The sequence below is a fragment of the Capricornis sumatraensis genome, chromosome 9 (genome assembly GCF_032405125.1).
Source record: "Capricornis sumatraensis isolate serow.1 chromosome 9, serow.2, whole genome shotgun sequence".
Taxonomy (NCBI): domain Eukaryota; kingdom Metazoa; phylum Chordata; class Mammalia; order Artiodactyla; family Bovidae; genus Capricornis; species Capricornis sumatraensis.
Genome location: NC_091077.1, coordinates 37,632,410 through 37,701,937, shown reverse-complemented (window position 1 = coordinate 37,701,937; position 69,528 = coordinate 37,632,410). Strand labels below are relative to the sequence as shown.

Genomic DNA, 69,528 nt, shown 5'->3' with positions numbered 1-69,528 from the left:
TCCAGTTTCATCCACCTGATTGGAACTGATTCAAATGTATTCTTTTTAATGGCTGAGTAATACTCCATTGTATATATGTACCACAGCTTTCTTATCCATTCATCTGCTGATGGACATCTAGGTTGTTTCCATGTCCTGGCTTTCATAAACAGTGCTGCGATGAACACTGGGGTACATGTGTCTCTTTCAATTCTGGTTTCCTCGGTGTGTATGCCCAGCAGTGGGATTGCTGGGTCATAAGGCAGTTCTATTTCCAGTTTTTTAAGGAATCTCCACACTGTTCTCCATAGTGGCTAGACTAGTTTGCATTCCCACCAACAGTGTAAGAGGGTTCCCTTTTCTCCACACCCTCTCCAGCAATTATTGCTTGTAGACTTTTGGATCGCAGCCATTCTGACTGGCATGAAATGGTACCTCATTGTGATTTTGATTTGCACTTCTCTGATAATGAGTGACGTTGAGCATCTTTTCATGTGTTTGTTAGCCATCTGTATGTCTTCTTTGGAGAAATGTCTGTTTAGTCCTTTGGCCCATTTTTTGATTGGGTCATTTATTTTTCTGGAATTGAGCTGCAGGAGTTGCTTGTATATTTTTGAGATTAATTCTTTGTCAGTTGCTTCATTTGCTATTTTCTCCCATTCTGAAGGCTGTCTTCTCACCTTGCTTATAGTTTCTTTTCTTGTGCAGAAGCTTTTAATTTTAATTAGGTCCCATTTGTTTATTTTTGCTTTTATTTCCAATATTGTGGAAAGTGGGTCATGGAGGATCCTGCTGTGATGTATGTCAGAGAGTGTTTTGCCTATGTTCTCCTCTAGGAGTTTTATAGTTTCTGGTCTTATGTTTAGATATTTAATCCATTTTGAGTTTATTTTTGTGTGTGGTGTTAGAAAGTGTTCTAGTTTCATTCTTTTACAAGTGGTTGACCAGTTTTCCCAGCACCATTTGTTAAAGAGATTGTCTTTTCTCCATTGTATATTCTTGCCTCCCTTGTCAAAGATAAGATGTCCATAGGTGTGTGGATTTATCTCTGGGCTTTCTATTTTGTTCCATTGATCTATATTTCTTTGTGCCAGTATCATACTGTCTTGATGACTGTGGCTTTGTAGTAGAGCCTGAAGTCCGGCAGGTTGATTCCTCCAGTTCCATTCTTCTTTCTCAAGATTGCTTTGGCTATTCGAGGTGTTTTGTATTTCCATACAAATTGTGAAATTATTTGTTCTAGCTCTGTGAAAAATACCGTTGGTAGCTTCATAGGGATTGCACTGAATCTATAGATAGCTTTGAGTAGTATACTCATTTTCACTATATTGATTCTTCCAATCCATGAACATGGTATATTTCTCCATTTTCTTTGATTTCTTTCACCAGTATTTTATAGTTTTCTATATATAGGTCTTTTGTTTCTTTAGGTAGATATATTCCTAAGTATTTTATTCTTTTCGTTGCAATGGTGAATGGAATGGTTTCCTTAATTTCTCTATTTTCTCATTATTAGTGTATAAAAATGCAAGGGATTTCTGTGTGCTGATTTTATATCCTGCAACTTTAATATATTCATTGATTAGCTCTAGTAATTTTCTGGTGGAGTCTTTAGGGTTTTCTATGTAGAGGATCATGTCATCTGCAAACAGTGAGAGTTTTACTTCTTCTTTTCCAATTTGAATTCCTTTTATTTCTTTTTCTGGTCTGATTGCTGTGGCCAAAACTTCCAAAACTATGTTGAACAATAGTGGTGAGAGTGGGCACCCTTGTCTTGTTCCTGACTTTAGGGGAAACGCTTTCAATTTTTCACCATTGAGGATAATGTTTGTTGTGGATTTGTCATATATAGCTTTTATTATGTTGAGGTATATTCCTTCTATTCCTGCCTTCTGGAGGGTTTTTATCATAAATGGATGTTGAATTTTGTCAAAGGCTTTCTCTGCATCTATTGAGATAATCATATGGCTTTTGTTTTTCAATTTGTTAATGTGGTGTATTACACTGATTGATTTGTGGATATTGAAGAATCCTTGCATCCCTGGGATAAAGCCCACTTGGTCATGGTGTATGATCTTTTTAATGTGTTGTTGGATTCTGATTGCTAGAATTTTGTTAAGGATTTTTGCATCAGTGATATTGGCCTGTAGTTTTCTTTTTTTGTGGCATCTTTGTCAGGTTTTGGTATTAGGGTGATGGTGGCCTCATAGAATGAGTTTGGAAGTTTACCTTCCTCTGCAATTTTCTGGAAGAGTTTGAGTAGGATAGGTGTTAGCTCTTCTCTAAATTTTTGGTAGAATTCAGCTGTGAAGCCCTCTGGACCTGGGCTTTTGTTTGCTGGAAGATTTCTGATTACAGTTTCAATTTCTGTGCTTGTGATGGGTCTGTTAAGATTTTCTATTTCTTCTTGGTTCAGTTTTGGAAAGTTGTACTTTTCTAAGAATTTGTCCATTTCTTCCAAGTTGTCCATTTTATTGGCATATAATTGCTGATAGTAGTCTCTTGTGATCCTTTGTATTTCTGTGTTGTCTGTTGTGATCTCTCCATTTTCCTTTCTAATTTTATTGATTTGACTTTTCTCCCTTTGTTCATTGATGAGTCTGGCTAGTGGTTTGGCAATTTTATTTATCCTCTCAAAGAACCAGCTTTTGGCTTTGTTGATTTTTGCTATGGTCTCTTTTGTTTCTTTTACATTTATTTCTGCCCTAATTTTTAAGATTTCTTTCTTTCTACTAACCCTGGGGTTCTTCATTTCTTCCTTTTCTAGTTGCTTTAGGTGTAGAGTTAGGTTATTTATTTGACTTTTTTTTGTTTCTTGAGGTATGCCTGTATTGCTATGAACCTTCCCCTTAGCACTGCTTTTACAGTGTCCCACAGGTTTTGGGTTGTTGTGTTTTCATTTTCATTCATTTCTATGCATATTTTGATTTCTTTTTTGATTTCTTCTGTGATTTGTTGGTTATTCAGCAGCGTGTTGTTCAGTCTCCATATGTTGGAATTTTTAAATAGTTTTTCTCCTGTAATTGAGATCTAATCTTACTGTATTGTGGTCAGAAAAGATGCTTGGAATGATTTCCAAGCATTTTTTGAATTTACCAAGGCTTGATTTATGGGCCAGGATGTGATCTATCCTGGAGAAGGTTCCATGTGTGCTTGAGAAAAAGGTGAAATTCATTGTGCTGGGGTGAAATGTCCTATAGATATCAATTAGATATAACTGGTCTATTGTATTATTTAAGGTTTGTGTTTCCTTGTTAATTTTCTGTTTAGTTGACCTATCCAAAGGTGTGAGTGGGGTATTAAAGTCTCCCACTATTATTGTGTTATTGTTAATTTCCCCTTTCATACTTGTTAGCATTTGTTTTACATACTGCGGTGCTCCTATGTTGGGTGCATATATATTTATAATTGTTATATCTTCTTCTTGGATTGATCCTTTGATCATTATGTAGTGTCCTTCTTTGTCTCTTTTCACAGAAGTCTATTTTATCTGATATGAGTATTGCTACTCCTGCTTTCTTTTGGTCTCTATTTGCATGGAATATCTTTTTCCAGCTCTTCACTTGGTCTGTATGTGTCCCTTGTTTTGAGGTGGGTCTCTTGTAGACAACATATATAGGGATATTGTTTTTGTATCCATTCAGGCAGTCTTTGTCTTTTGGTTGGAGCATTCAACCCATTTATGTTTAAGGTAATTATTGATAAGTATGATCTCATTGCCATTTACTTTATTGTTTTGGGTTCGAGTTTATACACCCTTTCTGTGTTTCCTGTCTAGAGAAGATCCTTTAGCATTTGTTGGAGAGCTGGTTTGGTGGTGCTGAATTCTCTCAGCTTTTGCTTGTCTGTAAAGGTTTCGATTTCCCCTTCATATTTGAATGAGATCCTTGCTGGGTAAAGTAATCTGGGCTGTAGGTTATTTTCTTTCATCACTTTAAGTATGTCCTGCCATTCCCTCCTGGCCTGCAGAGTTTCTATTGAAAGATCAGCTGTTATCCTTATGGGAATCCCCTTGTGTGTTATTTGTTGTTTTTCCCTGCTGTTTTTAATATTTGTTCTTTGTGTTTGATCTTTGTTAATTTGATTAATATGTGTCTTGGGGTGTTTTGTCTTGGATTTATCCTGTTTGGGACTCTCTGGGTTTCTTGGACTTGGGTGATTATTTCCTTCCCCATTTTAGGGAAGTTTTCAACTATTATCTCCTCAAGTATTTTCTCATGGTCTTTCTTTTTGTCTTCTTCTTCTGGGACTCCTATGATTCGAATGTTGAGGCGTTTAACATTGTCCCAGAGGTCTCTGAGATTGTCCTCATTTCTTTTAATTCATTTCTTTTTTCCTCTGTTTCATTTATCTCTTCTGTTCTATCTTCTACCTCACTTATCCTATCTTCTGCCTCCATTATTCTACTGTTGGTTCCCTCCAGAGTGTTTTTCATCTCATTTACTGCATTATTCATTATACATTGACTCTTTTTTTATTTCTTCTAGGTCCTTGTTAAACCTTTCTGGTATCTTCTCATTCCTTGTCTCCAGGCTATTTATCTGTAACTCCATTTTGTTTTCAAGATTTTGGATCATTTTCACTATCATTATTCGGAATTCTTTATCAGGTAGATTCCCTATTTCTTCCTCTTTTGTTTGGGTTGGTGGGCATTTATCCTGTTCTTTACCTGCTGAGTATTTCTCTGTCTCTTCATCCTGTTTATATTGCTGTGTTTGGGGTGGCCTTTCTGTATGCTGGCAGTTTGTGGAAGTGAAGTGAAGTGAATTCGCTCAGTCGTGTCCGACTCTTTGCGACCCCATAGACTGTAGCCCTCCAGGCTCCTCTGTCCATGGAATTCTCCAGGCAAGAATACTGGAGTGGGTTGCCATTTCTTTCTCTAGGGGATCTTCCCGACCCAGGGATCGGACCCAGGGATCGAACCCGGGTCTCCCGCATTGCGGGCAGACGCTTTTAACCTCTGAGCCATCAGGGAAGCCGGCAGTTTGCGGAGTTCTCTTTATTATGGAGTTTCCTCGCTGTGGATGGAGTTGTATAAGTGGCTTGTCAAGGTTTCCTGGTTAGGGAAGCTTGTGTCGGTGTTCTGGTGGGTGGAGCTGGATTTCTTCTCTCAGGAGTGCAATGAAGTGTCCAGTAATGAGTTATGAGATATCAGTGGGTTTGGAGTGACTTTGGGCAGCCTGCATATTGAAACTCAGGGCTGTGTTCCTGTGTTGCTGGAGAATTTGCATGGTATGTCTTGCTCTGGAACTTGTGGCCCTTGGGTGGCCCTTGGTTTCAGTGTAAGTATGCAGGAGTTTGATGAGCTCCTATCGATTAATGTTCCCTGGAGTCAGGAGTTCTCTAGTGTTCTCAGGATTTGGACTTAAACCTCCTGTCTCTGGTTTTCAGTTTTATTCTTACAGTAGCCTCAAGACTTCATCTGTCACTTCCAAGGTGGTTCTCTCTGTTTTAGCTTCTGTTTTCTGGTCTCTTCAGTGTCTAATTTCCACCCTGACACAAGGGGGCGGTGGTGGACACTTTTTAAGGCTCACTTGTTCAGTCGTGCTGTGGGGAGGGAGGAACACTGCAAACAATAACTGGCATGTGCTCCCAGTGTCTTGGCCACACTGGGTGTGCCCCCACTCACGGAGCGTGTGCTTTCCCTCTCTACACTGCTTAGGCTCTAGGTTGCTCTGCTGGGAACTGTCTGAGGCCAGCCCTGGGTTGTATGCACTTCCCAGGTCTAAGCCGCTCAGGTTCAGGTACTTGGGTACTCCACAAAGGTGCAGACTTGGTTGGGCATGTGTTTTGTGCCCTTCCCAGGTCTGAGCAGCTCAGGTGACCAGGTGTTTGGCAAGCACGGTGACTGCGACTTATCACCTTCCCCGTCCCTGCCGCTCAGTTTTCTGGGTGTACAACTGGTATACCTTCTCAGGTGGACGTCAACTGTCCAGAATCCCAAGAAGTCTTGGTTAGCAACGAAGCCTGCTTGCAGTCTGGTAGATGATGCCTCTCTGGGGCCACGATTGCCCCCTTCCGGCTCTGGCTGCCCTTGCCTGCCTGTCTCCGGTGGGGGATGGGCCGGTCTGCAGCCGGATAGCTCTAGTCAGTCCTTTGTTCCTTTGTTCTGTGAGTGGGCCTGGCCTGGCGGTGTCTTCAGTTCAGTTCAGTCACTCAATCATGCCCAACTCTTTGTGACCCCATGAATAGCAGCACGCCAGGCCTCCCTGTCCATCACCAACTCCCGGAGTTCACTCAGATTCATGTCCATCAAGTCTGTGATGCCATCCAGCCATCTCATCCTCTGTCGTCCTCTTTTCCTCCTGCCCCCAATCCCTCCCAGCATCAGAGTCTTTTCTAATGAGTCAACTCTTCGCATGAGGTGGCCAAAGTACTGGAGTTTCAGCTTTAGCATCATTCCTTCCAAAGAAATCCCAGGGCTGATCTCCCTCAGAATGGACTAGTTGGATCTCCTTGCAGTCCAAGGGACTCTCAAGAGTCTTCTCCAACACCACATTTCAAAAGCATCAATTCTTCGGCGCTCAGCCTTCTTCACAGTCCAACTCTCACATCCATACATGACCTCAGGAAAAACCATAGCCTTGACTAGATGGACCTTAGTCGGCAAAATAATGTCTCTGCTTTTGAATATACTATCTAGGTTGGTCATAACTTTCCTTCCAAGGAGTAAGCGTCTTTTAATTTCATGGCTGCAGTCACCATCTGCAGTGATTTTGGAGCCCAGAAAAATAAAGTCTGACACTGTTTCCACTGTTTCCCCATCTATTTCCCATGAAGTGATGGGACCGGATTCCATGATCTTCGTTTTCTGAATGTTGAGCTTTAAGCCAACTTTTTCACTCTCCTCTTTTACTTTAATCAAGAGGCTTTTTAGTTCCTCTTCACTTTCTGCCATAATGGTGGTGTCATCTGCATATCTGAGGTTATTGATATTTCTCCCAGCTTGTGTTTCTTCCAGTCCAGCATTTCTCATGATGCACTCTGCATAGAATTTAAATAAGCAGGGTGACAATATACAGCCTTGACATACTCCTTTTCCTATTTGGAACCAGTCTGCTGTTCCATGTCCAGTTCTAACTGTTGCTTCCTGACCTGCATACAGATTTCTCAAGAGGCAGGTCAGGTGGTCTGGTATTCCCATCTCTTTCAGAATTTTCCACAGTTTATTGTGATCCACACAGTCAAAGGCTTTGGCATAGTCAATAAAGCAGAAATAGATGTTTTTCTGGGACTCTCTTGCTTTTTCCATGATCCAGTGGATGTCTTAGGTTAGGGCTTTTTGCAGGATAGCTATCCCACAGTCTGGTTTGCTATCTCTAGTTAGTTCCTTCAGATTGCCCTCGGGCATTCAGGCCCAGTCCTTACTCTAAGCAATGCAGCCCGCACCTCCCTGCCCAGCCTCCGCTTGCTAGTGGTGGATGCGGGCATCTGTGCTGCTTCTCCGCTGGGAGTTACCATTGGGCATGTAATCTGCGGGTTTTAATTATTTATTTATTTTTCCTCCTGGTTATGCTGCCCTCTGAGGTTCCAAGGCTCACCACAGACTCGCCAGTGAGAGTGTTTCCTGGTATTTGGAAACTTCTCTCTTTTAAGACTCCCTTCCCAGGATGGATCTCTGTCCTTGCCTCTTTTGTCTCTCTTTTTATCTTTTATATTTTTTCCTACCTCCTTTTGAAGACAATGGGCTGCTTTTCTGGGTGCCTGATGTTCTCTGCCGGCATTCAGAAGTTGTTTTGTGGAATTTACTCAGCGTTCAAATGTTCTTTTGATGAATTTGTTGGGGAGAAAGTGGTCTCCCCGTCCTATTCCTCCACCGTCTTAGGACCTCCTCTGCATTGACTCTATAGATTAATATGAGGAGAATTTACATCTTACTATTGAGTCTTCTAATCAATGAACAAAGAATTATCTCTCCATTTACTTAAATCTTAACTTCTCTCATTCCCTCAGCAATATTTAGTAGTTTTTAGTGTGCAAGTCTTTCATTTTATTTGTTAGAGTTATCTCTAAATATTTAATATTTTTGATGCTATTGTAAATGACATTTTAAAATGTCAATTTCCTCTTGGCCATTGCTTGTATGTAAAAATACAATTCATTTTGTATGTTGATGTTGTATCCTGTATACTAGTTGAGGACAAGTATTAGCTCTAGTACCTTTTTTTTAGAATCTATTTTTCTACATAAAGTAATCATACTGTCTATATATGTGTATAAAGATAATTTAACTTCTTGGTTTGAAATATATAACCTCTGGTACAATATTGAATAGAAGTGCTGAATGAGAACATCCTTGTGTGATCTCTGACCATAGAAGAAAAGTGTTGTCTTTCACCACTGTATTTAATGCTAACTGAAGGTTTTTCATAGCTGTCCTTTGTCAGATTGAGGGAGTTCCCTTCAATTCTTAGCTTGCTAAGAGTTTCAATTAGGAAGATGCTGAATTTAATCAAAGGTTTTTTCTGCATTGAGGTGATCGTATGGTTTTTCCTATCTTGATTTTGTTAATGTGATCAATTACCTGAATTGATTCTTTAAAATGACATAAAATTGACCATTTAAATCATTTTATAGTGTGCAATTCAGTCTTTGTATTGATGAATAGTATTCCACTGTATGGATATATCACATTTTGTTTATACATTTGTCAGTTAACAAAAGTTCGAGTTGTTCCCACACTTTTGCTATCGTTAATAGTGCTGTTATGAATATTTGTAAACAACTTTTGGCTTGAGTACCTATTTTCGATTCTTTTGGATATATACTTAGGAGTAGAATTTCTATGTCATATGGCAATTCTCTGTTTAACTTTTTGAAGAACAACCAAACCATTTCTCACAAAGGCTGTCTTATTTTATATTCTACCTGCAATGTGTCAGGGTTCTAATTATGCAACATCCTGGCCAACACATTTTCCTTTTTAAAAAAATTATTGCCATTCTAGTGGCATCTCATGTGGCTTCAGCTTGCATTTCCCTAGTGACTAATGATGTTGAGCGTCTTTCCATGTGACTGTTGGTTATGTCTTCTTTGGAGAAATGTCCATTCAAATATGTCCTTTGCATATTTTAAAACTGGGTTGTTTGTCTTTTGGTTGTTGAATTGTATGAGTTTATTATACATTCTGGATATTAGATCCTTATCAGATGTGTGATTTGCAGATATTTCCTCCCTTTCTGTTGGTGGTATGTTCCTTTCTTGATAGTATCTTTTGATGCACAAAAGATTTTAATTTTAATGAAGTCAAGTTCATTTATTTTTTTCTTTTGCTGTTTGTGTTTTGGGGAGTGATCGATCTCTAAGCATGTATTGCCAAATACACGGTCATGAAGATTTATATTTAGGTTTAAGAGTTTCATAGTTTTAGTTCTTACATTTAAATTTTTGATCCATTTTCAGTTACTTTTTCATATCTTATGAAGCAAGTGTCCAACTTCATCCTTTTACATGTGGATATCAAGTTGTCCCAGCACCATTTGTTGAAGTCAGTCTTCTCTTATTGAATATCTTGGCACCCTTTTCAAAAACAATTGATGATAGATATATGGATTGATTCTTGAACTCTCAATACTCTTCTGTTAATTTATCTTTATGCCAATACCACATTCTTTTACTGTAGCTTTGTAGTAAGTTATAAAATTGGGAAGTATGAGCCCTTCAACTTTGTTTTTCTTTTTCAAGATTGTTTTGGCTATTCATGGTTCTTTGAGATTCCATCTGGATTTTAGGATCAACCTTTCAGTTTCTGCAAAATAATCACTGGAATTTTGATAGTAGTAACATTGAATCTGTAGACCACTTTGGGCTGTACTGCCATCTAACAATATTAGGTCTTTCAATCCATGAACACTGCATGTCTTTCCAGTTATGTAGGACTTCTTTAGTTTCAGCAATATTTTGTATTCCTCAGTGTACAAGTCTTATACTTCTTTTGTTAAGTTTATCCTAAGCACTTTATTTTTTTGATTCTCTTGTAAATGAAATTGTTTTCTCAATTCCATTTTTGGATTGTTCATTGCTAGTGTACAGCAATACAACTGTTTTTTTTAAAATTTATTTTAATTGAAGTATAGTTGATATACAAAACAACTATTTTTTGCTTGTTGACCTTGAACCCTAAAACTTTGATAAATTCATTTATTAGCTCTAAAATTTTTTGATGTGTAAACTTAAGGATTTTTTATATATAAAATCATTTCATCTGTGAATAGAGGTCATTTCACATCTTTTGTTCTAATTTGGATGTCTTTTATTTATTTTTCTTGCCCAACTATTCTGATCAGAACGTTTAGTTCAATGTTGACTAGAAGTGGCAAAAGCACTCATTCTTATATAGGAAGATTTTTAACTACAAGTTTTATTTCTTTAATAGATATACAGGTATTCAGAAAGTGTGTCATTCAGGGAAATTTGTTTATAGACTTAGATATAAAACAAAACTAGAGAGGGAAAACATCAGACAAAAATCTTTGTGGAGCTTCCCTAGTGGCTCAGTGGATAAGAATCCACCTGCCAGTGCAGGGCACATGGGTTCAATCCCTGGTCCAAGAAGATTCCACAAGCCGAGGAGCAACGAAGCCTGTGAGCACAACTAGTGAGCACAACCTGTGCACCTGCACTCTAGAGCCCGTGAGCCATAACTACTGCAGCCCGAGCCCACACTGCAGCCCTCACTTTCTCGTGCGTCAGTGAGCCCACATGCTGCAACCCATATGCCTCGGAAGCTGTGCTCCACAACAAGAGAAGCAACTGCAATGGAGAGCCCATGAACGGCAACAAAGAGTAGCTCCTGCTTGGTGCAACTAGACAAAGTCCAAGCAAAGCAACGAAGACCCAGCACAGTCATAAATAAATAAATAAGATTCAAAGTTAAGTAAAAAACGTTGTGATCTCGGGTTAGGCAAATATTTCTCTATATATATAATACAAAAGTATGATCCATAAAAAAACAAACTGATAGATTACAATTCATCCTAATGTAAAATTTCTGATCTTCAAAGTACTGTTAAGAAAATAAGAAGATATGGGACTTGACTGATGGTCCAGAAGTTAAGACTCCATGCTTCCAAGACCGGGGCTGGGGGACCCAGGTTTGATCCCTGGTTGGGCAACTAAGATCTCACAGCCAAAAAAAAAAAAAAAACAGATTGGAAAGACATATTTGGATATTACATATATGATGAGAGGCTTTAGTTAGAAACTACAAAGTATTATGTTGATACAAAAGTAGTTGTGGTTTCGGACCGTGAATTATAAATCATTATAACTAGGCTTGAACACATCTTTATTAATTAAAATAGGAACCATTACAATCAACACATTTTTGCCAATGAGAAATAAGTTTGTTTATTTCTATAGTGTAAAAAAAATCCATGCTCCAGGATTTGACAAATCTTGGAAAGCATTTTCTGCCTCCTGCTGGTTGTGGAAGCATTTTCTCTGCAAAAAGTTGTCAAGATGCTTGAAGAAGCAGTAGTCGGTTGGCAAGAGATCAGGTGAATATGGTGGATGAAGCAAAACTTCGTAGCCCAATTCGTTTAACTTGTGAAGTGTTGGTTGTGTGACGTGTGGTTGGGCACATGCGCTGTCGCTTATCATGGAGAAGAAATGGGCCGATTCTGTGAACCAACCCTGGCTGCAGGTGTTCCAGTTTTCAGTGTATTTCTTTCATGTGCAGAGCATAATTCTCTGATGCAATGGTTTCGCCGGGGTTCAGAAAGCTGTAGTGGATCAGACCAGTAGCAGACCACCAGACAGTAACCATGACCAATTTTTGATGCAAGTTTGGCTTTGGGAAGTGCTTTGGAACTTCTTCTTGGTCCAGCCACTGAGCTGGTCATTGCCGTTTGTCCCATACAATCCACTTTTCATTGCACATCACAATCCGATCGAGAAATTGTTGTTTCATAGAATAAGAGAAGATGACACTTCAAAGCGACATTTAAAATTTTTTTTTATTTTCGGTCAGCTTATGAGGCACCCACTTAATGAGCTTTTCACCTTTCCAATTTCCTTCAAATGGTGAGTGACTGTAGAATGGTTGACATTGAGTTCTTTGGCAACTTCTTTTGTAGTTATAAGAGGATCAACTTCGATGACAGTGCTCAATTGGTCATTGTTAACTTCTGCTGGCTGGACACTGCATTCCTCATCTTCAAGGCTCTCATCTTCTTTGTAACACTTCTTGAACCACCACTGCACTGTATGTTCATTAGCAGTTCCTGGGCAAAGGTATTGCTTTGTTGAGAATCGTCTCTGCTGTTTTACCACCCATTATGAATTCGAATATAAAAATTGCTGGAATCTGCTTTTTGTCTAACATCATTTTTATAGTCTAATATAAACAGCAAGTAATGTCAAGAGCAAAAAAATATGAAGTGAGAAATATGCATTAAAATGATGTATAACATCATCACATTTATTTATGAACGTATTCCAATACCAGGCTTCCCTGGTGGCTCAGATGTAAAAATCTACCTGCAATGCAGGGAAAGCAGGAGATTCAGGTTCAATTCCTGGGTCAGGAAGATCCCCTGGAGAAGGGCATTGCAACCCACTCCAGTATTCTTGCCTGGAGATTCCCATGGACAGCTGAGCCTTGCGGGCTACAGTCCATAGGGTCCCAGAGTCAGACACGACTGAAGTGACTTAGCATATGCATGCAAAAAAAAACAAGAAATCCATTTTCAAAAAATATTTATTTATTTACTCACTTGACTGCACCAGGTCTTAGTCACAGCATGCAGGATCTTCAGTTTCTGCATGTGAGCTCTTAGTTGCTGCATGTGGAATCTAGTTCCCTGACCAGGGATTGAATGCCCCCTGCATTGGGAGTTTGGAGTCTTAGCCACTGGACCACCAGGGAAGTCCCTCAAACAATCCAACATCAGTTCAGTTCAGTTCAGTTCAGTCGCTCAGTCATGTCTGACTCTTTGCGACCCCATGAATCGCAGCATGCCAGGCCTCCCTGTCCAACACCATCTCCCAGAGTTCACTCAGACTCATGTCCATCGAGTCTGTGATGCCATCCAGCCACCTCATCCTGGGTTGTCCCCTTCTCCTCCTGCCCTCAATCTCCCCCAGCATCAGAGTCTTTTCCAATGAGTCAACTCTTCGCATGAGGTGGCCAAAGTACTGGAGTTTCAGCTTTAGCATCATTTCTTCCAAAAAAATCCCAGGGCTGATCTCCTTTAGAATGGACTGGTTGGATCTCCTTGCAGTCCAAGGGACCCTCAAGAGTCTTCTCCAACACCACAGTTCAAACGCATCAATTCTTCGGCGCTCAGCCTTCTTCACAGTCCAACTCTCACATCCATACATGACCACAGGAAAAACCATAGCCTTGACTAGACGGACCTTAGTTGGCAAAGTAATGTCTCTGCTTTTGAATATACTATCTAGGTTGCTCATAACTTTTGTTCCAAGGAGTAAGTGTCTTTTAATTTCATGGCTGCAGTCACCATCTGCAGTGATTTTGGAGCCCAAAAATATAAAGTCTGACACTGTTTCTACTGTTTCCCCATCTATTTGCCATGAAGTGATGGGACCAGATGCCATGATTTTCGTTTTCTGAATGTTGAGCTTTAAGCCAACTTTTTCACTCTCCTCTTTCACTTTCATCAAGAGGCTTTTTAGTTCCTCTTCACTTTCTGCCATAATGGTGGTGTCATCTGCATATCTGAGGTTATTGATCTTTCTCCCAGCAATCTTAATTCCAGCTTGTGTTTCTTCCAGTCCAGAGTTTCTCATGATGTACTCTGCATAGAATTTAAATAAGCAGGGTGACAATATACAGCCTTGACGTACTCCTTTTCCTATTTGGAACCAGTCTGTTGTTCCATGTCCAGTTCTAACTGTTGCTTCCTGACCTGCATACAGATTTCTCAAGAGGCAGGTCAGGTGGTCTGGTATTCCCATCTCTTTCAGAATTTTCTACAGTTTATTGTGATCCACACAGTCAAAGGCTTTGGCACAGTCAATAAAGCAGAAATAGATGTTTTTCTGGAAATTTCTTGCTTTTTCCATGATCCAGCGGATGTTGGTAATTTGATCTCTGGTTCCTCTGCCTTTTCTAACTCCAGCTTGAACATCAGGGAGTTCACGGTTCACGTATTGCTGAAGTCTGGCTTGGAGAATTTTGAGCATTACTTTACTAGCATGTGAGATGAGTGCAATTGTGCGGTAGTTTGAGCATTCTTTTGCATTGCCTTTCTTTGGAATTGGAATGAAAACTGACCTTTTCCAGTCCTGTGGCCACTGCTGAGTTTTCCAAATTTGCTGACATATTGAGTGCAGCATTTTCACAGCATCATCTTTCAGGATTTTAAATAGCTCAACTGGAATTCCATCACCTCCACTAGCTTTGTTCGTAGTGATGCTTTCTAAGGCCCACTTGACTTCACATTCCAAGATGTCTGGCTCTAGATGAGTGATCACATCATCATGATTATCTGGGTCGTGAAGATCTTTTTTGTACAGTTCTTCCATGTATTCTTGCCACCTCTTCTTAATATCTTCTGCTTCTGTTAGGTCCAGACCATTTCTGTCCTTTATCGAGCCCATAAATACTAGGTAAAAGCTTTAAATAAAATATAATAATATTATACTAACTTTATTTAATAGTATATCAATATTATTTTATTAACTGTGACAAATATACAGTATTAATGTAAAATCATAATGGGGGAAACTGGGTATGGCATATATGGGAACTCTCTGTATTACTTTCACAATTTTTCTGTAATCTAAAACTCTTATAAAAATAAAAACTTTAAACGATAAAAATAAAAGTTGAGCCTCCTCTTAGCCTATGATCCAATCATTTCGCCTCAAGTATTTACCCAAGAAAAAAGAAAACATATATTCATACAAAGCCTTGTGTACAAATGTTCATAAAAACTTTATTGGTAATATCTAGAAACTGGAAACAACCCAAATATCTATCAACAGGTAAAGGGATGAATACATTTTAGTACTCAACACAATAAAAAGGAATAAACTATTGATAAATAGAACAACATGGATGAATATTTAAAGAATTATGCTGAGTTAAAAAAAGAATGAATATTGTATGATTGCATTTATATATAACTCAATACAATACATAAAACACATCAGTGGTTGCCTGGAGATTGGAAGGAGGCTGGGAGTTAAGGCAGAAAGGAATTACAAAGGGCACAAATAAATCTTTCATGTTATTGGAGATGTTCATTATCTTGATTGCAACGAGGATTTCCTAGATGTACACATATGTTAAAATTTCTCAGACTGTAAACTTTAAATATGTGCAGCTTATTACATGTCAGTTATACCTAAATAGGCATGAGAAGGCAATGGCAACCCACTCCAGTACTCCTGCCTGGCAAATCCCATGGACGGAAGAGCCTGGTAGGCTGCAGTCCATAGAGTCTCTAGGAGTCAGACACGACTGAAGCGACTTCCTAAATAGAGGTACTTAAGAAGTATAATGCCTACAATGAATTGAAACACATCAAATATATATAAATCCAAGAGTTTATTATGCTATCAAACAGAGAATAAACACAAACCCATAGCTCATTAACTACTTTTGGAGATTGCCAGCACAGCACTTCATTTTTCTGAAAGCTGGTATATTAAGAGAAGCAATCAAACTTTGGTCTTACCTGTCCTCCATGAATTCTACCTATGGGCAACCAAATTGATAACAAGTGAAAGTACTTTAAGAACTTCCAGCTAATGCAGAAATATTGAGAGGAATAGAATTACCACAATTTCAATTCCAAATAAAGTAATTGATTTAGATAAAGATCACAATGGATGCTAAAACCTGAGATGAAAAGCTGATCTGAAACTGTTATTAAAGAGTTGAGCTGACCAACACCTAAACCTGCTGATCAACATTAGTGTCATTAAGGAGCAACTAGATGTGATGTGATATCTCATGTGATGCAAGAGGAATTTCCCAACATCATGTATGAAATATTCTTGCAAAAAAGTCATGTGGAATCTGCTTAAGTCTCCAGATTGTGGTTTCTCGACTTGGGCTTTACTAAACTCTTTTGGGTGGATGATTCCTTTTGTGAGGGGGTGTTTGGTGCCTTTTAAGATATTTAGCAGCATCCTTGGCTAAGTCACATCAATCATGTCCAATCTTTGCAACCCTATAGACTGTAGCCCATCAGGCTCCTCTGTCCATAGTGTTCTGCAGCAAGAATACTGGAGTGGCTTGCCCTGCCCTTCTCCAGGGGATCTTCTCCACCCAGGGATTGAACCCGCGTCTCTTACATCTCATGTATCAGCAAGTAGGTTCTTTACCCCTAGCGCCACCTACCTACTAGTTATTATTAGCACCCTGGCAAGTTGTGACAATGCTTGGGCCACCTGATGCAAAGCGCTGACTCACTGGAAAAGACACTGATGCTAGAAAAGATCGAAGGCAAAAGAAGGTAGCAACAGAGGATCAGATGGTTAGATAGCATCACTGACTCAATGGACATGAATTTGAGCAAACTCCAGGATATCATGGAGGACAGAGGAGCCTGGTGTGCTACAGTCCCTGGGGTTGCAAAGAGTTGGACATGACTTTAGCGACTGAAAAACAAGTTGTGACAGTTAAAAAAGGTCTCTAAACATTGCCAAATGGTCCCTGAGGAGTAAGTTCAACCCTGGTTGAGAACCACTACTCTAGATCTGACTACTAATTTGAGTAATAAAGTCCCAAAGAGCAAGTTAAATACCACAGGAATCCAAATGGATAAACCTACACCGAGATAAACTCTACAAAACAATATAATTCCTTCAATGACAACAAATTGCAAGGGAACAAATGGAGGGGAATGTGTCAATTTAAAAAGATTTAAGAAACATCCTTAGAGCTTGTGAACTAATAAGCGCCCCAAAGTTTAATTTTACAACATATGGATGGAGTGAGACCCTAAGAGACCCAAAACCAAGAGAACTTTAAGTGTAAGTAAGATATGGACCTCTCATGCCATAGAGAACAGCTACTTTCCCAGGATGGGATTAACTGAGGATCCTGTGAGGGAAATACTCCAGTTTGCATCAGAGAAAGGAAAGAAAGGCTCCTTCAAAATGCTAACTTAGAACTAGGACTCAGGTACAGGACAGACTGGTGTTGCCAGAGTTGATGAGAGGAGGATAAAATGGGTGAAGACAGGCAAAAAGAAAAACTTGCAATTATAAATTAAGTCATGGAGACATAATAAATAGCAAAGTGACTGTAGTTAATAATACTGTATTGCAGGTTTGAAAGTTGCCAAAAGAGTAGATCGTAAAAGTTCTTATCATAGGAAAAAATTTTGTAACTATGTGAGTGCTGAGCCACTTCCCTGATGGCTCAGCAGTTAAAAGAATTTGTCTGCAATGCAGGAGATGCAAGAGACACCAGTTCCATCCCTGGGTTGGGAAGATCCCCTTTAGGAGAGCATGGAAATCCACTCCAGTAACCTTGCCTGGAGAATCCTCAGGGACAAAGCAGCCTGGTGGGCTACAGTCCATAAAGGTTGCACAGAGTCGGACACGACAGAAGTGACTGAGCATGCGTGCACAGTGTACAAATGTTAATAGCTTTATTGTGGTGATCATTTCATAATACATACAAATAGTGAATCATTATGCTATGCACTTGGAACTAATATAATGTTATATGTTTTACTTCAATTAAAAAAATAAAAGGAACTAGGACTCAAGATTTGTTTCACTGGTTTTTAACCTGGAGAAAAGGCAAAGGGTAGACCATCTCTTGAACAAGCCCTGTCAGCCCCGGCCCAGGAAAAAGGAGGGCTATGTTATGGGTAATAAAGATGCTGAAAGTCAGGAGAACAAGAAAAGCATTGGGTGGATCTTAGAGAAGGAAATGTTAATTTCATGTTTGAGCATAAGGAAAGGATCATTAGCACAGGCAGCTCCTTTAGCTGGATGATCCTCAGCCTTCAGTCGCCCCTGAGGTGCTGAAATTTTTAAGTAGAGACAAGTAATTCAGAAACAGAAACAGACATCCCAGGAAAACGGTGCATTCCCAAGATCAACAATAGTGAAGGTCTCCTTTCTTCCTGGCCTCCAGGGACCCTGTGTCCCATCCAGCACCAGCCAGGATGCACCAAGAATGCCAGGAACCTCAGGATGCCATCTCCATCTTTAGGGATGTGTATCTCATTGTCAACCAGAAAGCCCTCCTCCAGTCCCTACAGAGTAGACAATTTTGTTCTAAGAAATGTCTCTGTTCAGTTTCAGTGACTCCGAGAATTATCTCGGAGAAGCACATCCTCTAACGAAGATTATCTTTGCTTTTCATTGTTGTTGTTCAGTTGCTCAATCATGTCTGACTCTTTGCCACTCCATAGCAGCACGCCCGGCTTCCCTGTCCTTCACCATCTCCCTGAGGTTGATCAAACTCATGTCCATTGAGTCAGTGATGCCATCCAACCATCTTATCCTCTGTCATCCCCTTCTTCTGCCTTCAATCTTTCTCAACGTCAGGGTCTTTTCTCATGAGTTGGCTCTTTACATCAAGTGACCAAAGTGTTGGAGCTTCAGTTTCAGCATCAGTCCTAATGAATATTCAGGATTGACTTCCTTTAGGATTGCCTGGCTGGATCTCCTTGCAGTCTAAGGGACTCTCTAGAGTCTTCTCCAATATCACTGTTCAAAAGCATCAACTCTTCAGCATTCAGCCTTCTTTATGGTCCAACTCTCACATCCATACATGACTACTGGAAAAACCATAGCTTTGACTAGATGGGCCTTTGTTGGCAAAGTAATGTCTCTGCTTTTTAATATGCTGTCTAGGTTTTGTCATGGCTTTTCATAAGCAGTGATATTTATCCTTTGCAAACACATTTTTTTAAAAAAAGGTTAAGAGGAGATTTTTACTTTTCTTCACTGGCCATGAAGGAGTAATAGTGTACGAAATTACTCTCCCACAGGTCTTCCTTGGTGGTCCAGTGGTTAAGATTCTGTGCTTCCCCTGCAGGGGGCACGGGTTTGATCCCTAGTCAGAGAAGTTCTGAATACCTCACAATGTGGCCAAATACAGAAAAAACAAAAACCAAAAAAGAGAGAGAGAGATTACTCTCCCACTATACACAAATAGAAAACTGGATAAAATATATGATAGAATTGTTTTATTGTTTTTAGACAGTGACACAGCACAGAATTGTGATTCCTGGGAGAAGAGAAATAAACAAGTAAGCCCTGTAACTTTCCAGGCTTTCTTCCTGAAGAAGTTTCTAAACTGCAGAGTCTGAAAGGACAACCCAAACAGAGCTCAGTGGTTTCAAAAGTCAAAGAGACCGAGATAGGAGTTTCGGGAGGTTGAAGTGAATAGTGTTTGCAAGGCAAGGTCCTGGAGAGGAGGGAACTAGGCAGAGCAAGAATTCCAGAAATATACATAGGAATTGTCCTTGATTCTATGACCAAATAACAATCTACATGTAGTGACATGGTTTTACACGTAGAAAACCCTAAAGCTTCCACACACATACACAAAACTGTTCAGTTGTGTCCGACTGTTTGCGACCCCACAGATTGGGGCTTGCCAGGCTCCTCTGTCCACAGAATTCTTCAGGCAAGATTACTGGAGTGGGTAGCCCATCCCTTCTCCAGGGTGTCTTCCCAATCCAAGGATTGAGCCCAGGCCTCCCGCATTGCAGGTGGATTCTTTACTGTCTGAGCCACCAGGGAAGCCCAAGAATACTGGTGTGGGTAGCCTATCCTTTCTCCAGGGGATCTTCCTGACCCAGGGATCAAACCAGGGTCTCCTACATTGCAGGTGGAGTCTTTACTAGCTAAACTACCAGGGAAACCCACGAAACTGTTAGGACTAACAAGTGAATTCAATAAAACATCAGGCTACAAAGATAACACACAAATTTCAATTGCATTCCTTTACACTAACAGTGAAAAGTCTAAAAAGGAAATTAAGAGAACAACTCTTTCAACAAATGGTTCTAGGAAAAGTGGACAACTCTTTGTCACCCCATGGACTGCAGCACACCAGGCTTCCCTGTCCATCACCATCTCCTGGAGCTTGCTCAAACTCATGTCCACTGACTCTATCCATCCATCTCATCCTCTTTTGTCCCCTTCTCCTCCTGCCTTCAATTTTCCCCAGCATCAGGGTCTTTTTCAATGAGTTGGCTCTTCGAATCAGATGGTCAAAGTATTGGAGCTTCAGCTTCAGCATCAGTTCTTCCAATGAATATTCACGGTTGATTTCCATTAGGATTGACTGGTTTGATCTCCTTGCAGTCCAAGGGACTCTCAAGAGTCTACATGCAAAAGAACAAAATGGGATCTTTACCTAATACCACACACAAAAATTAACTGAAAATGGATCTACACGCGTAAAATCTAAAACAATAAAAGTCTCAGAGGAAAATCGAGGATGAAAGCTTCCCAATATTGGATTTGGCAATAATTTCTTGGCTATAACACCAAAGGCCCAGGTAACAAAAGAAAAGATAGACACATTGCACATCATGAAAAAAGTTTAAATTTGTACTTTGAAAGACACTATCCACAGAGTAAAGAGGCAATCCACAGAAAGGGAGAAACTATTTACAAATCAAATATATAATAAGGTATTAATATCCAGAACACAGAAATAAATGCTAAAAGTCAGCAACAAAAAGCAAACAACCCAACTTAAAAATGGGCAAAAGACTTGAACATACATTTCTCCAATGAAGACATAATGACTAGTGAGCACATGAAGAGATGCTCAACATCTAGTCATCAGGGAAATGCAAATCAAAACCACACTGAGATACCAATTCACACCCCTTAAGATGACTGCTATCAAAACAAAAGAAACTAGAAAATAGCAAGGATATGGAGAAATTGCGACCCCTGTGCATTGTTGGTGAGAATGTAAAATGGTATAGCCGCTGCAGAAAACAGCATGGGAGTTCCTCAAAAATTAAAAATAGAATTGTAATATTGGTGCAGCAGTTCCACTTCTGGGGATACATTCAAAAGAACTGAAAGCAGAGTCTTGAAGAGATATTTTCAAACTCATGTTGCTGCTGCTGCTAAGTCGCTTCAGTCATGTCCACCCGTGTGCGACCCCATAGACGGCAGCCCACCAGGCTTCCCCGTCCCTGGGATTCTCCAGGCAAGAACACTGGAGTGGGTTGCCATTTCCTTCTCCAATGTATGAAAGTGAAAAGTGAAAGTGAAGTTGCTCAGTGGTGTCCGACTCTTAGCGACCCCATGGACCGCAGCCTACCAGGCTCCTCCGTCCATGGGATTTTCTAGGCAAGAGTACTGGAGTACGATGCCATTGCCTTCTCCATACTCATGTTAATAGTAGCATTATTTACAATAGCTAAAACTGAAAAACAACCTGAGTGTTCATCAACAGATGAATGGATAAACAAGTTGTGATATATACATACAATGGAACATTATTCCACTTTAAAAAGGAAAGAAATTCTTATCTACAACAGGGAGGAAACTTATGTTAAGTGAAATAATCTAGTCTTATAAAGATAAATACTTCATGGTTCCACTTACAAGAAATACTTAAGGTAGTCAAAATTAGAGACAGACATTGGACTGGTGGCTGTCAAGACCTTGGGGGAGGGGAGAACAAAAGAGTTATTCTCCTTTTGTTTGGGTTTAGAGCTTCAGTTTTATAAGCTGAAAACAGTTCTGGAGATGGATGGTGGTGATGGTTTGCACAACAGAATGAATGTCCTTAACGACCTAAACCACATACTTAAAAATGATTAACAGAAAATTTTATGGTATGTGTACTTAATATAATTTAAAAAATAGGATAAAAGACAATTGCCTATTTAAAGCAAAAATATTATTAATATATTGTGTGGTTTAAACCATACATTGAAATAAGATGTAGAATAACAACTGCACAAAAACTGAGAGGAAGAAATGGAAGCATAGTGTTGTAAAGTTTTTATACAGGAAGTAATAGTACATTATTCGAAGATAAATTCTGATAAGGTAAAGATGAGTATCATGAAACCTAGAGCTATCACAAACAAATGAGCAAATGACAACCAAAAACATACACAAAGAGACCTAATTAATAAACGAATAATGGAGGTAAAATTGAATCCTAAAAAGTATTCAGGCAATAAAAAGGAAACAAAGAACATAGAGCAGGAGGGAGGAGATAAATACAATAGCAAAATCTAAATCCAGTCAGATTAAAAATTATATTAAATGTAAATGTTTCAACATTGCAGTTAAAAAGCAGAGCATATCAAACTGGATTTAAAAAGCAAGACTCAGGCTTCCTTGGTGGCTCAGTGGTAAAGAATCAGTCTGCCAACGCAGGAGATACAGGATCAGTTCCTGATCTGGGAAGATCCCACATGTCACAGAGCAACTAAGCCTGCGTGCTACAACTATTGAGCCTGTGCTCGAGAGCCCAGGAGCCACAGCTACTGAGCCCAACTCTAGAGTCCGTGCTCTGCAACAAGAGAAGCCACAGCAACGAGAAGCTCGTGCATCGAAAGGAGAGAGAGGCCCCTGCTCTCCACACACAAAGGAGATCCAGTGCAGTCAAAAATAAATAATAAATAATTATTTTTAGATAAAGGCAAGACTCAACTGTAAGCTTTCAATAAGAAAATCACTTTAAATGTAAAGGAGGTTTACAGGAAAGGATGAGAAAAGATAATGTCATGAGAAAGGTGAAATGTCTATAAGATCAAACAAAATAGATTTCAAAACAGGGAGCATTATCAAGGATAAAAAGGATTACATCATCATGGTAAAGGCTTAAATTCATCAGGAGATCTTAAACCCAAAATGTGTATGCACCCAAAAATAATAAAAGCCTCAAAATGATGAGAGGCAAAAACTGATAGAAGTAAAAGAAGACAAAGACAAATCCATAGCTACGGTTGGAGATTTGAACACTCCTGTCTCAGTAATTAACTGAACAAATATAAAGTAAAGCAGTATGGGTATAAAAGACAAGTGACACTATCCATTAACTTGACTTAATTGACATAAAATTGACTTAAAATAATTGACATAAAATACACTCTAAAGTGTGTGGATATATATTTATTTTTAAGAACTATAGAATATATTTTCAAGAACTCATGACAGACTGTGTGTATCATGAAATAAGCCTCATAGTTTCAAATTATTGAAATCATATAGAATATATTCACTGTAAAACCTTTCAAATATTTGGACTCTGAGGGAGAGGGAGAGGGTGGGATGATTTGGGAGAATGGCATTGAAACATGTATACTATCATGTAAGAAACAAAGTGCCAGTCTATGTTCGATACAGGATACAGGATGCTTGGGGCTGGTGCATGGGGATGATCCAGAGAGATGATATGGGGTGGGAGGTGGGAGGGGGGTTCAGGATTGGGAGCTTGTATACACCCGTGGTGGATTCATGTCAATGTATGGCAAAACCAGTACAGTATTGTAAAGTAAAATAAAGTGGAAAAAAAAAAGAACCTTACAAATATTTGCAAATTAAATAACATACTTCTAAATGACTGAGAAGTCAATGGAAAAACTTGTGAGAGAAACTGGAAACTATTTGAATTAAGTTAAAATTAAAAATATGTCAAAATTGATAAAATGCAGCTAAAGTAGTGCTTAGAAGGAAATTAATAGCATTAAGTGTTTACCTTAGAAATTAAGAAAGGTTTGGGGACTTTCCTGGGAGTCAAGTGGTTAGGACTTTGGGCTTCCACTGCACAGGGCACATGTTCCATCCCTGGTGGCAACATGGGACAAAATAGAGAATCAAGAAATAGGCTCACATATATATGATACCTTTATGTTCAACAAAGAATCAAAGCACTTCAGTAGAGGGTAGAGCATATAATCTTTCCAACAGATGAAACTGGAACAGTTGTACATCATATGGAAAAAATTCAGCTTAATTCTTATCTGATTCTTACATAAAAATTACCTTGGAATGAATCACAGACTGACCTAAGAATAAAAGACAAAACTATAAAACTTCTGGACGAAAACAGAAGAAAAACTGCTATGTTGATGTAGGGCAAAGATTTTAAAAATAGGTCACAAAAGGCAAGAACCATAAAAGAAAAAATTTGCTAAACTGAACTTCATAAAAATTAAAAAGTTATGTATTTTAAAAGACAGTTACAAAAATGAAAATGCGATGGGAAAATATTCACAGCACATGTGTCTACTGAGTAGTAGTGTTGGTCACTCAGTCATGTGCGGCTCTTTGCAACCCCATGGACTGTAGCCCACCTGACTCCTCTGTCCATGGGATTCTCCAGGCAAGAATACAGGAGCGGGTTGCTATTCCCTTCTCCAGGGGATTTTCCCAACCCAGGGACTGAACCTGGATCTCCTGCATTGCAGGCAGATTCTTTACTGTATGGCTACAGGGAAGTTCCATATCTACTGAAGGACTTGAATTTAGAGTAAACATAAAGAACTCGTAATTCAACACTAAGAAAACAATCTAATAATAAAATGGACAAAAGATTTGAACAGACACTTCACAAGAGATGCTACACAAACAGCTAATGAGTACATTAAAATGAGCAACATTATTTTTTGCCAGGAAAATACAAATGAAAACCATAATGACATACCACCGCCTGCAACAGAAAGGCTGAAATGAAAAAGACCAAATGTTGCTGGTGATGTGGAGCAACAGGAGCTCTCATAATTTACTGGTGGGATGTGAAATGGTACAACCACTCTGAAAAAAAGTTTAGCTTTTCCTTATAAAGTAAGACATACACTTTCCTACAACCCAGTAACTCCGTTCCTAGATGTTTACTCAGTTCAGTTCAGTTGCTCAGTCGTGCCCAACTCTTTGCGACCCCATGAATGGCAGCACGCCAGGAATTCCTGTCCGTCACCAACTCCCAGAGTCCACCCAAACCCATGTCCATTGTGTTGGTGATGCCATCCAACCATCTCATCCTCCGTCCAAGATACTGAATATTATTCCCTGTGTTACACAGTAAATCCTTGTTGACTATCTATTTTATGCACAGTATATTTCTGTTAACTCTATGCTTCTAATTTATTCTTTTTTTAATTTTTATTTTTACTTTATTTCGCTTTACAATACTGTATTGGTTTTGCCATACATTGACATGAATCAGCCACGGATGTACATGAGTTCCCAATCCTGAACCCCCCTCCCACCTCCCTCCCCATATCATCCCTCTGGGTCATCCCAGTGTCTAATTTATTCTTCCATCCATTTATCCCTCCTCTCCCCCTCTCCCCTTGGGTAACCACAAGATTGTTTTCTATGCCTGTTTGTTTCTGTTTTGTATATAGATTCATTTTGTATCGTTTTTCAGATTCTACATATATGTGATATCGTATAATTATTGTCTTTCTCTGTCTGACTTACTTCACTTAGTATGATATTCTCTAGGCCCACCCATGTTGCTGCGAATGACAATATTTCATTCTTTTTTACGGCTAATATCTCATTATATATCTATATTACATATATCTTACATCATCTTAAATCAATCATCTGTTGATTCTTGGGCTGTTTCCACGTCTCAGCTGTTATAAATGGTGCTGCTATGAACCTTGGGGTGCATAAATCTTTTTGAATTAAGAGTTTTTGTCTTTTCTGGATATATGCCCAGGGGTAGGATTGCTGGATCATATGGTAACTCTATTTTTAGCTCTTTTAAGGAACCTCCATACTGTTCTTCATAGTGGCTGCACCAATTTATATCCCCACCAACAGTGTATGAGGGTTTCCTGTTCTCCATACCCTCCCTAGCATTTATTATTTATAGACTTTTTGATGATGGAGAAATGATTTATTCTTAAGCCTGAAATATTTTGTTGTGCCAGAAAATGAGAAAGTGCTCAAAGAATGGTGCAGACATAGGAGATGCGGTTTTGATTCCTGGGTTGGGAAGATCTCCTGGAAGAGGAACTGTTAAGCCACTTCTGTATTCTTGCTGGGAATATCCCATGGACAGAGGAGCCTAATGGGCTTGCAAAGAGTCGGACATGACTGACCACACACACACACACATTAGAAACACGGGAGCCAGCTCAAAGGGGCTCCTACTGACCCAATCTTGGACAATTTGAGCACCAGAATAAATACTGATAGCAAAGCACTACTAATACAATTCACTTGGATCAAATGAATCTATGAGTCTTGAGACAGAGCAAACACCCTATAGTAGAAAGCCAACTAACAAATGTTTATGGAAATGGAACTAGAAGATTAGCGTTTGTCAGCTATCATTCTAATGCCTGAATCGTATTATTCCTGCCAAAAATGTTTAGACTGAATCTAACCAGGGGGAAACAAAGACAACTCAAATTGAAGCACAAAATAACTGACTAGTAATCTTCAAGACATCATCTTCATGACAGAGAAAGAGAAGAACCATTCCAGACTGAAGGAAATCAAACAGAGAAGGTAACTGAGCGGAATACCTCAACACATAATTTGGGATTTTCTTTCCCTCCATCACTGGGACATTTGGTGAAATCTGAGTAAGTTATGTCAATTTGATAATGGTATTATATCAAAATTAATACACTGATTTTTATAATTGTAGAGTGGTGATGTAAATGAATGTCTTTATTTTTAGGAAAACATGAAGTGAAATATTTAGGGATGAAGGGTCATGGTGTATGCAACTTACACAGAGTAAGTTTAGTTTAGGAGAAAGAGAAGAAAAGTAGTTTAGGAGAAAGAGAAGAAAAAAAGAATAAAACCAAGGTGATAAAATTTTATCATTTAGAGAATCTGGTGAGAATGGTGAAAAGCCTGTGGGAATTATTTATAATTTCCTGTAAACTGAAATATGTCAAAATAAAAACTTGAAAAGAAAAAAAAAAACCCTTGAAAGTGAAATCAACCAATCAAAAAAAAAAAAAGGAGCTTATTAGTGGGAATGTAAAATGGTTCAGTAGCTCTGGAAACCAGTATGGCGATTCTTTAAAAAACTGAAAATAGAATTACCATAGAATCCAGCAATTCCATTCCTGGGTATATATCTAAAAGAATAGACAGCAGGGTCACAAAGATGTATTTGTACATCTGTGTGAACAACAGCTCTACTCATAGTAACTAAGTGGAAGCAATCCAAATGTCCATGGACAGATGGATGAAGAAAATGCAATATATGTATCATATGACAGAGTATTATTTAGCCTTAAAAAGGAAGAAAATTCTGACCCATGCTACAGCTGTCAGAACATGATGAACCTTAAGAACATTATGCTAAGTGAAATAAGGATACAAAACTCTATAATTTCACCTTTGTGAGCTATCTAAACCAGTCAATTCATATTAACAGAAAGTAGACTGATGGTTGCCGGGGTTTTGATGAGGGAAAAGAGAGGAACTGTGTAATGGGTATAGAGTTTGTTTTGTAAGATGAAAAAGTTCTGGATGTCTATTGTACAGCCATGTGAATACACTTAACACTACTGAACTGTACACTTAAAATGGTAAAGATTGTAAATTTATGTGTTTTTTTACCACAAGATTTTAGAAAAAAGTTATGATTTACTGATGAAATTATATAATACATGGGAAGGAATAAAGGTTATGGATGAAACAAGACTGACTATATATTGGTAATATTGATGCTCAGGTGTTGGTATGTGGAGTTGTATTAAATCAGTCTTTCCTCTCTTCTGCATGCTTGAAACTTCCCATTAAAAACATTTAAAAAATATCTCCACTTCAGAATTTGTAAGTTGCAATTTAGATTCTGTGAGATTGCCTCATATCTTTACTCAACTGATGTCTTTTGACCATTGCTGAGTTTCATAATAAAGTGGAGAATTAGAAGACCAGATTGTGTTTGGAAATCTCCAAAGATATTTAGTTCCCTGAGAAGTGAATGGCAACCCACTCCAATATTCTTGCCTGGAGAATCCCAGGACACAGGAGCCTGGCAGGTTATAGTTCATAGGGTCACAAAGAGTCAGAAACGACTGAGCAATTAACAAAGATATTTAGGGAAGTGTCAAGAAACGGAGGCTCTCCAGCACAAAGTGCTATATGACATAGTTCAGACTTTAATGATAATTTTTAATATTCATTCTTAAGAATAAGAGTCATCTATTAACACAGGAGCAAGCATGGCTGCAGAATGATCTGGACCAGTTCAATTCAGTTCAGTTGTCGCTCAGCCGTGTCCGACTCTTTGCGACCCCATGGGCTGCAGTACACCAGGCCTCCCTGTCCATTGCCAACTCCCAGAGTTTACTCAAACTCATGTCCATTGAGTCGGTGATGCCATCCAACCATCTCATCCTCTGTCATCTCCTCCTCCTGCCTTCAATTTTTCCCAGCATCAGGGTCCTTTCCAATGAGTCAGTTCTTCACATCAGGTGGTTAAAGTACTGGAGTTTCAGCTTCAGCATCAGTCCTTCCAATGGATATTCAGGACTGATTTCCTTTAGGATGGACTGGTTGGAGCTCCTTGCAGTCCAAGGGACTCTTAAGAGTCTTCTCCAACACCACAGTTCAAAAGCATCAATTATTTGGCGCCCAGCTTTCTTTATAGTCCAACTCTCACATCCATACATGACTACTGGAAAAACCATAGCTTTAACTAGACAGGCCTTTGTTGGCAAAGTAATGTCTCTGCTTTTGAATATGCAATAGACCAATGCATATGCAAATGACCAATAAATTGGTCATAACTTTCCTTCCAAGGAGTGAGCGTCTTTTAATTTCATGGCTGCAGTCACCATCTGCAGTGATTTTGGAGCCCAAAAATATAAAGTCTGACACTGTTTCCATTGTTTCCCCATCTATTTGCCGTGCAGTGATGGGACCAGATGCCATGATCTTCGTTTTCTGAATGTTGAGCTTTAAGCCAGCTTTTTCACTCTCCTGTTTCACTTTCAAGAGGCTCTTTAGTTCTTCACTTTCTGCCATAAGGGTGGGGTCATCTGCATATCTGAGGTTATTGATATTTCTCCCGGCAATCTTGATTCCAGCTTGTGCTTCATCCAGTAACTTGTATAGATTAAGCATGTAACTAATTTTGCTGATGGTTACATTAGGAAGGAGCAGGAAGAAAGGAGGAACTAGTTGGGCAGAGTGCCGGCAGAGGCATTGAAGTCTCCAAGAACCAAGTAAGTACGTCCACGGGTGATCACAAAGGGCACATAGTGCATTCGGTAGTCCTTCTGCCTCTACAGCACTTCCCTGGTGGCTCAGATGGTAAAGTGTCTGTCTACAATGCAGGAGACCCGGGTTCGATCCCTGGGTCGGGAAGATCCCCTGGAGAAGGAAATGGCAATCCACTCCAGTACTATTGCCTGGAAAATCCCATGGACAGAGGAGCCTGGTAGGCTACAGTCCATGGGGTCGCAGAGTCGGACACGAATGAGCGACGTCATTTCACTTCTGCCTCTACAAAGCCTGGAGTTGACATTTAAGGCTGGTTTGGTAAACTAGGAAACTTTCCAGGTCTTTTCAGCACCTGAGGCTGCAGCTGGGGTAATGAGGAAGAGGAGTGAGATAAGTGATGGTGGAGTGCTGAGCTTGCACCAGGTTGTGCAGCGCCTGAAGTTTCTTTCTTTTCCACACTACTGATAAATGATTATATTTTCATCATAAGAGTGAAACCTACATGAAAGTATTACTGTGCAAAACTGAGATTGCCCTTCAGTTTAACTTTGCTTCCACTCCCCACCCACTAAGGGAACCCACTGTTAGGGGCGGCTCATCTTTCCTTTCTTTTTTGACCTTCAAATTTCAAATCAGAAAGAAAAAATCCTAAAGATCTGATGGTGGTTCTTCCCCCGCCGCACCCCCCAAGCCTGTGTTTAAATTTCACAGCTCCTATCACTCTGAGAAAATGTCTGACCATTTCCCATCTGCTGGGCTCCTAGACTGTAATTTCCCCATGGCCAGAGCTTGGGTTTTACTATGTTTTGAAGTCTGTTTACTCAGGGTGACTGAGTGGAGGAGTGGTAGGCTGCCTGGATAAGCTGGGTTTGCCTTTCTCAATTTGGTTCATACCTGCTGCTACTGCTAAGTCACTTCAGTCCTGTCTGACTCTGCGACCCTATGGACTATAGCCCGCCAGGGTCCTCTGTCCACAGAATTCTCCAGGCAAGAATACTGGAGAGGGTTGCCATGTCCTTCTCCAGGGGATCTTCCCGACCCAGGGATTGAACCTGGTTCTCTTGAATTGCAGGCAGATTCTTTACCGTCGTCTGAGCAACTAGAGAAGCAAGGGACATTGAAGGGATCCAACCTCCAAGTAGAGACCCCGTCAGGTCACACAAACTCTGGTGGCCTGAGCTGAAGCCTCCAAATGAAGGGAAATGCATAAGAAATATACGGAAACAACATGGCTTTGTGGGGAAGACCCTGGACTTGCAGGAAGGATGCAATATAGCGGTGGGTCTTAATGTTACCTCTCCAAGGCTCCTTCCTGATAACGGGGCTTCGTAACACCCGCCGAGCCTTGGAGAAGAAACTTGTGCAGAATGAATCAGGAGGAGCCAGGTTGCGCTGCGACCACCCTCTCGGTGCTCCTGAAATCCGGGCTGCCAGCCTGCGGTGACCCTGTACACGCGATGGTCCGTTGGTCCCATCTGCTTCGCCTCCGGACCCGGCAGGAGCTGCGCCAGTCCTGTGTCCTGGAGACGCGCGCTGGTGGCCGCGAGCGGGTAGCGCGGCCCCGGGCCCCTGGGGCTGCGCCGCCGTCCTGCTGCCGCCCTCCTGTGGCCGCTGAGAGGCGACCTCCGGCCGTCCTGCGGGCCTCCTCCCTCGGCCGGTGACATCACCGCATTCCCGTCCCGGCTCCTCCCGCCTGCAGCCGCAGTGACAGGCGAGCCGGGCCCAGTGGCGGAGAGGAAGTGTGGGGCCGCCGCGCTGAGCCCGTCCCTGCCGAGGCCGAGCGGCTCCCCCCGGGGTGCTCGGGTGACAGTGCCGCGGCCGCCGGGCGCAGCGCGGGGCACGCGCCGGGCAGAGCCGAGCACCAGACGGACGCTTCGGCAGAGACGCGGGGAAAATGGCTGATGACTTTGGCTTCTTCTCGTCGTCGGAGAGCGGGGCCCCCGAAGCGGCCGAGGAGGACCCGGCGGCTGCCTTCTTGGCCCAGCAGGAGAGTGAGATTGCGGGCATAGAGAATGACGAGGGTTTTGGGGCACCTGCCGGCAGCCAGGGGGGCCTCGCGCAGCCGGGACCCGCCAGTGGGGGTGAGTCAGCGCGGTGGCCTGGGTACTGGGGGGTGGGGGGCGGATCTGGGGCTCTCACCCGGGGTCCTCGGCCTCCGGGCCCTGCGGTAGAGCGAAGAAGGCCTGCTATGGCCAGCCAGAAGCAGGCCTGGGGCTGTATGTGTACCTGAGGGGGACTTGGAGAAGGAAATGGGAGGGGGATCTTGTTGTGTTTCCCATCTGAGGCCCCGCCTGAGGCTGAGGATCTGGTGGCTCCCGGCATAGAAATTCGTCATGACATTTCATTCCCAGCCCAGCTCCGCCACTGCCTGGCTCTGGAATCCAAAGCAGCCCAGCCTTGAGCTTCCCAGTAGGCTTGCTGCCCCGGGCTGAGCCCTGCAGGTGTATACAGGACCTCAGACCTCCCTGACCCTTGGACTTAGCTCCCTCCTTCAGTTGGGAAAGCAGGAGGCACTGGGTGCTCTAAGAACTTACAGACTTGCCTGGAGGATCACCTGCCATCCTGTGGTCACTGTTCTAGGCACCTTACTTAACATTCCATCATTTCATGTGCATTATGCACCCATTTCAGAGACGGCAGAACCAGGGCTCAAAATGTACGCTACCGAAAGAATTAGTAAGTGGCAGGGTGAGGACTGAACCGTTTCTCTCAGGCTCTGAATCCTCTCCCCCTGGCCACAGTGTCTTCCATATGCCAGGCTCTGAGGCAGACACCAGTATGGGGGCAGGGGCACAGAGGGCTTCAGTCAGATGTGATCCTGCCCTCCTGGGTTTGGAGCTTAGTGGTTTTGCAAAGGTGGTCCAAGGCTATTGGGGTTAGCTTCAGGCTTGGGGTTTGGGGCCTGGTCCTTGCAATAGCGTGTTTATCAACAATGTTCCTGCTCTAGTTCTGCCTGAAAGAACAATCTCTTAAAGTTAGAAACTAGCTATCATTTTCATGGGTGCATCCCAAACAGCCCTTGTTTCCTGTTAATGTTGTCATTTTAGTGGGGGTTTATGGGCCTGTCAGAATAAGTGATAGCTTACATATTTTTTAAAAAATGTTTACAAGTAAAGCTTCTTATAGTTATATTTGTATTCAACATTTACTGAGCACCTACTGTGTGCCAGACACAGTGGGGATACAGATATGAATAAGACAGTTCCTGTGGCTTGAGGGGCTCAAAGCATCTCTGTACTCTCTTCGTGTGAGAAACGTAACAAGCCCTTTGTCACATGTAAGAAACTGGAAGCCCAGAGAGCCTGAGTGTCTTGCCCAAAGTCACACAGCTGTGAGTGACGGATCTGGGACTAGGTCTCAGGCCTCTCAACTCTGGGCTCCGCATTCTTTCAAATGCTGTGGCAGTCACCCTGGGAGGTGATGGGATGTGGAGGTGGGAGGATCTTTTGCTACCTAACCAAGTCAGCAGTGGAAGTCTTCTGAAGGAGCAGCAGCTTCTAGCACTTTGGCACACCCCAGGGAATTCCTGGAAAATATGGGCCCACATCTTGAGACTACCAGCTTCCCCAGTCAGGTTGGCATGGGAGAGGCCCTGCTGGGAGAGCCCATGTCAGAACCATCTAAGAGAGAAACAGGGAGAAGTCAGGCAGAGGGCTGCAGATGTGGCTGGGGTTTGAATAGGCTGTGACCTCTCCTAGGATGGTGGGACCCCAGGGATTTATGGCCTGGATGGGAGGTTCCCTCTCCAGCAGGGGTGGTACAGGTTGGCCCCAGACCAGAGGTGGCAGGGAGAGCAGCAGGGACATGGCCGTCTGGGGGTCTCCCGGACTCACAACCACTAAAGCTGCAAATGTTCAGCTACCCTGCTGAGTAGAGCACAGGGATCTGAGAGGAGTTATGGGATGCAGCTCAATAGGTGGCCAGATAGGATAGAATTGATCTGACCCTCCTAGGTCTAGATGGTGATGAGTAAGTAATCCCCCGGAGACTGGTGATAACTGCCAGAAGCCTGAATAAGTTGCAGAAAATGTGCCTTAGGCTGCTGGGAGCTGGATGGAAGCTCCTGCAGCCAGCACCACTCATCACTTCTGAGTCTTGTCTCTTAAATGATGCCCTTGTGCTGAGTGCCCTGACTTTGGGGACAGGGGGTGGTTCCCTGATGGCTCAGTGGTAAAGAATCTTCCTGCAATGCAGGAGATGCGGGTTCAGTCCCTAGGTTGGGAAGATCTCCCGGAGGAGTACATGGCAACCCGCTCCAGGATTCTTGCCTGGAGAATCCCATGGACAGAGGAGTCTGGCGGGCTACAGTCCACAGGGTCCCACAGAGTTGGACTCGACTGAGCTCGCAGGCATGCATGTACCTCAGGGGAAACTGTTTAGAGTAGGCCTGAGTCTGAGCTTCTTTGAGTCCCTCCTCTGGGGCTGGAGTTGCGACCAGCCTGAGCAATGGATACTTTGTTTCCATTCATCAGCCTTGGGTAAGGCCCAGGAGGTTTACATTTTCACACCCAGATTTCTATGTGCCCCACCTGGCTCTGCCCTGGACTTGCCCAGTCACTTCCTGGGCAAGCCCATTTCCCCCTGATGTGACTCAGTCAGCTCCCAGGAATATTCTGGACCCCATCTGTCCCTGTCCCAAAAGGGGATTAGGGATCTGAGGGAAGTCTCACCCACGGCTCATGCCTGGGACTCCTATCTGCTTCACTCCTGTTCTGCCGGCTTTGGACTGTGGGCACACGATTATTAACGTGCCATGGGCTGGTCAGAAAGCACTGTGAGGACAGAGACTCATAATTTCATGTGTGGGCGTGTGTGAATTCCCAAAGAGGCTGAAGTCTCATTTCCAAAGGGCAGCACCCATGGGACGGAGAGACTGGGTTGCAGAGACTTCCTAAAGGACAGGCTGCTCCTGCGGTTGAGGGGTCTGAGACTGGGACTGGTCAGGGTGGCATGGGGGGGGGCACAACTTCCCCTCCAGAAATGCCAAGTGCACAGACTGGCATTGTGAATGGACCCTGGTAACTTCAGACTCTGGTAGAGGAAATGCCCCTGGAGAAGATGCTGCCACTGATTTAGGGACCAGGCCACGGTGCAGGAGAAACTCCATCTAAATGAGCAGGGAGGACAGCTGATAACTGTTGGTTAAAATCGATCACTGTTTGAAAACAAAATTGATTATAATTTATATCTGCTGGGGATTGTTTCCATGGGGTTAAGGATCCCTCCCTTTAGTCCCTAAGCTGAAAGCACTGTCACTGTGACTCACGGCTCTATCTGGCTGGTGAAGTGTACTTGTCCATCTGGGATGATCTTGTACAGCCTCCCGCGGCTCCTGGCTAAGAGGCATTGCAGTTTCTGAGAGTCCTCAGGCCTTGCAGATAACAGCGGGCCCCCAAAGATCAGTTCAACTTCCACTTCGCCAATACTGACTGCTCACCCATAGGAGCTAGCTGAATGGAATACACAGCCTGATAAGGGAATGCATGACCCATGGGAGGTCACAGTAATCATGTAAGAGGGTGGGGGTGCTATACAGTGTTTGAGGATACTCCATAGTAGTTGAGACCTTCCATCGGTGCTCAGGGTAAAAGAGGAAGCAGTGGAGGGCTTCCCAGAGGAGGTGACTTGTGAACTGGGCTTTGGAGAATGACTAGATCCCCAAGAGCATTCTTTGGTGAGGGAAGTAGGAAGAAAGGCATGGAATGTGGCATAGTGTGTTTGGGGAAGGTGGAAACCAGAATAGGGTTTGTGGGAAGGACTGGTGGGAAGTGAGGCAGGAAAAATGGGCAGGGCCAGATTGCAAAGGTTCTCATGAGTTATGGTCCGAGGTTCAATGTATTCATTCAACAAATATTTATTGGGGCCCTGTTATATGTCAGGCACTGTTCTAGGTGCTGGATCCCAGTGATAGACAAAACAAAGTCCCTGCCTTCCTGGAGAGCTTTCAAGTGGAGTAGATAGGTAATTAGCACGTACAAAAATAAACTTATCAGGCCGTGGTAGGTGATCCAGACAAAGTACTGACCGGGGGAGGAGAGCAGTGCAGAGGACAAATGTCAGGGATGGTCAGGGAAGGCTTCTAATAAGGAAGTGTTTGAGCAGGGGCTGAAGGGCTTGAGGGAGCAGGAGAGCCTTCCAGGGAGAGGGAACGGGACCTATCAAGTTCCCAAAGAAGGAGCAGGCCCTGTTCATTTTAATTAGAAGAGTTACGTAGGTAAGTGTATGCTTTTCATCAGCCATGCCGGTTGGTTTGAAAGAGGTTTAGGAGAGAGTGAAGATGGAGGCAGGGAGGCCTGTGAGTGGACAAAAGCCATTTAGTCCTTCTTTCTTTAGTGCTTTGATTAATTTGCTATTCAACAAATAGTTTCTGAGCGCCTCCTAAGTCGCAGGTATGGTACCCAGCTCTGGGGAAGATGGTGGGGAGGGTTTGGACACAGGTGTGCCCTCCAGGTGCTCACTGCCACTAGTGGGGCAGACAGACTAAGTAGCTGTGCAGGTGGGCCTGGCGAGGGGCAGAGGGACCCCCAACTTTGAGGGTCCCTGCTGCAGCAGAAGTCACGGGAATTTGTGACTAATCAGGTGTCAGGGCAAGGGACCAGGAGGAGTCATTGTTGAGGTGAGGGCTGCAGCAAATCCTTCTGGGAGGGGCAGGAGGAGGAAAAACAGGCCAGGTGCTGCCTGGTAGGGGCTAATTCCTGCTCTCCCAGGTGAAACCGTTGCTCAAGGCACCTCAGGGACAAGCGGCGACGCGCGCTTGTCCCTGGCTCACTGGGCATAGACTCCATAGGTAATCAGGCCATTCCTAACTGTGGCTGAGGGGAAATTAATTTCAGGTAAGTGAGGAGCTATTACTGGCTGGCAACTTTGGGTAATCACGTAGCCTATCTGGGCCTCAGTTTGAGAATCTGTAAAATGGGTTGATAACACACCTTGTGCCTTTCAGCACAAGGCTATGGTGAAAATTAGATGTGATAAAAGCTATGAGAAGGCTTTGTGAACAGTCAAGGTCTGAACCCAGGTGATTTATGCGTACATGATGTCTGCATATGTGGAACTCAGTACACATACATGGATATATACAGAGGTTGCCTTGGTCACTAATGAAGGACCCTGCTTATTATAAGCTGAGCCATGAATAATGCTGTCTTTTTGTTCTCTTTCTATCAGGTTCTGAGGACATGGGGACCACGGTCAATGGAGATGTGTTTCAGGTAAGCAAGATTCTGTCCTTGAAGCAGGAGGGACTGACAGCCTGGGTCTCAGTAACTTTTTGGCCCCCATGATGGATAGGAAGAGGGCTTCAAGTTCTGTTCACTGGGATGGGAACATTAAGAAAGTTTAGAAACTTTTTTTTTTTTTGGTTGTATAGGAGAAGGGGATGAAGAATAAGAACCACACAGATAGGGATCGATGGGGTATGGCCTCAGCTTGCCCATGGTAATGTCGAGCTTGCAGAGGGAGAAAGAAAGTAGCTTACAGTGGCATGGACTAAAGGAAACACAGGGCCCCGCACGTGTTTGCCACTGATGGGAGGCTGAACCCGGTGGTCAGCCATGTCTGAGCATTTTCACTGGGTGGGACCCAGTTAAAAGAGATTTCACTTCTCAGAATTTTCCTAAAGAGATAGCTGGACAGAGACACTCAGATTCTTTATATGATTATTTATAGTAGCAGACAAATTGGAAATAACCTAAGTGCCCACTCTTGAGGACCTGTGTAGGTAAATTGGAAAACCATGCAGTTGTTACAAAGAGCAGTCATAGCTTTCTGTATGGACATGAAAAGATGCTCATAATATAGTAAACGGAAAAGCAGCTTGTAGAGTAATATGCACAGTATGGTCCTGTTTTTTATTTTAGAAATACGTTTGCATGAAGATCTGAAAGGATGTATACCAACTGTTAGCAGTGGTTAACCCCAAGGTTGTGGGAGAAGGGAGGGTAAGGAAAAGCTTTCACTTTCACTGAGTTATTTTAAAACTCTTTGTAATGATCCTATAACACACACACTCTCTTTCTCACATTCCCCGCCCTGCCCTGCCACCACCACCCAAAAAAACACAGCTAGTAAACACCCAGTCCAGTATTCTTGGGTTTCCCTAGTGGCTCACATCATAAAGAATCTGCCTGCAATTCGGGAGACCTGGATTCGATCCCTGGGTTGGGAAGATCCCCTGGAGGAGGGCATGGCTACCCACTCCAGTATTCTTGCCTGGAGAATCCCCATGGACAGAGGAGCCTGGCGAGCTATGAGGTCCTAAAGAGTAGGACACGACTGAGTGGCTAAGCACATCAAAGATATTTCTAGTTAAAAATTTCTCTCCACACTCACCTAAGCCCCCTCCTTTCCTACATATACAGATCATATTAAAAGTACTTAAAGAATTTGGAATACAAATAGTATCCTCAGGACCCCACAGATGCAACAGTCTTCACCAGATGAACTTTAAATCCCACTGGACGGGGTCAAAGACCCTTGACTGCTGCAGGATCTCCTGAACTCTGCCTCGTGGAGGAGCTGGCCTCCTAAATCCTCAGGGAGAACAAATAGTTTCTTATGTAAGAGGGATGGGCTGGTACCTTACACAGGGCAACTGGCCAAGTCCCATTTCTGGAAAATTACTCAACTACCGGCAAGCTAGAAAAGTTAGTCTCTAGGACTTTAAGAGCTTTGTGTTTCCTTGGGCCTGCCTGAGAGCTCCAAATAAGCAACACTGATGCCTGTCCAGTTTGGCAGAGCATAGAGACTCAGATTGCCCCTGCCCTGCACATACTCCGAAGGACTTGGCTTGACCCAAAAGGTCTGTGTCCTAAAGTGGCCCTGGAGCTGGAGATATACTTGGGACCATAGTACCTAGAACACCAGGAGCAAGATAATTTTCCCTTTCTACACATTAGCACAGGAGGCCTTCTCCCGTCCTGCCCCCTGGCCTCACTTTCTATTGAACGAATCTGAGAAACCCTAGGCCTCCTCCCCAATCTCAGTGGGAATTTTTTTCTCACTGCTACCAAGAATAACCCCAGGTATGTTTATTTTTGAATCATTCACGGTAGACCTGGGTTCGATCCCTGAGTTAGGAAGATCCCCTGGAGAAGGGAATGGCTACCCACTCCAGCATTCTGGCCTGGAGAATTCCATGGTCTGTATAGTCCTTGGGGTCGCAAGGAGTCGAACACTACTAAGCGACTTTCACTTCACATCTGTGCCACACTAGCATCCTTACAGGCAGGGAAGTGGGTCACAGATGAGGCAAGTCACTCAGAAGCTTAGTGGCCAATTTCAGGTTCATCTGTATGTATGCAGTGTATGCTAAGTCGCTTCAGTCGTGTCCGACTCTTTGTGACCCCATGGACTGTAGCCCACCAGGCTCCTCTGTCCATGGAGTTCTCCAGGAAAGAGTACTCGAGTGGGTTGCCATGTCCTTTTCCAGGGGATCTTTCCGACCCAAGGATCGAACCCACGTCTCTTACATCTCCTGCTTAGGCAGGCAGGTTCTTTACCACTAGCACCACCTGGGAAGCCCTCTGCTGCTGCTGCTAAGTTCATCTAAATCTCCTGATCTGGTGCCCTTTGCTCCACCCCCTTGTTGCTGGACCAGGCAGGCCACAAGGGCCAGCTTGCAGGTGGAAAGCCCCTGCAGATTTCTCTTAGGATGGAGCACAGAGCAGGGTCTGACTTTCAAGGATCCTGGACGGAACTTTCCTGCTATTTTACCTGATCTTTTCTGGAAGCCTGTGGGCCACTGGGAGCTTCCCTCGTGGCTCAGCTGTAACGAATCTGCATGCAGTGCAGGAGCCACAGGAGACGTGGATTTGATCCCTGGGTCAGGAAGATCCCCTGGAGGAGGGCATGACAACCCACTGCAGTGTTCTTGCCTGGAGTGTCCCTGGACAGAGGAGTCCATACGGTTGGAAAGAATCCGATACGACTGAAGCGACTTGGCACACAACATGCACATGAGCCACTGCAGGGTCCAGCTATGAACCTGATCCCCAACAAGGCCTAAGGATAAGCCTGCCCAAACCTATTCTAATTCTTTCTGCTGCTGCCAGGGGCAGGAAGAGAAGGCCCCGGCAGGACTCCCTCCTCCTACACAAGCTCGCTTCCTTCCCCCACCCACGTGGCCATCACCCCCACTGAGCTACTTAGAGGAATCGACAGCTCAGCTCAGCTTAGCTTTAGCTGGTCAATCCCCAGGATCAGCCGTGCCTCATCCTCGTGGCTCCCCATGGTGTCACAGCACGTGCTGGGCCAGCCTGGCCTCCAGAAGCCCTCGTGGTGGTCTCCAGTGTCCAGCGGAGGGGTCCCCTGGGAGAGGGGTGCCACCAGAGAGCTGGGCCGACACAAGCCCAGCCCTGATTGTAGCCTCCTGCGCTTTGGTCCCAGCCGTTCCCGGATGCCTTCCCTTTCGAGCTTGGGGGGGGGCTCCAAACATTCCTGCAGCCGGGGTTGAGCCCTCCCAGACAGTTATCACATTCAGGCCCCACTTCACACCTGGAGTGGGATGTTGTCACTCCCATTTGACAGGTGACAACATTTGACAGGTGACGACACCTAAGGAGAACAAGGAGGGAACTTCTTAAAGGTCGCACCTCCAGTGAGTGGCAGGAGGGGACTTGAAGCCCAAGTCCCTCTGATGCTGTGTCCCAGGCTCTCCCCATGCCCTCCACATTGCTTTGCAGGCAGCCCCTCATCCCTTCATTTCGTCAGCTCACATTCTGAGTGCCACGCGCTGTGCTCAAGGCCTTGGACGTAGAGGCAAATCCAATGGCTGCTGGTTCTCAAAGAGCTCAAGTGCAGGACAGCAGGGGCTCAGGTGTGGGGCTGGTCTCAAGAGCTAGGAGTCTGAGTTCTTATTATACATCGAAATGCAAGTATCAGTCGCTCAGTTGTGTATGGCCCTTTGTGACCCCATGGACTGTAGCCCACCAGGTTCCTCTGTCCATGCGGATTTTCTAGGCAAGAATACTGGGGGAGGTTGCCATGCCCTTCTCCAGGAGATCTTTCTGACCCAGACTGAGGCACTGTGGTGAAGTCTGGATGGAGTCAGACAATCTGGGCTTCATTTCTGTTTTTTCCTAGCTGGACGACCTTGGACTAGTTGCTGCTTTGAGCTGGATTTGTCATTTGTAAAATGGGGATGAGAAGCCCTCCCTTGCTGTCCCACAGGTCTGTTGAGAAGAGTCCTCTGTAGCCTTAGAAGCTTCTTATCCCTGAGCTAGCCACTAAGTGAGCCAAGAGGGTATGAAGGCAAGTGTGAGAGAGACAGGGAGTGGGCCTTGGGAGTGGGAGGACAGGGCACGGTCTCTAATCTTGGGATGCTAGACGTGTTAGGGAGGAAAAAATCACGTGACACAGAAGTGACTTTGGCCCCTGTTGGCTATGTGTTACACCCAGGAATTCAGTTTGAATTCTGGCTCTGCCAGTTGCTGGCTGGGTGACCTTGGGACTTTGAAGCTAGACTTTTTCCTACCTGTAAAACAAAGATAATAAAACCCACCATGAAGGTTTGTGAAGGCCAAAGAGAACCATTTAACTGAAGGTTCTTTGCAAGTTTTTAAGCACTCTAACCTGTGAGTCTTAATTTTAGGGCAGTCTTGAAGGAGATGGTGGGGCTTCCCAGGTGTCTCAGTGGTGAAGAACCTGCCTGCCAATGCAGGAGACACAGAAGATGCTGGTTTAACCCCTGGGTTGGGAAGATCCCCTGGAGTAGGACATGGCAACCCACTTGAGTATTCTTGCCTGGAAAATTCCATGGATAGAGGAGCCTGTCAGGCTACCGTCCATGGGGTTGCAAAGAGTCGGCCACGACTGAGCACGCACACACTTCTAAAGGAGATGGTGAGTCCTGAAGGACACCATGGAATGCCTTCTGACCCTCCAGCCCACCTCTCTCAACCCATCTCATCCGCACGTGGCAGCATGTCTGTACTCACATTTTCCCAAAGGCACCAGCCTCACGTGGTCCTTACGCTGCCAATTCTTGGTCTGAAATGCCCTTCCCCTGTCTCTTCCCAGCCTACTCTGCTCCTAGGCTAGAAAGGTCATGCCCTCCCTTGTCCCCCCTCTTTTCATGACCCATGTTATGCACGTACCCCAAGTCATGGTCTTCATTTGTGAGGAACTCCCTCTGCCAAGCTCCTGGATGATGGGCCAACTTGTTCATCTCTGTTCCCAAGCATGAACATATGTTAATTCATTCAAGAGATGTTCTTGAGCTCCTCTTACAGCCAGGCCCTCCTTGTCCTAGGTTCTGTACAGAGATAGTCTCTGTCTGCATGGAACTCATTTACTGGGGAGGGGTGGGGGGCAGATAGTAATGAAAGTCGGAAAGTTAGTTGCTTAGTCATGTTCAACTCTTTGCAACCCAAGGACTATAGCTCACCAGGCTCCTCTGTCCATGGGATTTCCCAGGCAAGACATACTGGAGTGGGTCACCATTCCCTTCTCAAGGGGATCTTCCTGACCCAGAGATCAAACCCAGGTCTCCTGCATTGCAGGCAGATAGATTCTTTACTGTCTGAGCCACTAAGGAAGCCAGTCTTTTAAGATATCATGAGTACCAAGAAGAAATAAAATGTAGCACCTGGATAAACACATAGACACCAAAGTAACTGCACTTATCTGCAGATGGGACATTCTATAGGATTGGGTAGAGGTCCTGGTAGCCTGGCCTCAGGACAGGGTTTTTCCCAGAACTGGACAGGGTGGGGCTCACCCTACAATGGTGATCAATTTGTGTTGTCGAGATTAGGGCCCTGGAAAGGCCCCTTGAGATGTCATGAGAGACTCTCTGAATTGAAATATAATGTTGGGCAGGAAGGAGGAATATGGGCAGTGCCCCAGGTGCCCCACCCAAGGGTGGGTCTGATCCAAGGAGCCAGGCAGCACTGCCCCGCCCTCGGCCTGCCCTTCTCTCTCCCCAGGGAGATGCAGCTCTTACGTCCATCTGCGTGCTCCTTCACCTTGCTGCCCACAGCCCCCTGGACAGACAGCCAGCACTTCCTCTGAACTGGCACATGCTGGTCCCAGGGGGGATCTTCATCCACACGGCCACTGCTTGTTAAGCACCAGCTGTGTGGGCACCATTGGACAGACGCTGTTGGGTGGGGAGAAGACATTAACCAACACTGGGATTCATGACAGTTTGATGAGTGCTTGAGCAACAGAGCAGTGAAAGGAGGGACAGGTTCATAGCGCTGTAAACAAGGTTCTGCCCTGCTGACAGGGATCTTGCAGTCCAGCCAGGAGACACACTTGGTAGAAGAGAGGAAGGGCTGTGAGATCTGCTTGAGGGTTGAGGGTTTGGAAATAGCCCAGAGCTGGTGACTTCTGAGCTAGTAACTTGTGGGATGGAACATTTCATCAGCTGGAGGAAGGAGGGGAGACAATCGCAGGCCGAAAGCAAGAGACAAAGGCGGGTCAGCTTGGATGTGGGATGGGTGGAGACAGGAATGCACGGGCCGACAGAGCGCCAGAGTGGGAGTGCCGAGAAACAGGCTGGATGGTAAAAAAGCTCTGGCTCTTCGAGAACAGAGGGACGCCCCAGCCTGTCTGGGCTGAGCTCTCAGCCTGCCATGCTTGGAGTCCCCTACCCTGGCAGGCAGCCTGGAGAGTTGGGCAGAGCCCCGGCCTGGAAGTCAGAGGAGGCCTGGACTCCGGCCCAGGTTCAGCCACTACACTGTGCCCTCTCTCCTGGCCCCAGTTTCTGTCCCCTATAAGATGACAATGAATAATAATAATAATTCTAGCTATCATTTACTGAGCCATCACTCCCTGCCGGGCACTCTTGTAAATTTCTTACAAGTACTGTTGCATCAAATCCTCACCCCAGCTCTTAGAGGCAGTTTTAATATCATCTTCATTTCAGATGAGAAAACTGAGGTCAGGCAAGGTTGAGTGACACACATGGAGCAGGCAGTAGAGATGGGATCTGACCCCAGATCGTCTGGCCCCCAAGTCTGAGCTTCCCATCACTGCACGACCTTAGCTAAGCCCAGCTTGCCTATCTCAGGACTGTTCACTGCTCTGTGCCAGGCACTGTGCTGGGTGCTGGGGACACAGCAGGGAACAGGGCAGGCAAATCCCTGCTGTCACAAATGTGACGTTCTGATAGAGGAGACAGACAATGGACAAGTAAATGTATTATAAAGTGAGGCCATCTGGGGCTGTGTGTTATTGGGTGAATAAAACTAACAGTGCTCAGTCGTGTCCGACTCTTTGCGACACCATGGACTGTAGCCTGGCAGGCTCCTCTGTCCATGGGATTCTCCAGGCAAGAATACTGGAGTGGGTTGCCATTTCCTCTTTCAGGGGCTCTTTCCCACCTAGGGATCCAACCTGACTCTCCTGTGGCTCCTGCATTGGCAGATTCTTTACACCTGAGCCATGTGGAAAGCCCGCAACTAACAGTGGAACTTTAATGATAGAAACACAGGGAACTCTCTGTGTGCCAAGAAGCATTTGAAGTTCTAAACTTTTAAAACTCATTCCATCTTCATATTAACCCTATGGAGTGGGTGCTATTTTGTAGCCTGTTTTATGATGAGGAAAGTCAGGCACAGAGAGGTTGAGTAACTTGCCCGGGGTCACAGAGGGGGAAGGGTGGCTGGTGGAGGGCACAGCAAGTGCAAAGGCAGGGTACAGTCACAGGAGACAGTGGGTATGACGTGGTTTGAGATGTGAGGGGTTTAAATAAAACTGATGTGTAGGGTTTTATTGCTTTATAGAAATGACAACACTTTGACCCGGAAGTGGCTAAAGAATAAAGAGAAATTAGTGGCCTCTGTAACTGGAAAGGAGTAGTCAAGGAGCTGAGACAGAAGGGCCGGTGGACAGGCTGGGTGCACTGCTGTCTGTCTATGTCGTAGGAGGCCAACGGTCCCGCAGACGGCTATGCCGCGATCGCCCAGGCGGACAGGCTGACACAGGAACCCGAGAGCATCCGCAAGTGGAGAGAGGAGCAGCGGAAACGGCTGCAGGAGCTGGGTGAGGACAGGGCTGAGGCTGTGAGCCGGGCTGGGCCCCCTGCGTCGGGGCTTCCCGCTGGGGTGGTGGTTTGGGACCATCACCATGTCGGGTGGGAAGCCTTAGAGTACCTGGGGCTTCTTAGTGTGGGAACTGGCTGAGGACGGGGCTGAGGGGAGAAGCCCCCAGGGCCGCTGTGCCTCCCCTTCCTCCTGGAAAGCTGCTGCTTATTCACTTGTTGGGGGTTGCAGATGCTGCCTCCAAAGTGATGGAGCAGGAATGGCGGGAGAAGGCCAAGAAGGACCTGGAGGAATGGAACCAGCGCCAGAGTGAGCAAGTTGAGAAGAACAAGATCAACAACCGGTGCGCGGAGCTATCAGGGCGTGAGGGGGCGGTGGGGACATGAGAGGAGCCATGGTGTGGGGGGCTGTCACAAGGATGGGTGATTTAGTGGCAAGAACACGGAGGAAGGAGAAGCCAGACCCCCAGGGCTGTTTCCTCAGTGACCTGTGGAGCTCAGCACCCTGAACGCTGCAGAGCTGGTGACTGTAAGCTCTCATCTCCTCCCCACGACAGAGAAAAGCAAGTCTATCAGACGATGGACGAGATCCTAGGACCCACTGGAATGTAAGCCAGATGACCCTGGAGCCCAGGGGCCAAGAGCTGGACCGGGGGCCCTGTGGCCATGGTTAGCATCTCAGAGAACACAGGCCTGGCTGGGAGGGAAGAACCAAGCCATATGCAGGGTTTTCCTGCTTATTGAAGTGACAACACTTCGACCCAGAAGTGGCTGAAGAGTAGAGGGAAATCCGTGGCTTATGTAACTGGAAAGGCCAGAGGGGAGCAGGCAGGCACAGTGGGCTTGGGCTGAAACAAAGTCTGTCAGTGCTCACTTTTACTGTCTCTCGGCCCTGCTTTCCTTCCCCCCACCTTCACTCTTGGGCAAACACCCCAGGGACGGGGCCTAAGGTGGCTGCCGGCAGCTCCAGGCTCCTGCTCTATTTTCTTGGCAACTGCAGAGAAAGTAAGCATCTCGCTCCCAGCAGCTTCAGCTGGTCTGGTGTGGGGTCACGTGCTGGTCCCAGGCCCACTGACTGTCCCAGGAGCAGAGACTCTCTGACGGATCCAGATTGGGTCTCATTTCTTGGGTTGTGTGTGGGGTCCAGTCCCACACAAACCACCGGGACTGGGCGGGGGCAACTGATGCTTTACAGGACAATCAGGATGCCCTTCCCAGAAGAAGAAGCACAAGTGTTGAGCAGGAGAGACAGTGGAGACCTACCAGAGAACCCCTTGTAGAAACGGTCTCTGCCCAGAGAGCGCCCGGCAGCCCCTGCCTTTGAGGCTGTGCCCTTGAAGGCACCAGACCCGCCAGGAAGGGGAAGCCTGGCTCTGGGAAGCCTCCAGCTTCCATTCAACAAGCTGCTGCCTGCCAGTCCCTGGGCTGGGCCCTGGGGAGGTGGAAATGAGAAAGACTGCATCTGTGTTCTCAAAGAGCTCAGCAGTGGGTACACATATGCTGGGCTGGTCTCGGGAGCAGGGCCTCTGCAGGAAGGCTGTGGAAGCAAGGGATGTGGGCAGGGGAGGGGGCCTCCAGGTCTGGGGACCTGGGCTTTGGAGGACAAATAAGAGACCAGGGCACAGCAAGATGTGAAAGGAAGGCCATTGTCCTTTCTTTCTTTCCATCCAAGAAAGGCTTGGGCAGCAGGGAGAGAGGTGGGAGGTAGGGCCAGAGTGAGGGCCCATGTGTGCAGGGCCTCGAATGTGAGGGTTGGGAAGACATGGGCTATGGGAGCCACTGAAGATTTGTCAACAGGAGTAACAGGATAAGGGCTGAGTTTTAGGAAGGGCCCCCTCCTCCGGTGGGTGGAGGATCCCTGCTCTCCTCTCTGGGCTATGGAGAGTTGCTGAGCCTTCCAGAACTGTGCTTCCTAACATGTCTCCAGCTGGAGGTACTAATGCTGATTTTTCTTTCTCTTTAACCTTCTGCCTGTCTGTCCATCTTGCCCTGCTGTTCTCCCCTCACCTAACCCCCTTCCCCCAAGGATCGCTGACAAAGCATTCTACCAGCAGCCAGATGCTGATATCATCGGCTACGTGTACGTGTCTCCTTTGCTGGGGCCCCTGTGTGTGGCTGGCAGTTTTTTGAGTCTCTCACTGGTGGGGTATGAATGAGTGTGGCTGGGCCCGGGGCAGTGATCAGAGAAGGAGGTGAGCCTGCAGGGCGGACACAGGCACCAGCCTTCACCTCCATCCCCGCAGCAAATGTGTACTGAGCATCTTTGAGACAGATTTGCTAAATCCAAGCAGAGACAAGGAAAGAATGCTGGCCATCCTCAGGTGAGACAGGCAGAGGGCCAAGCAGCCCAACTCCCCCGGCCCTGAGATGGCTCTTGGGGATGGGAGGTGGGAGGTGGGGTGAGTCTTTTGTTGAATGAAACAAGCATGGAGTGCCTGGTGCTGGAGGCATAAAGCATGCTCTGCTATCCCCCGCCTCCTGCCTGAGTGCACTGTTCCTCTCAGAGCTCCAGCCTGAATTTGGCTGTGAGCCCCTGTTGAGACCCCCATTGGCCTGTCTCATGTTCCTGGTTTGGGGTCTAGCCGGTCCTGTGCCTAATCCAGACGAGAGATTTCTTCTTATAGTTAGCTGGCTGGTGTGTTGGGAATTGTGAAGCTGAAGGAGAAAAAAAAGCAGTGATGAGTGTCTGATGACTGCCTCGTGCGTATGTGCCAAATATTTGCTGTTCCTCGCTCTGGGTACGCCCTTGGCAGCCCTCTTATGCTATCTGGGCTAACCCTCCTCTCACAGAACCTGGGACACATGGAAATAACAGCCTTCCACTCCTTCCTCTGCCCATTCTCCTATTTGTCCAGTACTTATTGGTGCTTACCCAATCCCAGTTTCCGGGTCAAACAGGAATAAGATGCACACAGTCCATCCCCTTAAGTTGCTCACGGTTGGAGGTGTGTTGTGATAAGAGCTGCTCACAAGGACACACAGGGCTCCCACAGAGCCACCCTCTGTGGGGGAAGCTTCAAAGATGCGGGACCACCGCTGGCCCTTAAAGCATGAGATGGAGTCTGCTGTGTGGCGAGGGTAAGAAGAGAAGGGTGTCCTCGATGGGAAAAGCTGCTGGGGCAAAGGCTATGAGAGGGGAAATACCTAGTGGCTGGGGTGGGGGTATGGGGGAGCGGGGAGAAAATCAGTTTGGAGCCAGTTGAAGAAAGCCTGTAGTGTGATGTTTAAAAGCTCAGACCTGATCCTGAAGGTAGCAGAGAGACATGGGAGGTTTCAAGCAGGAGAGTGGGGATGGCAGAAGGGCATTGATGCTGGAGAACACCACAGGGGTTCGTTGTTCCTGTTGTGCCTGAAGACATGACCCAAGGAGCACCCAAGGGAATCCTGAAGAGAGGAAGAGTCTAGACCAGCGCTTCTCAGACCTGCATGTATCTATGAATCACCAGAGGCTCTTGTCAAAATGGAGATTCTGACTCAGAAGGACTGAAGTGAGGCCATGATTCTGCATTGCCAACAAGCTCCATGGTGATGCGGCGCTGCTGGACCTTGAACCCCACTTTGAGAGCAAAGTTAGAGGGGAGCCTCTTGACCCAGATAGCTCAGTGGGTAAAGAATCAACCTGCAATGCAGGAGACCCCTGTTCGATTCCTGGGTTGGGAAGATCCCCTGGAGAAGGGAAAGGCTACCACTCCAGTATTCTGGCCTGGACAATTCCATGGACTGTATAGTCCATGGGGTCGCAAATAGTTGGACACAACTGAGCGACTTTCACTTCCCTTCATTTTTTGACCTGGAAGAGAGAGCTTCAAAGATCACTCCCCTCAGCCCTGCTGGTCAGCCAGCTCCACTCAAAACCTTCATTTTCCCAAGCCCACACATACATGTTGTGTTGCTGGGTTCTCAGACCAGTGAGATGAATCAGCAAAGAGGAGACACTGCTTCTCACTTTATAGGTTAGGAAATGAGCACCCAGCAGGGAAGCAAGATCACTAGGAAGAGGCTGGGTCACCTGATCCAGGGCCAGCTCATCCTGCATCCCTTCGGATCACCTGGAGAGTGATCCCCTGCCATCAGCTAGTGCCTGGCACTTGGCAGAAATGGTCCTGCTTGCGATGCAAGGGAGGCTGCTAAGGAGAGAGGGGCTTTAAGGACACTTGCTGGTCAAACAGAACACAGACCCAGCCCTCCACACCCCAGAATCCCTTATTGTCTTTCTCTTAATGACTCCCACATTTAGGTTTTGTCCACAAAACTACATTTGTTATACTTTATTTCCCCATTGTTCCTTCATCAGTGGCTTCTGTAACTATCAGCCAGAACTTCTGACCACTTTCCATCCTAACCTGATTCTAACCAAAAGCAAAGACTCCAGTGGAGCATTCCCCAGGCTGAGAGAATAGTCATTCTGTGCTAAAGAGTTCTGTAGTAAAATACGGGTGACTTGTTTTGAAGATCCTCTTTGATTCTTTTACACATCTTTGACCACAACCTTTTCTGAAGAACACTCATGAGGCAATGAGTCCAGAGAACCCTGAGGCAATGGCAAATCAGAGATTTCAGTTAGGTGGTTAGTAAATGTCCTGCCCAGTTTTAGAAAGTGTTGAAAATAGCTGAGGTATTACATTGATTCCTCCAAGGGCCTTTAGGTGTCAGGAGCCCCGGTTTGGGAACTTTTTCTCCTTGTTTTTTCAATTGGAGTATAATTGCTTTACAATGTTGTGTTCGTTTCTGCTGTACAAGGCAGTAAATCAGCTATATGGTGGTTCTGGGAAAACTGGAAAGCTGCATGTGAAAGAATGAAATTAGAATACCACCTAATATCATACACAAAAATAAACTCAATGGATTAAAGACCTAAAGGCAAGACCAGATACTACAAACAGAATACTCTTTGACATAAATCATGGTACTAATATTTTTGGATTGGTCTCCTAGAGTAATGGAAATGAAAGCAAAAATATGGGACCCAGTTTGGGAACCCTTGATGGAGAGGTGATGAACAGAGAGTGCTGGGGCAGGGGTAGGCTACTTGAGCTTCGGTGGCAAAGGAAGACCTTTCTCAGGAGGTAAGAGCTCCTCAGACCTGAATGACAAGAAACAAGCTGTGAGCGGGTCTGAGGGAAGACCTCAAAAAAGGCCCTGAGGCAGGACCCAACGAGGGTTCCTCTGATGGCTAAGCTGTTCCTGGGGGCCTGAGGTCAGAGGTCATGGAGATGGGGAGGAGATGTCTTGGTGAAGTACCCCATAGTAGGCTGGGCGAAACAGCCTTGCTCCGTGGGAGCAGAGCATCACTGCTTCGGGGAAGAGGTAGACCACTCTGAAACCTGTCCTGTCTCCACCTGCAGGGCATCTGAGGAGGCTTTTGTGAAGGAATCCAAGGAGGAGACCCCGGGCACAGAGTGGGAGAAGGTGGCCCAGCTGTGTGACTTCAACCCCAAGAGCAGCAAGCAGTGCAAAGACGTGTCCCGCCTGCGCTCGGTGCTCATGTCCCTGAAGCAGACACCGCTGTCCCGCTAGGAGTCTGCCAGCCGCATGGCCGCCAAGCAGGGGCCGGGCCGGGCAGAGGAGGAGCAGCTGCTTTGGCCAGGGGGCGGAAATGCCTCCCACAGCTGCTACACAGCCTATTCCGTTCCTCCCCATCTCCCGGGGCCGGGAAGGGGAACCCTCACCCCCTCACCCGTCATTCCCTCACGGCCCAAGGGCCCAGCCCCTCACACCTCCTCTCAGTCCACAAAATTGTGACTGTCCTTCCTGATGTATTTTTTTTTTCTTGGCTTAAAGGGTGTGTTGTTAACTCTTTTTACACTTATTTATTATCATTCTCATTTCTCTGGAAGCCACAACTGGTGTCAGGGCTTGGTTTGTGCTTAGAACCTCCCCAGCTTCATGGACTAGAGAGGAGGTAAGGCTGTTTCCCTGGTAACCCAGGAGCTCCCAGCTGGAAGTGAGGGAACCCATCTATGTCTGCTGCCTCCAGCTCCAGGAGAAGACAACCAACCTCTCATAGGATGCATTTGCAACTTCAATCCTTTCTGATCGAACAAGCCTGTGAGATAAGGATTTGGGAGAAATAATTAGTGACTATACCTTCTCTCCCTTCAACAGAGGTTGCGCACAGGTTACATTCAAGCCGTTGTGATCTGAAGTGTTTAATTGCCAAGCTTATTAGTTTCCTAGAACTGCCATAACCACACTGTCTGGGTTAGAACAACAGAATTTATCATCTCACTGTTCTGGAGGTCATTAAGTCTGAAACCATGGTGTCACCATCCCTCTAAAGGCCCTAGGGAAGGAGCTGTGTTCCTTGGCTTGGACATACATTATTACAATCCTGAGTTTATCATCACATCCCTTGTTCTCTATACATGTCTGCTTTTGTGTCCAGACTTCCCTTTTGTATAAGCCCACCAGTCATACTGGATTAGGGTCCGCCCTACTGACCTCATTTTAAATTGATTACCTCTGAAAAGACTCTATTATCAAATAAGATCACCTTCTGAAGTACTGGGGTTAGGACTTTGAACTAACCTTTTTTTTTGGTGGGGGGTTGGAGGGGGAGGAACAGCAACAAGTTAAAAATAGTAGCCATCCTCTCTAAAAGTGCCATAGCCCTCACCACTTCATGTCTGTTCCGTGTGGAGACCAAGGGTCACCACAATGTACTGCTTTACACTTAGAATCTCTCTTACAGCTGAAAGACCTTGATGGGGGGCAAGAAGCTTTGCTGGTCTTAGTCATACAGCTGGTGTTGAAACTGATAGAGCCATGGATGGAAGGAAACAGAATCTGAGTCAACACTTTAGGGACGACTGCAGATCAGGAACACCTGTTTGAGACTTTACATGAATGAGAAACTCATGAGGTGCCTCTCTCCTTGAGTTTGCTCAGATTTCCAGCCTCCTTTTCTCCTTAACCATAAAACACTAGGTACTGCCACAAATCATTGGCAAGCTTTGGGATTACCCTGTGTGCTGTTTCTGTTACATCAGGCTGTCTCTAAGCCTCAGTTTCCTGTTCTGTAAGATGCATCAAGAACCAAGCTGAGATGGTCTAGATCTGCCTTGAGTGTTCTCAGGAGGTGGTACTGGAGTCAGGAAGAGAAGTGGAGGGCAGAAGCCTGGCAGGCCTCATAGGAAGGAAGGTTTTCTACTTAAAAGTTTGAAAATTGTTGGAAAGATCAGTTCCCACTCCCAAGCCTGGCCCCACATATAACATCACTGTAGAGACTGGCTTGTTCAGTCCCTATGTCATGTCAGACTCTGTGCTATCCCATGAATATAGCAAGCCAGGCTTCCTTGTCTTTCATTATCTCCTAGAGTTTGCACAAATTTGACTATCGAATCAGTGATGCCATTCAACCATCTCATCCTCTATCACCCTCTTCTCCTCCTGCCCTCAATCTTTCCCAGCATGAGTCTTTACCAATGAGTTGGCTCTTTGCATCAGGTGGCCAAAGTATTGAAGCTTCAGCATCAGTCCTTCCAGTGAATATTCAGGGTTGATTTCCTTTAAGATTGACTGGCTTGATCTCCCTGCTGTCCAAGGGACTCTCAAGACTGCCTACTTTCAATAAATACCTTGAGGTGACTGTTGTCAGGAAAGTTTGAGAATCAGTAGACTACTCGATAAGACCCTGCAGTCTTTAGTCTGTTTTCTCCTAAAATCAAAGACCAAAAACCATGGCGGTGGGACTGGGAATGAATTCACTAAACTACAAGTGAATCAAAGTTTATTAGATAGAAGTGGCCAAGGTGCAGCACAAACAGAAGTAGGCAACACGCAAACTGAACCGAACCTGAGATTCCGGGGGAAAAAAAAAAATCTGTCGTTTACACAATTGGCCACTTCCACCCGCACTGATACAGGGCTTGTTAGGGGAAACGAGGGAGTTATTTCAGTGGTAGGACCGGTGGTTCCGAAACGCTGTATACACCATCTCCGTGAAGCTTTCAAGGTGAGGCCACCGGCTCAAGGTCGAGATTTCAGAGTGGATGCAGCCAGACCCACCAAGATGGCTACGATCGTGAAGCCCTGGGCAGCGATCCGGGTACGCATCATGAGCTGGGAGCGATGGCTCTGTCCCCGGTGGAAGCAGTAGAGGCCATAGGTAAGGGCGGCCGCAGTGCCCAGGCAGCCTGAAGAGGCGACAAAGCAGGTGGAAAGTGGCAGGTCCGGCTCTAGAGGGCCCCTCCCCTCTTTCGTCTTCCCTCTCCAGGGTCAAGATATCCTTAAAAAGGAGCTGAGGTGAGCGCGCTGTGGGTTGGGGCCGAGGTGGGAGGGGTGGGCAGAAGGAGGGTCGGGGCAGGGAGGGGTCCTCGGAGTCAGAGTCCGCCGCGTCCCAGCGCCCCCAGTCCAGTCCAGCTCCGACTCCAATCACGTTCACCCCCTCACCGCCCGGCCCCTTCTCACTCCGGTCACCCCGCTGGGGTCCCGATCCTCCCCTATTTCATTCCCTCTACGTCACTACCCTCTTGGTCTACAGTTCCTACAGCTCCCACTTGCTTACCTATGGGTACCAATGGGTTCTCGCGGGTCTTGCGAATAAACTTTTCCTTGAAGCCTTCCGAAGTGCTGTATACACTGGGGCTAAAGCCTTCAATGACTGGGGGCTGCGATGGTTCAAAGGGCGCCTCCGGAGTGACACGGCCAGGAGTCCCCATGTTAAGCAACAGCAGTAGGCGAAAATTCGGACGCTAAGCCCCGCCTCCTGATGAGGTCATTAAAGGGCAGGGAAAAGGGCTTTGCTGAACGTTTTACGCAGGCGCGTTCGCTCATGGCATTCTGGGAGTTATAGTAACCAGCCTGTGTCGCTGAGAAGAAGACTGCATTTCCCGAAAGCCTGCAAAATCACGTGCTCCACTGCCCGGAAGGAGTAGCTACACGCGGTAGTTGGAGTGAGAAGCCGAGTCTAGTTAGTACCCGGTGCTGCGGTCAGTGCAATGCCCAAAGCCAAGGGAAAGACTCGGAGGCAGAAGTTCGGTTATAATGTTAACCGGAAGCGTCTGAACCGGAATGCTCGACGGAAGGCAGCGCCGCGGATCGAATGGTGAGGAGACCGGGGTTTAGAAGGCAGGAGACCTCGGCCAGGACGGGTAGCAAGATGACAGTCCCGCGATCACCCTCTTTTTTCCCCGTAGCTCACACATCCGACATGCCTGGGACCAGACCAAATCGGTGCGGCAGAACCTGGCCGAGATGGGTTTGGCTATGGACCCCAACAGGGCAGTGCCCCTTCTTAAGAGAAAGGTACTGACGTGGTCCCGGCCTTGCCCTCCGCCGCCACACCATCCTTAGCTGGCTTAATCCTGTCTATTACCTCCCTCACGGCCTTCTTGGGTTTGCGACTTCCCCACAGCCAACTTGGCCAGCCTGACTGCGTTGAGATTACCTTTAATATCTCCCTCATACTGCCTCACATTGGACCTGGGTTGGAGCTTCCGTTTTCCTTCGACACTTTTTCCTTTTGAAATTAAACTGTTTGGATCCCTTGGCATCTCAGTTTTCCAGAATTTATCTTTTCCTGCCCTTAACTTTCCTAATAAGGAGTTTGGAATCCTTACTGTTCCTCACACCTTTCCTCAGTTATCCAATCGTCCTTGGTCTGAGGCTTCCCTTAGGCTAGTTTCTCCGGAATAGTTTGTTTTCTGGACCACTTTCAAAAATAGCACCCCTTTTGGCTCAGTAACTTCTTTTCTACTTTAATTCATTGGCACTTGTAAATACTTGATGGCATGTCATGTGATATATTTATCTGTTTATTGTTTGTGCCTCTTTCCTCCAACATAATCTGCTTGGGAACAAGACCTCTGTGTTCCATTCAGTACTAAGCCTCACTCAGTAGTGCTTAGGATGTGACTAGTGGTCTATAGTTAATGAATGGGCTTGCTGATTGGGTTTGTCCTGTTGCCTTCAGGCAAATTTCTTATTATCTGTTTATGCTAGAGGAACAGGGAACTACTGTTTATTGAATAAATGTGAAACTATAGCCAAGCACTGTCAGCCTGCATAAGAGAAGGCATCTGACCTCTCTCCCTCATTGAAGTGTTAAGTGCTTTCATGTGCATTGCTCCATTTGATAATCACACAGTGAAGTGAGGCAAGGAATGTTCTGCCCATTTTATAGGTAGACGCAGAAAGATAAATTGCTTACTTGAGCATCTTGGGAACCAAAAAGCATCCAGGGCGTTAGTTCTTTTGGTCATCTATTCTTGCCTGACCTTGTGGAGGGACCTTTATGGATAAGGCAGTTGTGTTGGGATGGGCAGGAGCCTTTAGGATTTTCCCTCATCCAAGATATTTCTTCTGTCTACTGCTCTCACGGTCTCTGTTCTCTGCAGGTAAAGGCCATGGAAGTGGATGTAGAGGAGAGGCCTAAGGAGCTTGTGCGGAAGCCTTATGTGCTTAATGGTGGGTGTGGGCCACAGTTTCTCTAGGTCAGCATCCTATACAGGCTGGAAAGGACCCTCAGCTGTTCTCCTTGTACAGATGGAGAAACTGAAGTTCAGAGGGAGGAAATGAGCTGGTCCAGGGCTCAGCTGGCACAGTTAGAACTATGTCCTGGCCGAGACATTTTCAGTCTACTGACTAAGTTCCAATGTGTGAAGGGAGGCCAGAGATGTTCAGGGAGAACGTAACCAGTGCCTGAGAGGATAAAGGAGAAAACATTAAGTCTCAGGCATGAATTCAGCTTCTCATGAGTTTAACGATGAACAGTCTTTTTTTTTTAGAGATTCCACCATATAATTTTTGCATTGAGGATGAGATAGTTGGATAGCATCACCGATTCGATGGACATGAGTTTGAGTAGGTTCCAGGAGTTGGTGATGGACAAGGAAGCCTGGTATGCTGTAGTCCATGGGGTCTCAAAGAGCCAGACACGACTGAGTGACTGAACTGAATCTTTCCAATGATAAATCAACTTTATGTATTTTAAGGCTATAGAGACTGAATATTAAAACAAGAGAGTAAATTCTGCAAAGTTTAAAAATTTGAATGACCAGACATTTATTTATTTTTGGCTGTGCCTTCATTGCTGCTCAGGCCTTTCTCTAATTAAGGCAAGCATGCGCAGGCTTCTTATTGTGGTGGCTTCTCTTGCTGTGGAGCGCAGGCTCTAACTGCACAGTCTTCAGTAGTTGCAGCACGTGGGCTCAGTAGTTGTGGCTTCTGGGCTCTAGAGCACAGGCTCAATAGTTTGTGCTCCACTGCATGTGAGATCTTCCCAGAACCCGTGTCTCCTGCCTTGGCGGGCCAATTCTTTACCTCTGAGCCACCAGGAAAGCCCTCTGACCAGACATTTGATACAGAATTCCATGAATTCCTGTCTGTAGTCTATTTTAGTGATTCTTGTAAGAGTTACTGCACAGGATTGTATATACAAAATCATGTGTACTTAGTGTAGTGAAAGCTAATCTTAAGTTTTACTTTTAATTCTTTAATTAAAAATTTTAAAATTATGGTTTAAAAAAATCCCACAAAATTTACCATTAAAAAAAGAAAGTTAATTGTGGGCAAAAAATAAAAACCCTCAAAATTTACCATCATAGCTCAGTAGTGGTGTGTGTGTGTTCAGTCGCTAAGCCATGTCCAACTCTTCTGACCCCTTGGACTGTAACTCTCCAAGTCCTCTATGGATAGGTTTTCCCAGGCAATAATACTGGAGTGGGTTGCCATTTCCTTCTCCAGGGGATCTTCCCCATCCAGGGACTGAACCTGTATCTCCTGCATTGCAGGCAGATTCTTTACCGCTGAGCCATCAGAGAAGCCCAGCTATTTTAGGAGTGAGGCCATATTGACTCCAGAGTTTGGTTTTTCTCCTCACGTGGAACAGTGAGGTGCCTTTGGCCCTAGTTCCTACAGCTTGAGTTCTCATTTATTCACACCTTTTCATTTCACATATTAACATTTTTAAGAGGTTCTCAAACAATTTAGAGCTGGAATGGAGCCCTGCATTGAAGATACAGCAGTGTATCTTCATCTCTGTCCCTGGTACCTGGCACTAAGTAGAGATTTTTAGTTTGGTACCTTCCTTTCACCCATCTGAGACCCAAAGAGAGGTGACTTATTGCTATGCTGATGGATGCTTGTGCCATAGGCAGAGCCTGGGACCTGAGGGGCAAATGAGGAAGTTTCTAGCACTGAATTTGGAGAGGAAGAGGGGAAGGTCATCACTTGGCCAATGTAGCAACTCTTGTGGCTTGGGATTGACTGAGCAGCTCAACTTATGCAGGAAGCAAAGCTTCATTCCCTGTCTCTCGGCTTCTTTCAACCCAGACCTGGAGGCAGAAGCCAGCCTTCCAGAAAAGAAAGGAAATACACTGTCACGAGATCTCATTGACTATGTTCGCTACATGGTGGAGAACCATGGGGAGAACTATAAGGTAAGTGGTTCAGGCCTGGCAGGAGGAACCACTTGGGCCCTTGGGGAGAAGGTACCCTGGACCGTTTGGGGTCTGATCTGTTTGGCTAGTGCCTATTTCTTGAGATTGAGTGGAAACAAAGAGGAAAGATACCCTAGGAAATGGATCCCTTCGACAGAATGCTTATAATTGGATAGACTGAGGAGCCTGTGGTGCGTATCCCACTCATAAATATATATTGTTTGCTCACATGGTATTTTTAATGAACTGCAGGTGACCCTTGAACAACTTGAGAGTTAACCTGTGTGTAATTTACAGTTGGTCTTCCAAGTCTGCAGTTCCTTAAAATCTAGGGATTCAACTACATGGTCCTGAAAACCTGAAAAACACCCATTATAAGTGGACCTATGCAGTTCACATCTGTGCTGTTCATGAGTTAACTGTTTTTCAGGGGTTAACTCCCATTTTAATTATGGGAGGTCTCAAGTAAAAGTCCTTTTTTTTCTGGCTTCTCTTAAAAATGGAAAAATCTGGCTACACTAGACCCCTGTGCCCAGGTGGGATCAGTTGGTGATGGACTAAGAATGAGCTACTCAGCTGGTCTCAGCTCCTGCCTAGTCTCTGAGGGTACTTGTACCCATTTTCCCACATACACTATGACTTTTGACGCGAGGAATCTGAATCTCAGGGATGGGTAGTACCTTGTCCAGCGCAGGGCTAGGGATTTGAGCTTTGCCTGTCCAGCCTTCTTCATTCAAGTGGCCCTTTTCTTTCCTTAGGCTATGGCCCGGGACGAGAAGAATTACTATCAAGATACCCCAAAACAGATTCGGAATAAGATCAACATCTACAAGCGTTTTTACCCAGCAGAGTGGCAAGCCTTCACTGATTCTTTGCAAAAGAATAAAATGGAGGTTGAGTGACTGGTTTATGCCTGCCCCAGGTTGAGGCTTCCTCTTGGACCAGAGAAGCAAGGAGGGGTGTCCACTTACAGATGAGGCCAGCCAAACCCCATGGAATCGAAAGGTTACAATGGATGTGTGCGTGTGTGCCTGTGTGCACACACACACATACAATCTCTCTCACATTTCACTTTGGAGAAGATACTGTCTCCCAGAGACTCCGATTTATATTCTTCTGGGGACTCTGGGAAAAGCCAGAACCTGCTGTTTTCTGAGTGGGCGGTTTGTTTGAATATAGTCTGTGTACAATAAAATAGTTATTTTTACTTCTCTGAGAGTTTGGTATTTGCCCTCCCAGCCAAGCCCTGGGGCTGCCCCCTTCAGTAACCTCAACCAAAGTAAAGAGGCCATTCAGTCCTTTGGACATTCATGTACCCTCCTAGGCACAGCTGCCCTCCCTTTTCTCCCCTGTTCTGGTTCTACTGCTCTCTACCTTGGTTTCCTGAATAGCAGTTCCACCATCACTTCTACAAAAAAGTGAGTCAGTCAGTCATGTCTGACTCTGACCCATGGACTGTAGTCTGCTAGGCTCCTCTGTCTATGGGATTCTCCAGACAAAATACTGGAGTGGGCAGTCATTCCCTTCTCCAGGCATCTTCCTGACCCAGGGATAGACCCTGGGTCTCCTGTACTGCAGGCAGATTCTTTACCATCTGAGCCGACTAATACTTCTACGGAAGCCTGGGCTGCTTGGGAGGGGCCTCCAGTGCTGGCCCCATCCCAGGCTGGGGGCTGGTGAACTGGTTTTCTGTGGCCCTGGTCTGAGTGCCAGCAGGTAAGATGCGGTACAGCTGCCTCCTGATCTGCCTTCAACTGGCCTGCCTTTGCTGCTTGTCTTTTGAGTCTGAGGTCCCCAAAGCTGCTTTCTGAGATGTCTGTTGGCCTGCTGAATGCACCTCTGTTGTGTACCAAGTCCTGGGCTACACACTGCGTGGCATTCCTTCGGGCCTGGCCTGTGCAATTTCATGGCATGATTGGTATGTAGCAGGATTAGAGTCACAGTGAGGTGGGTGCTGGGCATTTTCTTCTCTTGATTCATTATCGTCAGGTATCAATAATATAAAAACCCTCTGTTCCTGAGGTTTCTCCTTAAATCACATAAAATTTGTCTCTCCTTGCTGCTCTAGAAAAGGACTTAAGTGTTTTTACATAGAACATTTCACATGAAACCCACACCGTTGTGTGGTTTTATCTTCTTGGAGGTAAGGAAACAGGTTTAAGAGGCATTAACATGGGGTTTGAAGTTAGTCTGTCCAATGACTAAGCCTAGACTTTCGCTTGCTGGCCTTCTCTTCGGCCACTGAAAGCAGCCCACCATCTCACACTGTTGAGGCGGGCTGGACACCTTTGATATGGGCTGGAAACTGGACCAAAACCTGCCTTTTGGACTTGGCTTGCCAGACTCCAGTGAGTGAAGGCTTTAGGAACGCAGTCCTTCAGAGCATTCTGAAATCAAGCCTGTGACTGGGCCAGGCCCTTTAACCTTGTTTCTTCACCCAGTTCAGCTGCCATACCATAGGGCTTTGGGGATGCCTTCCATACCACCTTCCTCTGCCCCAAGGCTGTGTCAGTGTCCTGAGTGCCCCCAGCCCCGTTCTGTAGCCAATGCCAGTGACTGTCTTTTAGTCTGGTTGGACATCCCCTACCAGACTGGACTTGAATGCAGCGACTTTGTGAGGGAACCACAGAGCCCAGCCCAAGGGCAGGTGTTTGGGGGGACACTTGTGGAATGGTGCCACCTTCATTCTGACCTCTGGTGTATAGGCAGTCAAAGCCGTTCTCCAATTCTGTAAAGCAATTATTCAATTAAAAAACAGCATCGCTACAATTAAAAAGTTCTCACTTCCATTTTCATGCCTAGCTCTGGCTCCATCAGCTAGAACTCCTACAAGGAAGGGTTTGGGTATCTCCCCAAAAGTAGTTAGGCCAAAGCTGATGAACCCACCCACCCCAGCGTGGACTGAAAGGATTGGGATTTTCTGTGGGACGTGTTCTGGGACCACCCTCCATAGCTGTCCCTCCCTGGGACTGTTAAGCACCAAGCACCTTTGTTCCTCAAAATCAATTTATATGAAACCACCACCGAATTTTTGGCATTTATTGTACACAGCCACCAACACTCCATTTTATGCAGTTTGTGGGCCTGGGTTCACAGGGCATGGGCTGGGACAGCAAGGCTCCTTTACTTCAGTTCTTTGATGGCAATCTCCCCCTTGTCCCTTTATGGGCCCATCTCCAGGAGGCAGCCGGGAAAAGTAGAGGTTTCCCTTTAAATAGTTACTAGAGAAGACTTGGAGGTGACAGCAGATGGCAGGGGTGAGAGGCAGACTGCTGACTACGCAGGTCTGAGTTCTGGGGCAGCTGTGAGGACGAGGATAGACACCACAGACGAGTTTCAGCGGCTGGTTTGAGATGCTGGCAGTTGCTACTAAACTAGCCTAAGAACGAAATATTTTCCAAAGGCAAGTAGAAACATTTTTCTGGAGAATCAGGGGTCTCATTCAGACATGCTAAAGCTGTGAAATTTTTCACCAGCACTTCTGACGAGGGTCCGGAGGGACCAACTTCACCTCCTCTCCAGTCCTCACAGCTGGCACAAGCTTACAACGGATGGTTCTGAGCACCAGGAAGTGCCAGAGGAGGCTTCTTGGGATAGGCAGCCGGTCCAAGGTAGTGGTCCCAGCAGCCTCAAGAGCCCTCTTGCCTAGACCATCCATGTATCCAGACTCTGGACCGGGCTGACCTCTCTTGAGAAGGACAGCAGCAGGTCAGAAGCCATGATTTCATTAAAATAACCTCAAGAGCAGAAGCCCCCAGTGTCAGGGTGCGTGATTCATAGGTTCAACCGGCACGCAGATGCATGAGCTACCTTCCCAAGCATGAACTGGGCACTGTATGGTCTTCATGAGAGTGCGAGAGCTGCCCATCCGCCCATCCGCTAGTCCCAAGCTCGGTGGGGCGGAGGGGGGACCGTGGTCATCCCGGTTAGTCAGGAGCTGCACTTGAGATGAACAGGTTCCCCAAAGCAGCCATCTAGGCTCTTGAGCCAAAGTCACATTCAGGAACAACTACATAAGAGCACAAGGCAGCCAGCATTCTTAGGAAAGGCCCTTCCCCGACTGTGCCCAGCCTGGTCCTGGTAGGAACCGGAACACAAGCAGTCTGGCAGCCCACCTGGAGGACGGGCCACCAGAGGAGTGCTGCTCTCAGCCACAGACACGCCCACAGGCCGTCCGCATGGCCTGTACAGCTACCAAGGGCCACCGCCCTGGGCCTGCAGTGCTCCTCAGGGGTGCCTTCTTGTGTGCCCCTGGGACCTGTTGACTCTGAGACTGGTCTTTGAAACCTGCTCAAGTACATAACTCTACTCAAGTTCACCTCCTGACAGTGGGGACTTTAAAACCTGTACTACGTAGTGATATGCACTAGACCAAAGGCAGATCTTAATTAATAGAAAAGGGTGCCCCTCTCCAAAATGTTGGCTCCAAAGGTAACTTTCAAGTATTAACACTGGAGGACAAGGTGAGGTTCACAGAACAGAGAAGTAAAGTCTCCTTACTTTCTGCCAGCAAAATGAAGTGTCAGCAGGGTTTCAAAGGCTACTCTAAAACCCAAGTCATTCCCAAAATATTTAAAATAAAATCAGTCAAATCACTTAAGACAGAAAGTTAATCGGAATTTCAAAGAAAAGTGATTCTATTCTGAGCCACCTTCCCGGCCCACCCTTCTTGCACCCGCCACAGCATGAAACTGTAGCACACTGAGTAAATGTCAAATGAAACAAAGGCACATAATCTCTATTCTCAATTAAAAAGCAAACTGACTCGGTTACCTCCTCAGAAAAAAGGCCCATTTGTGGCTGTCGACTGTTCAGTGGCCTCTTGACAGACAAAAGGTTCCTTCTGCCTACACTGAAGAGTCAGTACAGAGACAGTCTTTAAACTGGCTGATCACTGGAAACAGGAGAATCACGGAATGTGCACTGGAGAAGACACCAGCTATTCCGTCCAGCTTTGCCTTAGCTGCACAATCAGCAGGTCCAGGAAGGCTGTGCGATATACTCAAGGCTACCCATTGGTTGGTCTGCTAATTCTTATTTCTTTGAAAGAGTAACTATGATGAAATTGCCTCTCCCAGAGTCATTTGTTACCTCTACAGTTTGTGTCCCTTTGACGTATTAGGCCAAGTGCTGGAGTTCAAGTTCATATGGGTCATCGTGAAATTCTCTGACATCAAGTACAGCCACAGAGGGTCGGGGGAGGAAGAGCTGTCTGCATTGACTCATGTAGCTTACCACACTGTCATCCATGATTCCAGCTATTTTCCTCAAAGATCCAAATTTTCCATGACAGTCATCTGGGGTTTAGATAACAGCACCTAGAAACAGAGCCTAAAACTTGGGCCTGTTCCTTTTATAAATAAATAAATAATTAAATGCAGTCTGGAGGCCCCTGACAAGTCTTTCCAGGAACACAGGCAGGCTCCTTCCTTCCCCAGACTTATGTAAACATGGGCATTGGCACAGTTAAGTGTAAGAGTAGCAGCTTCTGACTCCAGATTGGGGTGGGTGTGGGTTTCAGTTTCTCTGATTAGGGGGTGAAGACCACTTACTCTGTATTTAAGAGGTTAGCGGGCCGGACCTCAACCTTGGGAAACCAGGGGGGTTTCGGGAAGCTCCTTGCCAGGATCTCTAGATTCCTCCTCAAGCTTCCTGTCTTCATGGCTCGGTTAGAAAGCCACCATCTAAATCACCTCTCTTTAAAACGGATGGCCTCGAGAGGCAGGGATTGCACAAGGCCACGAGCCAGCTGGGGTTGGAGGATAAGGCAGGACAGGGAGTCTGAGCTCATGGCTTACGGCCCAGAACCTGCCCAGACGAGAGGGTGCAAAATCACCAGGAGGGATCAGTCTAGGGTTAGGGCGTACTTCGGACATCTACACCAGTCCTCACCCCCTGGGACCAGCAGGGTGGGGAGAACTGAGCCTGCCGGGCAGCTCGCTGTACAGGTCAGAGGATGAGGCTGCCTTCCCTGGTAAGTGGGATCACCACTTGCTGCTCAGAATGAGCAAGACACTGTCCTCTCCCACCCTTGGCCTCAACTGCCTCCCTGCTTCAGCCTCATGGCTAGCTCACCAGGAGGGCTTCTGCGTGGTTCCTGACCTCACCCAGGCCCTGCTCTTGAGGGTGAGGAGGGAAGAAGGGAAGTGATGCTATGTAGCCTGTGCCCCAGGCCCAGGCTGGAGATGAAGAAGCAGGAGGAGTGGAACTGAAGTCTCCAGGGCTGGCTGGTGAGCGGGTGGGCGCCAGCCTAGGAGAGAAGCTCCAGGAGCAGTTTCCAGATGTGCACGGTGCCAGGATTTTCAAAGCTGGTTCCTGCAGGGGCGATGCTGGCTGCCAAGAGGAAAACTTCCCGCTGGCTATCGACAGCCTGCAGGCCCAGCTCCTGTTGCAGCTCCACCATACTCATGGCTTCGTTCAGGTCCTGGGATGAAACAAAGACGTCAGGCTGGACAGAGAGTGTGTCCCAACAACCCACCCTTGTCATCTGTGAAATAAACTGTTCATCAGCTCCCTGAGGGAAACACTGGGGCCTAAGTTCTCTCTTGGCCAGTTGGTCTAAACTCACTTCATCTCTGACTTTCCTTGGTATCAACTTCTTTCCACCCCCTCATTCTCACCCACAGCCACTGTGCTAAGAAACAGCATGTCCAATAAGTCAGGCATTGTGATAGGTACTTACCTCATTTAACTCACTGTCCATACTAAACTGATGGGGAAATCAGCTCAGGGAGGTGGTATCATTTAGCGAAGGAAAGCGATACATGGCAGAGCCAGGTTTCAAACCCAGATTGGTTTGATGACCAAGTTTATGACCTTTACAGAAATCTTAGCTCAGTTTCCTAAAGTCAATGGTGCGGAGATCTTATGGTAAAGTCACTTTCAGACAAAGGCCTCACCTCCCCTAGACTCCTAGAAACCAGCTGAGGAAAAAACAGAGGCCACTACTCAACATGGCTGGTGACGGTACATTTAATTTCAAGCCTGGCCCAAGATTAAAAGGTTTCTTCTTGAAGTAGTTCATAGAATGATGGGACCTTAGGTGCTATCTCCTGTAAAGTTCAAAATCACTATAAATCACAGTTTATATAAGATGATGACATGATTCATTGTCCAAACTGGGTTACTTCTGAGACTCAAAGTGGGAACTAGTATAGTTCTATCAGAGCAACAGGCATAGCTGGGGCCTGTCCCAGGCAGACCAGAACATAAGGTAACCCTGTTTATAATCGTGCCAGGTATTTCTTGATAGGCAGGGGAAACCTGAGGTCTAAGACAGACAGCATGTCTCCAAGCCAGACTGGAAACAGGTGCCACAGCTCTCAGGGCCATGGGCCCCTGCCACCTGAAACGCAACAGGACTCTGTACTGTGGCAGAGAATGGCACCGCAAGTATGTGATGCCAAGAGTTACTGGGCCAGGAGACGTATATAGCATAGAGTGAAGAGCTGGAAATTTGAGGAGGATCTGAGCTCACGACCTGGCTTTGCCACATAGCAGCTGTAACTTTGGGCTAACGTCAGGGCCTATAGTGAGGTCGTGATTACAGTGTGCTTAGCATGCTGTGAGCACACAGTAAATGTTAGTTATTATTATTTAACTTGTTAACTTCTTACCACTTCCCAGCTATAGCTCTCTGATCTAGAGTCAGAAATCATTAAGGACATAGCAGAGTAGAAAAGGTGTAACTGGAGTACAACTTCCCAATTTACTATTTTCAAGGTGTACAAAATCTCTCTGAGCTTCAGATTCCCTGTATGTAAAATGGAAACAGTATCGCATATCTTACAGAGGGAACAGAAACATCATATGAAATATTATTCGAAACCACACCTCATACACAGTGGACACAGAGAAATTATTTTCCTCATTCTTCCAGGATGACAAATGACAGGGAGGCAGAGAGGATGAGGAAGGAGGACGCAGCACAGGCAGCAGAGGGGGTGACAGCATCAGCTGCGTGCTGCAGGTCAGGGGTCTGGGCCCGAATCCCTCTCCGGTGCTCCCTGCCCCAGGCATTGTGGATCAAGCCCCGCTGACCTGGGACAGCCTCCCATCGCCCTCACCTGCTTGTTGGCCACCACCACAACAGGCAGGTCAGGGTCCTTGTCCAGCAGCTTGTGCAGCTCCTGTCGGGCCCACGGCAGCCGCAGCCGGTCAGCCGAGTCCACCATGAACACCAGCACGTCCACTTCATTCACAAACTCCTTCCAGTAGAAGCGCAGATTCTGGCTGCCGCCGACTGAGGAGAGGCCAGGGGCCAGCTCAGAGCCTCCCTGGGCCCGGACTCTCTATTTACAGCCCACCCCCACATCACTTCCAGCCTCCCAAGGCTCCACTGGCCAATGGAGCAAGGGAAAGTCCACGGGCTCCTGAGCCAATCGGACCTGCATGCAGCTCTAGCAAGGGAAAGCCCGCGGGTTCCTAAGCCAGCGGGACCTGAGTGCAGCTCGAGCTCTGACAGCTCTATCTCCCTGAGCAGGTCGACACCTCTGAGCATCAGTCTCCTCCTCACTGAACTTACCTAACAGGTTGTAGCAAAACCCCAAAGTACTGTGAGCAATGTACCTTTCACAGGACTGGGGTATAACATGTCCTCATACATAGTACTCTGGTTCTTTCTCCTGGGCTGTCCTGCCTGCTCCCAATCCCTAGCTTCCTCCCAGGTCAGTGGCTATGGTCAGCAGCCAGGACCCCCTGTGCTGCCTGAGAACAGCCATTCTCAATTCAGTGTTTCTCGTTCAGCCTGGTTGCCCCATTTTCTTTCCTTGGAAAGGCCATACTCAATCCTGCCACCGTGCGGCTGTCCAAGTAGCACCTCCCCCAACCCGGGTTGCATTCCTGTTCCTCTGTGTCCCTCTGCAAAGTCCTCAATGGTCACCCCCACATCCTAGTGTTTCTAATTAGACTTCTGACACTTGTGGACTCTCAGCTCTTTGAGAGTTAGAGCTATGTATCTCTGGATCCCCCCAAAGCCCTCAGCACAATGCCTGGCACATAGCAGGCACTCAACAAGTATATACTGAGTACTTACTAGGTGCCAAGCACTGATCTGGGTGCTGGGGACACAGAGGTCAGCAAGGCAGGCAGGGGGGCCCTGCTCTCAAGAAGCTCCCTCTGTAACCAGGACCAACACAGCAGTAACACAAAAACGCATTCCACAAAGGAAGGAAATAAAACAGAAAAAGTGAAAGTGGCGGGGCGGGGTGGGGTGGGGGTAGTGTCTGCTAGTGGCTTTGGATTGGGTGGTCTGAGAAGGTGGCTTAAGGAGGCGGCACGTGAGCTGAATCTGGGATGACAAGGAGACGGTCATGAGAAGAGGCAGAGAAAAGCGTTATAGGCACCAGGCAGGGCAAGATCCATGTGTTCAAGAAACAGAAGGCATTCAGGGTGGCTGAGGTGCTGCCAGGGGGGAGGAGACATGACCAGCAGGGCTGGCCAGGGCTGGGCCACACGGGGCCTGTAAGGCCACAGTGAGGCTGTGGGGACCCCCATAAGCATTTTAAGCAAGAATGACATGACGTGATATGGATTTCTGAAAGATGCTGCTGGTCAACATTGAGGACAGAAGCGGAATCAGGAAGACCAGCAAGGAGACTGCTGTAGTACTGATAGGTGACCGTGGATTGGGACAAGCAGGCAAAGATGGAGGTGGGGAGAAACAGACAGATGCAAACGTTATTGGAGGATAAAGCTGACAGAACTAGTTAATAAAATGGATATAGGAGGTGGGGGTGGGGAGGGCAGGGAAAAGTCAAGATCCACAAGGGGCTCATTCTCAGCTGGGCTCCAGGCCAAGCACTGTAGGTAACCACAGCAAACTGAGTGTTGTGGCAGGGGAAAGGACCTGGACTTGAATGGGAGATCTGGATTTGAATCCAGGTTGAGTGACCTTATAGAGCCGGGATACTGTCTCTGCCAGACAGAGTGGACTTCAACTGCAGAACTCCCATCTGAATTTTCTGTGTCCTGGGCACAAGAGATGGAGACACAGAAAGCAAGCTGAAAGGACTGAACTCAGGTAAATATCAATGTTTGCTACAATCAGGGAAGAAAGATGTAGCCAGGGCAGGCTAGCAGGCAAGGCCCTGAGCCCTGAGACCAGAGGAACTGGGCCCATTCAGGCCAACGGCCAGGCCTTGAGTCTGATCCCACCACTTTGGCACTTAACTAAACCCACTGAGTCTTTATGGTCTGAGGCTTATGGCTGGCAGATACCCACCTGTCCCTTTCCACTGAGTCCGTGACTGGACACAGGCGCTAAAGTACTGCTGCCCTCTCAATACCCTCTCTCCTAGCTTCTCCTGAGATCCCAAGAAGCCTAACATTGAGGGCAGGAGGCTACTCAGATCCTCCTTTGATCACCCCCTTTAACAAGCTCTTCCAGGTACCTGACTGGGGCTGCGCCCTAGGGGCCAGAGCTGGATCAGATTTATCTGTGCCCTAGATGCCCAGTCAGGGACACAGAGAGGTATGTGGCAAACACTGTAGCAGAAGGGGAGCCCAGAGGAAGAACTCTTAAGCTAGCCTGGGGGTCAGATAAGGCTTCATGGGATATCACCCTCCCAACAACTCCATAAAACTGTAAAGAGTTATTACCTTCATTATATATGTCTTGTGTGAGGCAGTGAGGCCCAGAAAATTAAATAGTTTATCCAAGATAAATAGTTTATCCTAAGCCTTGAAGGATGAACATTAGTTCATAAAGGGAAGAAGGGCTTTCCAGACTGGGAGAACAGTGCATGCAAAGCACAGATGGTAAGAAAGAAAACGGCAAGCACCCTTCAGAAACCCTGGAGAATTCCATGGATTGTGAAGGCTGACAGGCTACACAGTCCATGGGGTCCTAAAGAGTTGGACACGACTGAGCGACTATCACTCACTCATTTCAGAAACAAGCAATGTACAGGGTGCTTGCCATCAAGAGCCCAGAGCTAGACAGCATTAACAGACTGGCAAGCTGCCTGAGCTTGGATAAACTATTTAACTTTCTGGGCCTCACTGCCTCACGCAAGACATATATAATGAAGGTAATAACTCTTTCCAATTTTATGGAGTTGTTGGGAGGGTTTTATAAAGTGCTGTCTGTCAAGTGCTTGGCATACAGGAAACTTTAGCTGTGAGTCTATCAGGGTTAGGCATGTGGGCTGCAGTAAGGGTGAGGGACAGGGGGTAACCAAAGCAGAGAAGAGTGCAGTGTTGGACTCCATCCTGTACCCCAGGGACACATGGGAAGGATTCTCTACAGGAGCATGTCCTGCTTAGATAACAAGCCCCAACTTGGGTCCAGCTGAGATGATGGGGGAGACAGGCGCGAGGGGAGGGGGTGTCTGCTCACTCTCCAGCAGGTCCACCTCGAAGTCCCTGGTGGGCAGTCGCACGGAGTTGAAGCCCCAGGTGGGGATGTGGCCTTCCAGCGGTGGCTTTCCCGCCAGCACGCGCAGGAATGTGCTTTTCCCGGAGCCGTCCAGCCCCAGCACCAACACCTCGCGCTGCTCCAGCTCCTCCAGCGCTGGCTCCACGTCCTCCTCGTCCTCGGGCTGCGGAGCACGGGTCAGGCTGCGATCGGCACCCTCCGGCCTCACCCTTCCCCCAGGGAAGACCGAAAGCCCAAAGCGCACATCCCCGACCTCCCGCCATCAAGGGTCTGCTAGGCCCGCTCTGGTGCACAGGGACGAGCGCCGCCAATAGAATCCTGAATTCCCCAAAGCCGTTCTTCTAGCTTTCACTGGGTGACCTCATGCAAATTCCTCCCCTGCGCAGAGCCTCAGCCTCCCTAGACTGACAATCCCTCCTCACTCTAGGCAGGTAGGAAGCGCCGAATCCCGGCGACAAGCGAAACAGCTGCGGGCCGGCGGGAGGGGGCGGAGGGCAAACCGCGTTGGACGCACAGCGCAGGCGCCAGCCAGGCACCGGCTGCACCGGCGCTGGCGGGACAGCGCTCCCCGACCGCGCGCTCGCGCCCCAGCCCTGGCGAGTAAGCTGGGGCCTACAGAGGCGCAGCCAGCACACGCCCCCAAACGCCCAGCGGTTCCAGGCTTCCGGGACTCCCAGTCGCCCGCCACGCGCCCACCAGCGCGACGCCTGCGGCGCCAAGCTCCCAACTCGCCGGGCGGCGGTCACACCCCCTCGGCTGCACGCGCGGAGGCGCAGACCCTCCTCGGGCACTCACGTCCCACTCGTCCCACTGTGGAAGGCCGGCAGGCTCAGCGCCCCACCAGGCCTCGCCTCCGTCCCAGCGGCGCTCCCGTCCGCTGCCGAAATAGGTCTTCCAGAGGATGAAGAGCACCGAACCGAGCACGGCCGCCGCGCCACCCAGCGCCAGCACCAGGGGGCTCAGCGGCCGCGGCGCCATCGCGGCGGGCGAGGAGCGCGAGTGCGGGCTGCACAGGCCGAGCCAGCCGGCCTGCCGAAGATGGCCCCGCAGCGACTGCCTCGGCCGCGCCCACCCACCCAACCAACCCAGCCCCACACTACAAGACCCACAATGCACCGCTGCTGTCGCGACAGGCGGCGGGAGCTGGGGGCGCGGCCCGGGGCGCTGGGTCCTCCCGTCCACTCCGCTAGGTGCGGTGTGGAGCGAGAGGCTGTGCCTGGGCAGGACAGGAGGTGGTTACATTGGCATCTACCGAGCACTTGCTGTTAGGGGGTTAGCTCAAGACGTTTTAGGTTACCCCTTAAAACAGTGTCGCTTGTTAGGGAAAACGCCCTAGTCGCACCTTCGTGTGTGGGTGCAGCCTGCATTCAACCCCAGGTAGTATGCTTCCTGGGCATCCCTCATGATCTCCAAGAGGAATTGCTATGGGATGGCAGGTTATGGAGTGGCAGAGGCCGGATTGGAACCCAGGTCTCTGACTCTTAGTACTGTCTACCTTCTGTTGGCTGCTGCCTGGCTTCCAGGGGTTCTGCTCTCTTGGAGTCTCTTGGTGAAGTGTCCTGATGAAGCCAGCCGGGGCAGGGAATCAGTGTTTAGACCTGACCGCTTTGTCCCTTGACCCCCAGTGACTGCCAAAGTTTCCACGGTGTAGCACAAGGAGGAAAAGCAGGAGAAACGGGCCTGGAGTACTCAAGAGGAGGAACCCCATGAGAAACTCTGGGGTG

General features: G+C 46.4%; 4 protein-coding genes across 8 annotated transcripts; 2 read left to right on the top strand and 2 right to left on the bottom strand.

Annotated features, from left to right (window-relative positions):
* Positions 1-30,827: 30,827 nt before the first annotated feature.
* Positions 30,828-49,842, top strand: CLTB (clathrin light chain B). 4 transcript variants are annotated; one of them, XM_068979869.1, is made up of 6 exons: positions 30,828-31,142; positions 36,229-36,272; positions 43,932-44,049; positions 44,280-44,391; positions 46,074-46,127; positions 49,393-49,842. In XM_068979869.1, exons 1-6 carry the CDS (start codon positions 30,956-30,958, stop codon positions 49,562-49,564), a joined length of 687 nt encoding a protein of 228 aa, XP_068835970.1. In that variant the 5' UTR covers positions 30,828-30,955; the 3' UTR covers positions 49,565-49,842. The 4 variants fall into 4 exon arrangements, with proteins under 4 accessions (XP_068835970.1, XP_068835972.1, XP_068835971.1 ...); XM_068979871.1 differs by lacking the exon at positions 46,074-46,127 and adding an exon at positions 31,918-31,920; XM_068979870.1 differs by lacking the exon at positions 46,074-46,127 and having other exon boundaries at positions 49,393-49,841.
* A 1,962-nt stretch (positions 49,843-51,804) lies between these two features.
* On the bottom strand, positions 51,805-52,722 carry HIGD2A (HIG1 hypoxia inducible domain family member 2A). Its single transcript, XM_068981173.1, has 2 exons — positions 52,554-52,722; positions 51,805-52,182 (listed from the first exon to the last, which is right to left on the bottom strand). The coding sequence occupies exons 1-2, from the start codon at positions 52,705-52,707 to the stop codon at positions 52,016-52,018; spliced, it is 321 nt and encodes a 106-aa protein (XP_068837274.1). The 5' UTR covers positions 52,708-52,722; the 3' UTR covers positions 51,805-52,015.
* Positions 52,723-52,930: 208 nt separating this feature from the next.
* On the top strand, positions 52,931-57,599 carry NOP16 (NOP16 nucleolar protein). Of its 2 annotated transcripts, XM_068980621.1 has the most exons (5): positions 52,931-53,093; positions 53,185-53,293; positions 54,385-54,454; positions 56,321-56,427; positions 57,186-57,599. In XM_068980621.1, exons 1-5 carry the CDS (start codon positions 52,987-52,989, stop codon positions 57,327-57,329), a joined length of 537 nt encoding a protein of 178 aa, XP_068836722.1. In that variant the 5' UTR covers positions 52,931-52,986; the 3' UTR covers positions 57,330-57,599. The 2 variants fall into 2 exon arrangements, with proteins under 2 accessions (XP_068836722.1, XP_068836724.1); XM_068980623.1 differs by lacking the exon at positions 54,385-54,454.
* A 5,078-nt stretch (positions 57,600-62,677) lies between these two features.
* Positions 62,678-68,782, bottom strand: ARL10 (ARF like GTPase 10). The gene is made up of 4 exons (XM_068981443.1): positions 68,600-68,782; positions 67,766-67,967; positions 64,494-64,669; positions 62,678-62,851 (listed from the first exon to the last, which is right to left on the bottom strand). The coding sequence occupies exons 1-4, from the start codon at positions 68,780-68,782 to the stop codon at positions 62,678-62,680; spliced, it is 735 nt and encodes a 244-aa protein (XP_068837544.1).
* Positions 68,783-69,528: the final 746 nt, after the last annotated feature.

What these genes read in the sequence shown, in the direction of transcription:
- NOP16 (XM_068980621.1), top strand. Translation starts at nt 52,987, where the DNA reads ATGCCCAAAGCCAAGGGAAAGACTCGGAGGCAGAAGTTCGGTTATAAT. An exon ending in GCAGCGCCGCGGATCGAATG is followed by an intron (nt 53,094 to 53,184) that starts GTGAGGAGACCG and finishes TTTTCCCCGTAG; the next exon opens with CTCACACATCCGACATGCCT. An exon ending in GAAGCCTTATGTGCTTAATG is followed by an intron (nt 54,455 to 56,320) that starts GTGGGTGTGGGC and finishes CTTTCAACCCAG; the next exon opens with ACCTGGAGGCAGAAGCCAGC.
- CLTB (XM_068979869.1), top strand. Translation starts at nt 30,956, where the DNA reads ATGGCTGATGACTTTGGCTTCTTCTCGTCGTCGGAGAGCGGGGCCCCC. An exon ending in AAGAACAAGATCAACAACCG is followed by an intron (nt 44,392 to 46,073) that starts GTGCGCGGAGCT and finishes CCTTCCCCCAAG; the next exon opens with GATCGCTGACAAAGCATTCT. An exon ending in GCTGATATCATCGGCTACGT is followed by an intron (nt 46,128 to 49,392) that starts GTACGTGTCTCC and finishes CTCCACCTGCAG; the next exon opens with GGCATCTGAGGAGGCTTTTG.
- HIGD2A (XM_068981173.1), bottom strand. Translation starts at nt 52,707, where the DNA reads ATGGGGACTCCTGGCCGTGTCACTCCGGAGGCGCCCTTTGAACCATCG. An exon ending in GAACCCATTGGTACCCATAG is followed by an intron (nt 52,183 to 52,553) that starts GTAAGCAAGTGG and finishes TCGCCTCTTCAG; the next exon opens with GCTGCCTGGGCACTGCGGCC.
- ARL10 (XM_068981443.1), bottom strand. Translation starts at nt 68,782, where the DNA reads ATGGCGCCGCGGCCGCTGAGCCCCCTGGTGCTGGCGCTGGGTGGCGCG. An exon ending in CACAGTGGGACGAGTGGGAC is followed by an intron (nt 67,968 to 68,599) that starts GTGAGTGCCCGA and finishes CGTGCTCCGCAG; the next exon opens with CCCGAGGACGAGGAGGACGT. An exon ending in TGGTGGTGGCCAACAAGCAG is followed by an intron (nt 62,852 to 64,493) that starts GTGAGGGCGATG and finishes GTTTCATCCCAG; the next exon opens with GACCTGAACGAAGCCATGAG.